Raw genomic sequence first — 67313 nt, forward strand, 5'->3', positions numbered from 1 at the left:
TAGAGTTTCCAAGGAGCACCTGGCTGATTCCAACTGCCGACCTCTCAGTTAAGAGCCATAGCAGTTAACCACTACACCACCAGGGTTTCCATTCCTTACTAAATAACTGCCTTATTCTATTTGCCCAAGACTTCTTCCCACTGTTGCTGGTATTTTTAGTTGCTGATGAGTCAGCTCTAACTCATAACGACCCCATGTATAACAGAACAAAACGTGCCTAGTCCTGCACCATCTTCATGATCGCTGGTATGTGTGATGGATTAAATTTTGTCCCCCCCAAAATGTGTGTCAATTTGGCTAGGCCACGATTCCCAGTATTGTGTGGTTGCTCACCGTTTCGTGATCTGATGCAATTATCCTATACGTTGTGAATTCTAACTTCTATGATGTTAATGCTGAAGCCCTGGTGGTGCAGTGGGTAAGAGCTCAGCAGCTAACCCAAAGGTCAGTGGTTCGAATCCACCAGCCACTTCTTGGAAACTGTATAGGGCAGTTCTACTCTGTCCTATAGGGTTGTTATGAGTTGGAATAGACTTAATGGCAATGGGTTTGAGGTTTTTTTGTTTTGTTTTGTTTTGGTTATGATGTTAATATGGTAGGATCAGAGGCAGTTACATTAGTAAGCCAGGACTCAATCTCAATCTAATCTCCATTAGGTTATATCTTGAGTCAATCTCTTTTGAGATATAAAAGAGAAAATTGAGCAGAGAGGAAAGAGGCCTTTTACTACCAGGAAAGAAGAGCTGGGATCAGAGCTTACTGAGAAGCTCGTAGACCAGGGGAAGATTGGTGACAAGGACCTTCCTCCAGAGCTGATAGAGACAGAAAACCATCTCCTACAGCTGGCACCCTGAATTTGGACTTCTAGCCTCCTAAACTGTGAGAGAATAAATTTCTGTTTGTTAAAGCCACCCACTTGTGGTATTTCTGCTCTAGCAGCACTAGAAGACTAAGACAGTATGTTTCAGTCCATCATTGTGGCTACTGTGTCCATTCATCTCATGGAGGGTTTTTCTCATTTTCCGTGACCCTCTGCTTTACCAACCATGGTGTCCTCTTGTAGCTACTGATCTTTCCTGATGATGTGCCCAAGGTAAGCAAGACAAAGTCTCCCCATCGTCGCTTCTAAGGAGCATTCTGGTTGTATCTCTTCTAAGACTGACTTGTTCGTTCTTCTAGCAATCCACGGCAATATTCTTCACCAACCCTACAATTCAAATGCATCAATTCTTCTTCTGTCTTCTCCTCCTCCCACTAAAGGAGGGAAAGAAAGAAAAGCTGAAGTGGTCAGAAAATTTCTTCCCATCAAGGACATGTGAATGACACAGGGTGCACTTGAGATGACCTCTCTCCCTTGACCACCATCAGTAGGCAGTACATGGGTGAATGTATTTGTAAGTGTGAGTGTGTGTGTGTCTTAGTTACCTAAGTACTGCTGTAACACAAACACCACATTGTCTCACAGTTCTGGAGGCTAAAATTCCAATCTGGGTCTCCACCATGTTGATTCCTTCCTTGTAGGTAGTCCTGGGTGTTGACTTGTAGACAAACCTCACGTGGCACCTGCCTTTCCCTGTGCCTCTGTATCTCATCTGCTTTTTTTTTTATAACTCAGAAGATATTAGATTAAGAACTCCCCCTACTCAGGTATGATCTAACTAACATAATAGAGAAAATCCTATTTCCAAATAGGATCACATCCACAGACACAGGCGTTAGGATTCCAAAACATATTTTGGGGGGTAGGAACACACTTTGATCCCTAATAGCGTGCATGAGTGCAATTGAGTGGGTATGATCTGGTGTATTTTTAAGTGTCCCAAGTAGGTACTTGTGGATGTTTAGTTAGCATTTGCTTGTGTGTCTCATTGTGCTTTTGTGTGAGAGAAGAAAGGGGTCAGGCTGCCCCTTTAGGGATCCCATTTGGGGATTGTGGGGGCACAGGAGATATATGACCTTCCAGAAGAAGTGAAGGCAGGAATGAGAACAGAAACCTATACACCAGTGTTCATTTCAGCACTTTTCACAATAGCCAAAAGGTGAAAAAAACCTAAAATGTCCATCCACCGATGAATGGATATAGAAAATATGGTACATACACACAATGGGATCTTATGCAGCCATAAAGAGAAATGAAGTCCTGATGCACACCAAACATGGAGGAACCTTGAAAACATCGTGCTGAGTGAAATAAGCCAGTCTCAAAAGGACAAGTACTGTATGATCTCACATGATGTAAGCAAATATACAGAAACTGAGGATTATTAGTGGTTATCAAGCAGTTAAGGGAGGAGGGAGGAAAAGGGGGAGTTTTTGCTTAGGGGGTACTGAGTTTATGCCAGTGGTGGTGGGATGGTTTGGAAAGGGAGAACGAAAGTGGTTGCATGACTTGAAGAATGTAAGCAATGTCACTGAATTTTACATGGAGAAATTCTTGAGATGGCATATGTTTTGTTACGTGTATTTTCACCCCAAGCCTCCTTGAGGAGCCCTGGTGTCACAGTGGTTAAGCACTCAGCTGCTAACCAGAAGGTAGGCAGTTCCAATCTACCAGTGTCTCCACTGGAGGAAAGACCTGGTAATCTGCTTCGGGAAAGATTACGGCCTAGGAAACCATACAGGGGCCATTCTACTCTGTGATATAGAGTTCTATGAATTGGAATTGACTTGACAGTAATGGGTTAAGCCTCCTTGCTGTCACCCAAGGACTTGAAACTCAATGTGTCCAAAATGAAACCCTTGAGCTTCCCCTTCCTCACCCGACCCAACCCCTCATCATGTGCCCCCATCTCGACAAACAGTACTACCATACTTGGTTGCAAAAAGCAGAGATCTGGGCAGCTTCCAAAACTCCTCCCTTCCTCTCCTTGCCTCCCAACCCAATCAGAAAGTCCTGTTAGTTCTAGCTCCCTTCGTTCTAGCCCCAAGGCCACCACTCTGGAATTGGCTTTGTGCTCTGTGATTCACTGGCACCAGTCGGGTTGTCTTGGAGAAAGCAGGTCCCTCCAGGCAGTTCAGAAGCCCACAAACACGCGTGGGTCTTTCTGGACCACGTCTCCAAGACTGGCTTCGTGGCTCCCAGCTGGAGAAAGATTCTGGAGGCTAGAAGTCCAAATCAGGATTTCCACCATGTTGATTCATTTCTTGTAGGAAGTCCTGGGCCTTCCTTAGTCCCTTGGGTTGTAGATCATCCTCTCATGGTATCTGCCTCCCCTGCGTGTGCCAGTCTCTGTGTCTAATCTGCTCCTTTTATAACACGGAAGCAATTAGATTTAGAACCCACCCTACTGGGAGGGATTCTAATTAACAAAACAATGTTACCTGGCAATGTCTGGAGACATAATTGTTGTCACAGCTGGTGTGGGTGGTGCTACTGGCATCTAGTGGGTAGAAGTCAGGGACTCTGCTTAACGCCCTACGGTGCATAGGACAGACCCCCACCACAAAGAATTATCCTGCCCAAAATGTCAGTAGTGCTGAGATTTAGAAGCCCTGTGCCAATACTATTCAAAGTGTGGTCAATGGACCCAAATTGCTGATTACTGTCTAGATGAGAGATGCAGATAATAACAAGTGTTTAGAAACTTTATAATTATTTGTCAGAGTATTTTTTATCACAAGGCAATGGTAGTTCAGTGCTAGAATTCTCGCCTTCCAAGTGGGAGACCCAGGTTCTGTTTCCATCCAATGCACCTCGTACACAGCCACTACTCGCCTGTCAGTGGAGGCTTTCGTGTTGCTGAACAGGTTTCAGCAGAGCTTCCAGACTAAGGGAGACTAGGAAGAAAGGGCTGGTGAGCTACTTCAGAAAATGAGCCAGTGAAAACCTTAAGGATCACTATGGTCTGATTCACAACTGATCATGGGGTTGGTGCAGGGCCGGTATTTTGTTCTGTTGTGCATGGGGCTGCCATGAGTTGGAAATCAACTCAACAGCTGCTAACAATAACTCTTTTTATTATTGTTGGGCTTGTATTTTGCATGGCCTTTTTAAGTTTTATCTTTCTAGAAATTCATTTTTATTGCATTTTACAGGTTGAAAAAAAAAATCGTTCCTTCATTGGAGAGATTTGAGAAGTATTGAGCCAAAGACCCTCCACCATCTTCTACCATGTTCCTCATTACGCTTCAGCTCCAGGGGCCTTTCCTGAACAGACCGTGAGCTTGTTCCCATTGCCATGCCTTTGCCCTCGAATTTCCCTCTGTCTAGGATGTTCTTGAATCTTTGTCCTACCACCCTTGCTGCCCCAGCTCAAGTAGCCTTCACTTCGGCTGCCTCTAGCTCCTTGTCTTGTTTTATCATAGGTTCAGAATTTTATACCTAGCTGAAATGACCTCGTTCACTTAATTGTTCATTGCCTCTAAATGCAAGTCTCACAAGGATAGGGACAACACTTGGTGTCCACAATATTGTTCTTGAAAATTATTTTGAAATATTTCAGACATGTCTTCCTGAGGTCACTGGGAGCCCTGATAATAAACTTCAGAGGTGCTGTGGGGTGAGGGTAACAATGCAGGAGTCGGGAGGCCAAAGTATTAGCCCTGCCCATATCCTATGACTAGAGCATGCAATGGGCTGGACATACAAGGAGGGGACCTCAACTTTCCTCTGCTCTGAGATGCTCCCCAACTACAGGCCTCGCCTAACCCCATTTGTAGGTCATAGATTTTGAGAGAAAGTAGTGCGAGCCTCAGAGTGGCAGAGCTGCATAGTGAGTGGTTCAGATCATGAACCCGAGATTCAGGCAGCCTCAGAACCTCCTTCTGCTCTCTTTGCTGTGTGACTTTGGGCCTCAGTTTTTCTATCAGTAAAATGGGAATAATGCTCATTATTCTAGGTTTGCAGGAAAGAATAAATGAGATTGTTTTGGGTACAAGAGAGACTCAAAAATTACCTGTTAGTATGATCCCAAAGGAGTCCCTGGGTGGTAGAAACAGTTAATGCGCTCGGCAGCTAACCGAAAGGTTGAAGTGGGAGTCCACTCAGAAGTGCCATGAAAAAAAGGCCTGGAGATATACTTCCAAAAAATCAGCCAAGGAAAACTCTATAGAGCACAGTCTACTCTGACATACCTAGAGTAGCCACGAGTTGGATGAGTAGCCATCGACTTGATGGCAACTGGAAACCCTGGCAGCGTAGTAGTTAAGTGCTATGGCTGCTGACCAAAAGGTCGGCAGTTTGAATCCACCAGGCCCTCCTTGAAACCTCTATGGGACAGTTCTACTCTGTCCTATAGGGTCACTAGGATTTGGAATCAACTCGATGGCAAAGGTTTTTAAGGGTACTGGTATGATTCCTGAAGTACACACAGAGGAAATTTCGCAGGTGAATTCTGGGGGTTCATTAAAACAACAACAACAATGTTGCTGTCAAGTCAACTCCCATTCAGAGTGAACCCTTGCATCAGGGTAGAACTGTGCTCTGATTTTTCCATGGCTGATTTTTCAGAAGTAAATTGCCAGGCCTTTCTTCAGAGGTGCCTCTGAGTGGACTGAAAGCTCCAACCTTTTGGTCAGACGCCCCCAAACCTCGTCCTGAACCCTTGACCTACAAACCCTCTAGGTCACCTGCACCCCCAGCTTAATATCCAGGGCCTGGCTAATGAGTTAGAAGGCCTCAGGTGAGAGAGGAGGTGGGATGCAGGGACTTGGGGAGTGCCAGAGGGGGACTGCGGGAGGGGGCTGCCCCTGCACACAAGGAGCCAGAGTGTCTGGAGCTGCCTGGGCCCCGGAAGAAGGCCCCGGGGGCAGGTGGGACCTCAATTCCAGCCGCTGTGGGTAGGTGGGGCGGTCTCGCCCAGCCAGGCGTTCCAGTTGGCCCGGTGTGGGGGCAGGGCCCAAGGAGGCCCCTGGCGCCCGGGGCGGGGGCACTGCGCCCAGCTCCTGCTCTGACACCTCAGGACGCCCTCAGCCCCTCCCAGCCTGGACAGGCGAGCCCGCAGGCCCCCTCCCGGGGCCAAGAAGCGTGTGCTTGCGTGTCCACCACCCTTTCCGAGAGTGTTTGCGAGTGGCAGACGCCGTCTTCCTCAGCGTTTTTCCCGGGGGTCCAAAAAGGTCCTGGGAACTTCCCAGGAAGACCAAACCTCGTGTGAGCCGCAGAACATGCTACGGTCACAGGAGGGGCGGGGCGCAGCGGGCACTCCCTTTTCCTCCTAGAGACACATCTCCGAGCCAGGAGTCCCAGATCCCCTGCCAGGCATAGATGGAGATACCGAGGCCCAGTGGGGAAAAAATCTCGTCCCGGTCCCTGGAGGAGGCTGGGACGCAGCTGCGGCGCGCATGTCACACACACGCACACGTGCCCTCGAACGCAAACATGTTGGCCCATATCTGGGCCACACCCACTCCTGCACAGGCGCATCCAAGCGGGGGGGGGGGGGGGGCCGCGCCCAGATCCTCTCCTCCAGCGCAGCCATTCCTGCCCGGCCACAAGCTGGGGACCCTGAAAGCCATGCCCAAACACAAGCGTGCTCACAGTACTTCACAAACTGTCTGCAGTGTATGTGTGTAGCTTGAATGCCCCTTGTAGTTGTCAGTGCACAAATTCACACTCCCATCCCCTTGGACAGATATTCACCCGTTCACTCGTATATGCAGCACAAACATATCTGGATGCACACACTCACACTTATACACTCACAAAGCTGTTCAAACATACATGCTCACACTTGCGAGGTGCACACACACATTTATACTCACCCCTGCCATTCATAAGTGCACTGTGTATAAAGTGATACATTTACACTCAGAAAACAGGTACCTATGCGTAAAAACAGCGTGGGGGCAGTGTCTGACCTCTAACTTCAGCAAGGGGACTGGAGAGTCAAGATCAACATCCCACGCTGATTCCCATGCTTCTTCTCTCTGCCATCTTTACTAATTTGACAGCAACTGTTCCTCCCACAGCACTCTCTGCTTCTCTGCTGGGTTCAATAATTCATTGTAATGGCCCCACAGAGCTCACAGACGATACTCATGATTATGAGGTTTCTTAGGGAAGTAGCAAGTTACAATTCGGGCTCAGGAAGCCTCAGGATACAGCTCTTCCATCAGGACAGCCTCTTCCCAGCTGTGCTCATAGGCACGCCTCTCCCTGACCCTCAGCCTCTGCCTAAAGGCACTCAGGTTTCTTTCTCTGTGGGCTGGGAAGCCCACCACACTGTTTCCTGCTGCTGGATCTCTCCTGCCAGGTTTCTGCTGCTGGGTCTCTCACTTCAGGGGTACAGTTCTCTCTCTGACTCTTGATTCCAGGAGCATCTCCGCACAGGGATCCCAGATCCAAAGACGTGCTGGCTCCTGGCTGTTCTTCCTTGGTGGTGGCGGGATCTTCTCTCTCCTGCCTCTGGGATGGCTCAAACCCAGCAGGATGGCAAAGCTGACCAATCCCTTTGTTGAGCCACAATTACCATACCCACACAATCCTGCCTGCCCAATCACTTAGTTGGGAGTTACAAGACCATGGCTAGAAAGACCACGCAAAAGCGATCCATCCCACTGCAACGTGCACACACACACACACACACACACCTGCACCTTGCCATACTTGTGTTCGTGCACAGATACATGCTATGGTTCTTGCTTGCCATGAGTTGGCTACTACTCATGGTGACCGTATGTATAACAGAACGAAACTTTGCCTGGTCTGCGCCATCTTCGTGATCACTGATATGTTTGAGTCCCTTGCTGTGGCAATTGTGTTAATCCATCTCATGGTGGGTCTCCCTTATCTTTGCTAACCCTCTACCAACCATGATGTCCTTTTCCAGTGAGTGGTCTTTCCTGAAGACATGTCCAAAGCAAGAGAGTTGAAGTCTTGCTATCCTGGCTTCTGGAAGAATTTTGGTTGTATTTTTTCTAAGACTGATAACCACAAATACACAGAGATGTAAATGCCAGCTTCACACACACAAATACACTCAGAAACAGATACAACACGTCGGCACTCACATAAGCAGATAATACACAAACCCATATATATGTACATTTATCATACACACGACAGCCAGATATACACACCCAGACATAAGACCCACAAACACTCATAGGCACACGAACACGTGTACATTCATGATTACACACAGCCAAGAGACACATAGCAGATGTCTTGACACAAAAAAGCAATGAGGTGCCCAAATACTAAACAAATACCTAAAAATAGGGGCTCAGACATTTACTAATATACCCCATAGCACCTGTACAATGGCACCCACGTACACAAACACCCGCGCTCATACACGCGCGTATACTTTCACACATACCCTGTTATGGATTGAATAGTGACCCCCCAAAATATGTGAAGTCCTAACCCCTGTACCTGTAAATGTGACCCTGTTTGGAAACAGGAGTTTTGTTTTGTTAATGAGGTCATACCAGAACTGAGATAACACAAGCACTTCTAAGTGGTGTCTCATTAAAACAGCAGAAGAGACACACTCAAGGGGGAAGACAGAAGCCATGTGAGGACTCGTCTGCAAGCCAAGGAAAGCCAAGGATTGCCAGCAGACACTGGGATCTAGGAGACAGGCTCCCAAAAGGACCCTGATTTGGGTTTTTAGCCTCCAGAACTGTGAGACAATACGTTTGTGTTTTTTAAAGTCACGGGCTTGTGGTATTTTGTTATGGCAGCCCTAGGAAACTAAGACATACCCCCATTCTGACGTGCGCAATTTTGAGTCACATACCACGCACAAATACATTTACTCACTTTAAGACACAGTTCTTGGATGCACACTCCCTCTCTTACAAATGCATTCAAAAGTCGATCTTAGACATGCATACCCACTTCTATGGCTGGAACACTCATACTCAGGCTCACACTACATGCTCAAACACGATGTCCACGGATACACTCATATGTAAGCATACACTTATGCACAAAATTACATGCAGAAATTGTTGCACACACACACACACACACAACCATAGCCACACCAGCACACTCATAAACTCCTATACAAATGCACTTAGATACAAGTACATTCCCACCTACACACAACCAGAGCTCCACACCCAAATACTGCAGGTACCCCAAATGCACACGCAGACATTTACAAATTTACCCAGTAACGACCACACAGTCACCCTCATCAACACAGTCTCACTCCTTTATAAATACATGTTCTCGGTTTGTGTCCTTCATTGACATGAACACGAATCACACTCTTATATAACACACAAGTACATTTAGAGACACTCTCCCATAGTAACTGACAAAACACAGATATGTGACATTAATATCTACTTCCACAAACACACACCGTTACTTTCACACCCAGATGCACACACGCAGATGCCCTCAAATATGCTCATTCACCACACAAATTTATTCACACACACACAACGCCCATCCTCAGGACTGACACCTACATAATACGGATCCTTGTACACTTGGCACACATTAAAAACACAGATGCAAAAACACACACGATATGCACACCCACACATCCACTGGCAAAACACAGATACTTGCACACAAATATTTCCTTACACACACAGTAACACCTATACAGTTGTACCCATGTGCACAAACACCTGTGCTCTTTCGCACCCGAATACATCCACGCACACCTTGTTATAGATTGAATTATGTCTCTCCGAAATATGCATTAAAGTCCTAACCCCTGTTCCTGTAAATGTGATTGTGTTTGGAAACAGGTGTTTTCTTTTGTTATATTAATGAGGTCATCACAGGCCATACCAACGTAGGAAAGGGGAAAACAAAACAAAACAAACCATTGTGGTCAAGTCCATTCCAACTCATAGCGACCCTATAGGACAGAGTAGAAATTTCCCATAGGGTCTTCAAGGAGTGGTTGGTGGATTTGAACTGCTGACTTTTTGGTTGGCAGCCAAGCTCTTAACCACTGCACCACCAGGGCTCCTACCAGGGTAAGGGGGGTCCTAAACCTAATCTCTTCTGTGTCCCACCCTCAGGACACAGACAGATCCTTGTACACTTGACACGCATTAAAAACAGACACGCACGTATACACACACACCCAGGTAAGAACACGCCAAAAACCGAAACACCAAACCCGTTGCCGTCAAGTCGATTCTGACTCATAGCCACCCTATAGGACGGAGTACAACTGCCTCATAGGGTTTCCAAGGAACGCCTGGTACGCCCCCAAATCACTCCTGCATCACCCAAGTCCATTCAGAGGCACACATATGCACAGATGAGAGCAGCGACACACACGCTTGCACCCTCACAAACACAACCAGAAACAGGTGCACCGACTGCCGGTCAGGAATTACAACCCCGCACGCATACAGGACACACACTCGGGCGCACACACGCGTCCACGAGCAGAGGCGCGCTCAGCCTCTCTGGTGCCACACGCACACACACGCGCGCACGCACTCGCGAGCACACTCATCCCCCAGCCGTCTCCGCAGTGCGGGCCCCGCCCCGCCCGGGACCCGGCGAGGGGCGCGCGCCTCCGGTAGGGAGGTGCCGGGCGGACCAGGCGGAGGGGGCGCGGGAGGCCCGGGGGCGGGGCGCACCTGGGCTCCGCCCCGGGGCGGGGCCGACGCAGCGTCCCGGCGCAGCGGCCGCACCTGGCTCGGTGGAGACGGCGGCAGCTGGACCGCGGGGGTCGAGCTCGGCGGCGCAGCGCGGCCGGGCCGAGCGCCGCAGCCCCGGCGGCGCCATGGTGGAGGCGGCGCCCCCCGGGCCTGGGCCACTGCGGAGGACCTTCCTGGTGCCGGAGATCAAGTCGCTGGACCAGTACGACTTTTCGCGGGCCAAGGCGGCGGCCAGCCTGGCGTGGGTGCTGCGGGCCGCGTTCGGGGGCGCAGGTACCGGGCCGCGCGGCAGGTGCGGGGGGCGGGGCGCGCCGGGAACAATAGCGCGGCCGCCAGCTCCGGGGCCCGGGCCTCCCGCTTCCTCTCGGCCCCGGGTGGACTTTGCCCGCCGGGCCGCCTAGCGTGGTGGGGGTGGGGCTGGCAGCCCGGCGTCCGGCCCCCAGGTGAGCGGCGGCGTCTGCGGGCCGACTGGGTCCCCGGCCACCCTGCGGCCTCCCGCCTCCCCCCGGACCGCTCCTCGCTCCCCGCTGCTTTACACTCTCAGTCACGCGCCCGCAAGGACCCTGCCCTCGCCTCGGGGCCCTAGACCTTCCCGCACGCTCCCCGGCCCGGACACACATCCCTCGTGGTTCGGCCTGGGCTGCGGGCGCCGCCCGGCAGCTCTCGGGGCCGCGTCGCCTCCGTGGCTCCGGCCGGCCCCTGGCAGGTGTGAGCGATCGCCCAATTTAGGGAGGAGGCCGGGGAGCCCAGGAGAAGGGAAGGGGCTGGACCAAGATCACCTGGGGTGGACACGCCGCTTCTTCACCCTGGGCAGAGAGATACAGGGCCTTCTGTCCCAGGTGGATCCTCCATGCCCTCCTGCAGGCCCACAGGTCTGATCTCGAGCACCCTAAGGGGGAAGATGAGGGAGGGTCCCTGGGTTTAGAGGCCCTGGGCCACCGCAGGCCAGAGCTGGGAGCCCTGGCCAGCCTTGGGGAAGGCAGGGGTTAATTAAGGTCTAGGCTTTCCCAGGAACCCTGGGAGGGGGGGCGCCCTGCCCTTCTCTTGGGCCTGGCACCAGCTGGGCACAGCTCCTCCCCCCTCCCAGTGGCCCTCCCAGATCAACCTGTTCTGGGTGTGGGTCTCGGTGACAGCCGTCCTGCTCCTGGTTCTGCCTGAGCCTGTTTCTTTCACTTTCTCCCAGTGTCTCCCTGCTGCCTCCCATGTGGGGCCCACTCCGGGGCCTACCCAGGCCCAAGGATCTGCTTGAGAAAGAAAGGGGACTTTGAGGGAAACCCAGGACTGCCCCAGCCCCTCACATCCCAGGTTTTGAGGAACTAGAGGGCTGGCCTTTGGGAGCCGGTGTGTGTGTTGACTTTGAATCCCAGCCTCCCAAAGCGTGGATGAATGATCCCAGTTCTTCCAGCTTCCAGTTCCCTCTGTGGGAAGCCCTTGTTCACATATTTATCTAGTTGTAAATGTGTGGGGGCATCCATGTGTGCCAGGCAGGCCTCAGGTGATAGTGATACCAGTACCTTCTTCACAAGGTTGCTAGGAGGGTTGAAAGGGACCCTGAATATAAAACCCTTAGCCCCGTGCCTGGAACCCAGTACACGCAGCACAGATGCTCTTGATTGCTGCTGTCGTGAGTGTTAGTAATATTTTTTTCTAATAATATTAATATCGTTCATCTTCCCCTGGCCAGGGGACAGAGCCACAATTATTAACCCATTTTGCAGAGAGGAAAGTGAGGTCCCCTAAGCGGTGTTGGTAAGATCCCAGATGCCTTGACCTGCCTGATTCCGTTCTCACTGACCCAGTGGCGCTCTCCCCCATGTGACACCCCCACTAGTTGCCACTACCCCGAGGGTCAAGTCCAAACTGTCCCCCTCCTGCCTCCCCGCAACAGGGGGGCTGAGGAAGTGGGACACCAGGTCCTGGGAGGGAAGTGAGGACAGAACTCTGCTGGATTTGTGAACTCAGGGACTCTGGTGTCAGGCTGGTGCTAGGTGCTCAGGACATAGAAGAGAGGATGGGGGATGGGAACAGATCATCTAGGTTTACAGTCATAAGCTGCTTAGAGTGATAAGCGCCCAGAGAGCCCAGGGGAGGAAATCCCTGAAACCTTCCAGGGAGGGGAGGAGAGGGGTCATCTTCCAGGGAGGAAGGAAAAGGTCCTCCAGAGGTGGAGGGGTTTGGACCTCGAAGGATGCATAGGAGTTTGCGAGGGGTAAGGAGACCGCATGCACAAAGGCCTGGGGTGTGGACCAACAGGGAGAGCTTGGAGCAGAACATGCAGGTCCCTGTTTCTTCCTCTTTCTCCCAGACTATCTCCCTGCCACCTCCCATGCGGGGCCTACACACCCTCAAGGGTCTGGTCAAGAAAGAAAGGGGGCTGTAAGGGGGACCCAGGACTGCCCCAGCTCCTCATATCTCAGGCTGGACTTGGAGAGGGCCTGGGAAGCTGTGGGTGGGGCTCTGATAAGCACTTGTCCGGTGGGAATGGTGGCTTCCGGGAAGGGAGAGTTCTGGTGGCCCAGGTATGAAGTTCTGGTGGCCCCAGGCACAGGTATGAGGAGGCTGTGCAGGAATGCATGCAGGTGGGCTCAGAGAAGAAAGGGCTCCCCTCCTTGAACAAGTGTGGGAAAGATTGCCTACTGTCCCTAAGGCTTTGAAGACATCGGTGTGATGTGTGAGGGAAGCAGGATTGACGGCAGCTCTGCTATCTTAGGCAAGTCGCTTCAGCTCTGTGGGCCTCGGTTTTCTCATCTGTAAAATGGGGATAAGGATCAAATGAGTGAAGGCATGCAAGGTCAGGCACAAGTCAGCGTTAGCTATGCTGCAAAGCTGCACCGTCCAGTATGGGGCTACTGAGCACTTCAGTGCGACTGGCCCAACTTGAGATGTTCTTTAAGCATATAAAATACACACCAGATCCCGAAGGCTTTGTCCAAAAAAAAAAAAGTAAATTATCTCATTAATAATGTTTTTATGTTGATTCCATGTTGAAATGATAATATTTTGTGTATAAAACCCCATTGCTGTCAAGCTGATTCCGACTCGTATTGACCCTATAGGAGAAAGTAGAACTGCCCCATAGAGTTTCCAATGCTGTATGTAACCTTTAGAGAAGCAAACTGTCACATCTTTCTCTCATAGAACAGCTCGGGGGTTCGAACTGCAGACCTCTTGGTTAGCAAACGAGCATGTGATCACTGTGCCATCAGGGTTCCTTATTTTGAGTACAATGGATTTAAAAAATGTTACTAAATTCATTTTCCTTGTTTCTTTTTACTATTTTTAATGTGGCTACTAGAAAAGTTGAAGCTGCAGATGTGGCTCGCATTCTGTTTCTTGGGCAGCACCGTTGGACAGTGAATGTCCAGTAAACGTTCAGTGGTATAAAGGACCGGTTCTCACCTGACACCAGTGTTGCCCCTTAGAGGACATCTGGCTTCATCTGGAGAAAGACCCGTTAATCTACTTCTGTGAAATTAAAAACCCAAAACCAGAACTGTTGCCGTTGAGTCAATTCCGACTCATAGCGGCCCCGTGTGTTTCAGAGTAGAACTGAGCTCCATCAGGCTTTCTTGGTTGTAATCTTTGCGGAAGCAGGTTGTCAGGCCTGTCTTCTGTGGTGCTGCTGGGTTGGTTCGAACCACCAACTTTTAGGTTAACAGCCAAGAACAAACCATTTGCACCGCCCAGGGACCTTTCCATGAGCTTGTTGCTCTTTGTTGCTATCAAGTCAGTTCCGACTCCTGGCAACCCCATGTGTGCAAAGTAGAACTGCTCCATAGGGTTTTCAAGGTTGTGACCTTTGGGAAGCAGATTGCCGGGCCTGTCTTCCGAGGCGTCCCTGGGTAGGTTTGAACCGCCAACCTTTTGACTAGTAGTTGTGTGTGTTAACCGTTTGCACCACTCAGGGGCTCCATTAGTTTCCTAGGGTCTCTGTAACAAAGGAGCTGTGGTGGTGCAGTGGTTAAGAACTACAGCTGCTAACCAATAGGTCAGCAGTTCGAATCCATCGGCTGCTCCTTGGAAACCATACTGGGCAGTTCTGCTCTGTCCTATAGGGTCGCTATTGAGTCGGAATCGTATTGGTATTTTTGGTTTGCTGTAACAAAATACTCTGTGGGGCATTTCTACTTTGTCCTATAGTGTTGCTATGAGCCGGAGTCAATCCTAGGGCAGTGGGTTTGGTTTGTTTTTGGTTTGGTAACAAAATACCACAAGGTGGGTGTCTTCACACAACAGAAACTTATTCTCACAGTTCTGGAGGCCAGAAATCTAAATTCAGGGTGTTGGCCAGGCCTCGCTCTCTCCGAAGGCTCTAGGGGAGTATCCTTCCTTGTCTCTTCCAACTTCTGGTAGACTCCTGTGTTCCTTGGCTTGTGGCAACATGGCTCCAGTCTCTGCCTCTGTCTTCCCCCTGTCTGTCGCTGTGTCTCTTCTCTTTTATAAGACACCACTCACATTGGATGGGAGTCTCTGGGTGGTACAGCTGGTGAAGTGCTCAGCTACTAAGTGAAAGGTTGGTGGTTTGAACCCACCCAGGGGCACCTTGAAAGAAAGACCTGGTGATCTGCTTCCATAGGGTTACAGCCATCAAAAACCCTGTGGAGTGCAGTTCTGTTCTGACACACATGGGGTCACCGTGAGTCGGAATCTACTGGATGGCAGCTGGTTTGGTTTGGTTCATTTTGGATTAGGACCCACCCTACTCCAATATGACCTCATTTTAACCCAATCAATGACATCTTCAAAGACCATGTTTCCAAACAAGATCATGTTCATGGGTACAGGGGCTAGGACTTAGACATATCTCTTTGGGGAATACAGTTCAGCCTGTAACAGTCATGGAAGTCATCTTGGGGGACATGTCTAGTTCCCAGGTTGCTCAGATAGCTGTCAGGAGCCCCACATGGAAGGGGCAAGTGGTGATGGCTGTGAGGAGGCTGGGCCTGGGTGCTTGGAGTGAGAGAAAGCCAGGAGATGCCGGGGGGGAGGAAGGTTCCGGAAGAAGGAGGTTTTTGGCAGAGAGCCCAAGTGAGATAACCAAACCAAACCCAAGTGAGATACAGGCCCACAAATGTGCCTGGGCCAGCAGTCACTGTTGGCCTTGGGGAGGCTGGGTGGGAGGAAGCGAAGCCTGGAGAACGCTTTTCTTTCAGGCAGCTGAGCTGAGATGGGCGGGAGAGGGCACAGATCTACATGGGGTGGGGAGGTCAGATGTGATTTTAGAATGTGGGGAGGGAGCTTGCATAGAGAGATCCTGGAAGCCAGGATCCCTGGGTCCTTGAGGGCAAGGGTGGGGGTCTCTGCAGGGGATGGCTGTGAAGAGGATGACCTGAGGAAGGGCTGGGGAGTCATGTTCAAAGAATTTTTTAAGTAGTAGAACCCTCTTCTTTCAAATACATCACCATCAGTTTTTTGTTCTCACGTGGAACCTGTATTGTATACAGACCAAGAGGCAGACGTTCAAACAGAACAAGAGGATACTGAGTGGTTTAAAATCAGGAAAGGTGTGCATTAGGGCTGTATCCTTTCACCATACTTATTCAATCTGTATGCTGAGCAAACAGCCCAAGAAGCTGGACTGTACGAAGAAGAACAGGGCATCGGGATTGTAGGAAGACTGATTAACAACCTGTGGTATGCAGATGACACAACCTTGCTTGCTGAAAGTGACGAGGACTTGAAGCACTTAGTATGGATTGCACCTCAGCATAAAGAAAACAAAGATCCTCACAACTGGACCAATAAACAGCATCGTGAAAAATGGAGAAAAATTTGAAGTTGTCCGGGATTTCATTTTACTTGAATCCATAATCAATACCCACGGAAGCAGCAGTCAAGAAATCAGATGAACATATTATATTGGACAAATCTTTATAGACCTCTTTAAAATGTTGAAAAGCAAAGGTGTCATCTTGAGGACTAAGGTGTGTCTGACCCAAGCCGTGGTATTTTCAGTCACATCAAATGTGTGCAAAAGCTGGACAGTGAATAAGGAAGAATGAAAAAGAATTGATGCCTTTGGATTATGGTGTTGGTGAAGAATGCTGAATATACAATGAACTGCCAGAAGAACAAACAAGTCTGTCTTGGAAGAAGTACAGCCAGAATGCGCCTTAGAAGCTAGGATGGTGAAACTTTGTCTCATGTACTTTGGACATGTTATCAGGAGAGACCAGTCTCTGGAGAAGGACATCATGGTTGGTAGAGGGTCAGTGAAAAAGAGGAGACCCTCAACAAGATGAATTGACACAGTGGCTGCAACAATGGGCTCAAGCATGGCAAGGACTGTGAGGATGGCGCAGGACCGGGCAGTGTTGTGTTCTGTTGTACATAGGGTCGCTAGGAGTTGGAGCTGACTGGACGGCACCTAACACCCAACACCACTACCACGACTGGTTGCCACTGAGTCGATTGCAACTCATAGCGACCCCATGTGTGTCAGAGTAGAACTGTGGTCCATAGGGTTTTCAAGGCTGTGACCTTTTGGAAGTAGATTGTCAGGCCTTCCATCCAAGGCACCTCTGGGTGAGTTTGAACCACCAACCTTTTGGTTAGCAGCTGAGCACTGAACCTTTTGGGCCACCCAGAGACTACTTGCAAATGTATGTAAATAAACCCAAACCAAACCCTTTGCCATTGAGTTGATTATATAGAGCCTCAGTACATACAGAGCCTCAATATATAAAACGACTGCTTAGTTTGGAGGCAGGTCTCCCCATAAGGACAAGTCCTTCCTCCCCACTCCCCAGGGCAACTGTTGACCTTAGTCACCTCCTCCCCATCATCCTGGCAGCTTTTTTGATCTTGCTCCTCCCCACCCTTCCACTCCGCCCTTCTAATCTAGTGTTTCCGAGGCTGCCTCTGATATGCCCTCAGCCCTCATGTCTTCTGCCTCCTGGATGTATCTCCCATACCCCCATCTCAGCCATCACCTGCCTGTTCCATGTCCCCCTCAGACCCAGTGGGCTGGGTGCCTTCCTCTCCCTCCCCACCTCCTTCCATCAGTCCCCAGGCTCAGCCCACCAACCCCCTCAAAGCTCTGCAGTCCATCTACTACCCCATTTTGTGCGCTGGGGCCCTGCCAGTGAGCCCCCCACTGTTCCCAGGATGCCCCATCCCCAGCCACAAGCCGAGAGAGGTGGATAATCCGCTTAAGGCCTTGGTTTGAGTCCCAGCACAACTGCTGAGTTGACCAGCTAGCTGTGTGACCTTAGGCAGGTTACTTTCCTTCTCTGCCTCAGTTTCCTCATCCGTGAGACAGTTAACAATTGCCCAGAGCTGCTTCCTAGTGTCGTTGTAAGGCTCAAACCAGGCTGCCTGCCGCAAAGTGACTGTTTTTATTGTCATTCTTAGTTTCCGTCCCGACCAAGCATTGGAGAGGCTTTCCTAAGGGGCAGATCTGATCAGGTCCCCCCTCTCCCCTATAACACCCGGCCCTACAAGGCCCTCCAGTTGGCCATGCTGCTTCCCCTTGGGGCCAGCCACTCTGTGCTCCCTCCACCGCCTGGCCTTTGCACCTACAGACCCCTCCGCCTGGAACACCATCAGCTCTTCCTCTGGCAGACCCCTTGCCACCTGCGGTTTCAGCCCAAGTGCCCCTATGATCCCAACCTGCTCCACTATAGTCGGGGCCCATGGGGCGTGTGTAGGGAGGGTCTCAGGGGTGGGGCTGGGGGAGTCTGCAGCGTCCCTAACCATACGAGCCCCTCCCCACCCCCACAGAGCACGTGCCCCCGGAGCTGTGGGAACCCTTCTACACCGACCAGTATGCGCAGGAGCACGTGAAGCCCCCAGTGACGCGGCTGCTGCTCTCGGCCGAGCTCTACTGCCGGGCCTGGCGCCAGGCGCTGCCGCAGCTGGAAGCGCCCCCCAGCCCCTCCGCGCTGCTGGCGCTACTGGCACGGAAGGGCACGGTGCCCTCGCTGCCCGAGCGCCCGGTGTGCGAGGCCGACCTGCGACACCAACCCATCCTCATGGTAGGCCCCTCCCCCTCTGGAAGGCCCCGCCCACCAGGCCTGGCTCCGCCCCTCAAAGGCCCTAGCCCAGGGGCCTGGCTCCCCCGAAGCCTGGTTTGTCCTCCAAGGCTCCTTCCACCAAGCCTGCTCCTCCCCAAAATGTACCACCCCATAAAAGGACTCGCCTATGTGGCCCATCTGATCCTAAGGCAAAGCACTTGGCCTCGAGCCCCGCCTACCAAGCTTGGCTCTTCTACGTCATATATCTTGGTTCCGCCTCTCAAAGCCCCACCCACTGGCCCCGCCCCTGAGGCTTCCGCCTCCAGCCCCTCCCACCCCCACATTCATCCTCACCTGCCTCCTGGGCCTACTCTGCTCTCATCTTCAAGCCCTTGTTCCCGCAGGGCGCCCACCTAGCTGTCATTGACGCCCTCATGGTTGCCTTCGCTTTAGAGTGGACCAAGACGCTGCCTGGCCCCTTGGCGCTGGGCAGCTTGGAGCACAAGCTCCTCTTTTGGGTGGACTCGGTAGGTGGAGCCTTATAGGGATGGGCTGGGGGCCAGGGTCGCCCAGTGGCTTAGCACTAACCTCTCCTGCCCCTCAGACCATCCGGCAGCTACAGGAAAAAACGGAGCAGGAAGCAGCCCAGAGATCGTCGCCTGCCCCCGCGGACGGGGTGGCCCCAGTGCAGCCCTCGGTGAGGCTGGGCACGGGCGAATGGATGGACGGACGGCGGGACAGAGGACTGGAGGGCTGGGTGGGCAGGGTGGGCTGTGCCTCGTGCCCTTCCTGCGGTGGGAGGGCTGCTGGTGACCTTCTCTCTCTTTCTTTCTGCCCTCCCCTGCACCCACCCCTGCTGCTCTCCTCTCTGCCTTTCTGGCCTCAGTGCCCCACACGCTGGTACTGGAAGCTGGTTCCTGTAAGTGGGGCTGTCTGTCTGCCCCGTCTGCCTGTCCCACTTGTCGCTCTGTATGTGTGTCTGTCTGTGTCTGCCTGCCTGATAGAGACCTCTCCTGCCTCCCCCAGCTATGAGCAAAGGAAGGGGGGACCCCAACCCTGGGGGACAGAAGGAGCCTCTCTGTTAACCAAGAAAAGGGTGGCATCACCCCACTAACCGATGGTGTGGATGACACGCCCCCATTAATCAAGAGGGCAAAATCCCTTATTAACTAAGACAGCAGACCCCCATAGCTTGTCCTCTTAGCCTCTCCCCCTTAACCAAGATGGGGAGACTTCCAGCCCATCAGACCACAGGAATAGTGACCCGAATGGGCAGGGCACATGGGAAGGACCCCCTCAGCCAAGAGAGACCTTAAAATCCAGGAGAGGGTAGAAGACCCTCCCTAACTGAGTGCCCAGCTTCCCTGAGGAAATCCTGGCTTTGGGAGGGGGACGCCTGTCCCTGAAGCGTGACCAGGGGGCCTGACCCTGTCAGTGGGGGGAGGGTCCCTGCCTCTGCTCACACCTGGACCTCCTCGCTCCATCCTGGGGCCTGGGTTGGGGTTCCTCTCCTGCCTACTTGCTTCCCATGCATCCTCCCCCTGAGCTGGGGGCCTGGGTCTATTGTGGGGGGGTTGCCTGCACAGGGGGCTGCTCTGTAGGGTCCCTCCTGGCTTGGGGGGGAGCTAGGTTCCCCACAGCCGGCCAGAGCACGGTTAGGGAGCTGGATGGCCAAGGCTTAGGACAGGTGCCAGGGCCATCCCCCCAGAAGTGGGCTTGGGGGCCCAGCAAGTCAGCCCCCCTCCTGCCCGGCTGACAGCTGCTCCTTCCCCCCCCAGCACGCAATTGCCTTCTGTTTGAAGGAGTCGGGGAGCAAACCCCCCATGGTAATGTATCCCCCGCCCTGGGGTCCCAGGAGTACCCACCCCCAGTCCCTGCTGCTGGCCTGGCTGCTCGCAGGCACTGCCTCTGCCTCTCGCTGCTGCCCCTCCCCAGCTCCAGGCTGCCCCCTCACTCTGGCTCTGGGACCACCGGCTTGACGCCCCTTGTGGCGAGAACCCCAGGCCCCCCTACCCAGCCTGCATGACCTCTGACTTAGGGACCAGGTGACCTCTGACCTGACCCAGCTCCTATCCACATGCAGATCCGGTACCGAAAGGACCGTGCCGTGGCCCGACGTGCCCCCTGCTTCCCGACAGTGACCAGCCTCCAAGACCTGGCGAGTGGGGCTGCACTGGCTGCCACCATCCACTGCTACTGTCCCCAGCTGTTGCGACTTGAGGGTAAGTGAATGGCCTTGGGCCAGACCCCAGCCTCATCCCAGGGAGCTGGTGTCCTACAACCCAGCATCTAGGCCACTGTCCCCAGATCTGCACGTCCATGACTTTTTGGGGGGTGGGACAGTGATGTGGTTATCGGTGGAGCTTCCAGAATCAGCATACCTGGGCTGACACCTCTCTCTTCTTCTAGTTAGCTGTGTGACCTCATACCAGAGTCTAAATGTCTCTGAGCTTCATAGAGATCATTCCCATAGCTAATATTGATTGAGTGCATACTGGGTGCCAGCCCCAGGAATATGGTACAAACTCCTTGCCCTTGGATGGCTTCCATCCCAGTTGGGGGAGAAAGTAAGTTCACCACTCAGTACATTGTGGCTGTTAGGTGCCCTGGAGGGCCGTGGATGGTCAGGAAAAGTGCTCCTGAGGCAGTGTCTTGAGACCTACAGAAGTCAGCTCTGGGCAGCTCCTGGGGGACTAGAATTCCAGGCAGTGGGAACAGCAGGCGCAAAGGTCCTGGGGCAGAGTCTCGAGAGACAGTCTAGCAGTACCCACCTCAGCAAGGGATGCCCAGCTTGGAGGTGATTCTCCACGTATGGGGGCCATTGGTGTCTTTGCGCTGGGCCTTGGCTTCCCTCTTTCCCATAAAGTTGCGGACCTAGGCCTCCTGTTCCCCACAGAGGTCTGCCTCAAGGACCCCATGTCGGTGGCAGACAGCCTGTACAACCTGCAGCTGGTACAGGATTTCTGTGCCTCCCGCCTTCCACGTGGCTGCCCGCTGTCCCTGGAGGACCTGTTGTATGTCCCCCCACCCCTCAAGGTGAGGCCATCATGGGGCCTGCTGGGCCGAGGCAGGTGTCCTGGGCTGTGGGTCCCAGCAGCTGACCCTGCCTCCGCCTCCAGGTCAACCTGGTGGTGCTGCTGGCTGAGATGTTCATGTGCTTCGAGGTGCTGAAGCCCGACTTCGTGCAGCCCAAGGACCTACCTGATGGGCATGGTGAGGCCCGGCCAGGGGACAGGCGGGGACAGGGGAGTTCTGACCAAGCTTCACTCTCTCCTCTGTCCGCAGCTGCCTCCCCCCGAGGCACGGAGGCCTCCCCACCCCAGAACCGCAGTGGTGGCAGGTATGGTTCCCCTGTCAGGCAAGTCGGCCATCACAGTGGGCCCCTCCTCTCGACTTAGTGCTGGGACAGGGCTGGGGGGGTCCCTGGGAGAGGCAAGGGTGGGGGAGGGCACCCCATGGCTGACAGGGGTCTCTTGGCAGTTCTCCTGTCTTCAGTTTCCGCCACCCGCTCCTGTCCTCTGGCGGCCCCCAGTCCCCACTCCGCGGATCCACAGGTGAGGAGGTGGAGCGGGGCTCCTGTCACTGGGGACCCTACCCAATCAAAGGCTGCCCCAGCTGACTGCATGTTTGTTGTCTTCTCATGACTCCTTCAGACCCCTCTGAATGACACTCAGTGACCCCCCCCTCCACCCCAGTGGCTCCACAGCTCTGTATAGTGACCCTGAATGGCCCCCAGCTATTGTTTCTGGGAACCTTTGATTTGACTAGAGCACATAATGACCCACTAGTGACTCGCCCAGTGACACCCCCTGACACTGCAGAAGTTGCACCAGGCCCTGGTCGCCCTCACAGTGACCTCTGAGTGACCATGCCCTGTCCCCCTCCCTCCCAGGTTCCCTGAAGTCCTCACCGTCCATGTCCCACATGGAGGCCCTGGGCAAGGCCTGGAACCGCCAGCTCAGGTGAGCGCTGCTGAGGGCCCAGGCAGGGGGTGGGGAGGCAGGGCTGAGGTTTGCCCTAGGGGCTGACCCCTCCCTCCGGCCACCCAGCCGCCCCCTTTCCCAGGCTGTGTCGTTCAGCACCCCCTTTGGCCTGGACAGCGACGTGGATGTCGTCATGGGAGACCCCGTCCTGCTCCGCTCGGTCAGCTCAGACAGCCTGGGGCCCCCCCGCGCTGCGCAGGCCCGGACGCCCGCCCCGCCACCCCCAGAGCCGGGAGACCTGCCTACCATCGAGGAGGCCTTGCAGATCATCCATAGCGCTGAGCCCCGGCTGCTCCCTGACGGGGCTGCCGACGGCAGCTTCTACCTCCACTCCCCCGAGGTGCCCTCAAAACCACCGCTGGCCTCCCCCTGCCTGCCTGAGGGGCCCACCAGAGCATCTGCCTACTTACCCCACCTTGAGGGCCCCTCAAAACCATTTCCCTGCCCACCTAGGGAGGTTTTGAAACCCCCGGCCCCGTCTGAGGGGTCACCTAAGGCAGCGGCTTCATCTCCTGCGGCCAGCAACTCTGAAGTGAAGATGACCAGCTTTGCCGAACGCAAGAAGCAGCTGGTGAAGGCTGAGGCCGATGCTGGAGGGGTTTCCCCGGTGGCTACCCCAGCGGCCTCCGAGGCCCTGAGCTCGGAGATGAGTGAGCTTGGCGCCCGGCTAGAGGAGAAGCGCCGGGCCATTGAGGCCCAAAAGCGGCGCATAGAGGCCATCTTCGCCAAGCACCGGCAACGCCTTGGCAAAAGCGCCTTCCTGCAGGTGCAGCCTCGGGAGGCGGCTGGTGCCACAGAGGAGGAGGCTGGTGGGGAGGCAGAGGCAGGCCCAGCCCCTGGCGGGGAGCGGCCAGCAGGCGAGGGCCAGGGTGATCCATCCCCGAGGCCCAAGGCAGTGACCTTCTCTCCAGAGCTGGGGCCGCTGCCCCCCGAGGGCCTTGGGGACTATAACCGGGCGGTCAGCAAGCTGAGTGCCGCACTGAGCTCACTGCAGCGGGACATGCAGAGGCTCACGGACCAGCAGCAGCGGCTCCTGGCCCCACACGAGGCCCCCGGCCCCGCCTCGCCACCTGCTGCCTGGGTCATCCCTGGCCCCACGACAGGCCCCAAAGCCGCATCCCCCAGCCCTGTTCGCCGTGCTTCAGCCCCCCGTCGCAGCCCCGGGCCTGGCCCTAGCCCGACACCCCGCAGCCCGAAACATGCACGGCCAGCAGAGCTGCGGCTGGCACCCCTGACCAGGGTGCTCACCCCCCCCAACGACGTAGACAGCCTTCCCCATCTGCGCAAGTTTTCGCCGAGCCAGGTGCCTGTGCAGACACGCTCCTCCATCCTCCTGGCGGAGGGAACTCCTCCCGAGGAGCCCGCGGTCCGGCCTGGCCTCATCGAGATCCCATTGAGCAGCCTGGAGGAGCCTTCGGCAGAGAATGAGGGAGACGGGAGCCCTCCTGGTGCTGAGGATTCCCTAGAGGAAGAGGCATCTTCGGAGGGGGAACCCAGGGCTGGGCTCGGATTCTTCTATAAGGTAAGAGTCACTGCGCAGGTGGGTAAAGAGTGGACAGGTGGGTAGACAGATGGATAGGTACATGAAGGTTTGTGGATGGACATGGGTGGCTGGACAGATGGTTGGGTGGTGTTTTAGTTATGTAGTGCTGCTATAACGTAATTCTACAGGTAGGTGCCTTTAATAAACAGAAATTTATTTTCTCACAGGAAGCTAGAAGTTCAAATTCAGGGCGCCAGCTTTACTGGAAGGTGTCCTCTTTCTGTTGGATCTGGGGGAAGGTCCTTGTCCTTGGTTCCTTGGTGATCTTCATGTGGTGGGGCATCTGTCCTCCCTCATCTCTCCTTGTACTTCTCTATGCCTAATCTGCTCTTTTACATCTCAAAGAGATTGGCTTAAGACACATGCTATGCTAATTACCATAACAAAAAACATTTTTGGGAGGTATACAATTCCATCCATAACTGAGGGATGGGTGAACAGATGAATCGGTGGCTGGGTAGATGGGTGAGTGGGTGCATGGATGGATGGGTAGACAGAGGATAGGTACGCTGGACGTGGTGTGTGGCTGGACATGGTGGCTGGATAGATGAATGAGTAGGGCTTTACTGATGGATAGGTGGGCAGGTGGATGGCTACGCAGGATAAGCAGGTGGACAAACAGATGGGGTATACAGAAGGCAGGCAGATAGGTGGGTAGGTGGATGAGTGGATGGATGGACAAATGGTTGGGGTAGATGGAAGTGAACCAACAGACAAGTATGTGTGGCCAAATGAATGGATAGGTCGATGGGTAGATGGATGGGTGGGTGAGTGGCTAGGCAGATGGACAGACAGATGGGTGGCTGGGTAGATGGATAGACAGATGGGTGGCTGGGTAGATGGATAGATAGATGGATGGCTGGGTAGATGGATAGATTGGTGGGTGGCTGGGTAGATGGATAGATAGACGTGTGGTTGGGTAGATGGATAAATAAATGGGTGGTTGGGTAGATGGATAGGTCGGGGAGTGGGGGGATGAATGGGTAGATGAACAGGTGGGTGGACAGAGGGTATATGGGTGGCTGGACAGGCGGTTGGATGGATAGGGTCTTACTGATGGATGAGTGGGTAGTTGGATTGGTGGGTAGATAAACACATAGATGAGATGGATGGAGAGGTAGCGGGATGGACAAGTAGGTAGGTGGATGGGTGGATAGATAGGTAGATGGGGTGGAAAGATAGACATGGTGTGGGTGATCTATCGGGACAGAGAGATGGGGTGGATAGAGGGTGGGTGGGTAGACAGATGGGCAGATGGTTGTTCAGATTGACAGGGTTGGGTAGATGGATGGATGGGTGGGTGATGGACAGATGGACAGGGGGATGGACAAACAAGGGTATGGTCTTCCATGACATTTTCCCCTACCCCTCACCTGTCCTTACCCTGTCCCACATCCACTTTTCTCTCCATCCGCATGGCACCCCCAACCTGGGTCACTGTCATCTCTCACCTGGTCACCTGCACCCATCTCCTCCCTGGTCTTTGCTGCTACTGCCCTCCCCCCACCTCCTGCCCCCGCCCCCATTTTCCACTGAGCAGCCAGAGAGATTTTTAAAAAATGCAGTTTGGACCTTGTCATGCCCCCGTTTAAAGGCCTTCTTTAGCTCTCCCTGTTCTTAGCATGGAAGGGATAGTTCTCCCCAGGGCCTTGGGCTCTTCGTGGCCTGGGGTTCTCACCTCTCACCTCCTCCTGGGCCACTCTCCTCCTGCTCTGCGGTCCAGCCACACCAGCATCCAGGCTGTTCCAGGCCCTGCTGGGCTTGTTCTGGCCTCAGGGCCTTTGAGTATGCTGTTCCGTCTGCTGGCAACACTCCTCTCATCCTTAAACCCCACCGAGTCAAGTCCTTCTCATCATTCTCCAGGGCTGCTTCCTCCCGGAAGCCTCCCTTGGTGCCCCTGGATGAGGACAGTCCGTCTCCCCAGGGTAGACGGCAGTGCCATGTGCTTCCTGCTGCTTTCTGCTGTCTGTGCGATACTCCATCGTCTTTCTTGTCGGGTTAATGCTTTGCATGAGCAGCGCTCAGGTCTGCCCTGGTCCCTTTTGTGTCCCAGTACCCCGTGGAGGGTCAGTAGCTGTTGGGTCAGTTCCAACTCATGGCGACCCCATGTGTTACAGAGTAGAACTGCTCCATAGGCTTTCCTTGGCTGCAGTCTTAATGGAGGCAGGTCTCCAGGCCTATCATCAGAGGTATCGCCGGGTGGGTTCAAACCGCCAACCTTTCGGTTAGTAGCCGAGCATGTTAACTGTTTGCAGCACCCAGGAACTCCATGACAAATATGTTGTTGTTAGCTGACATCCAGCTGATTCTGACTCTTGGCGATCCTGTGTGTCATGGAGCAGAACTGTGCTCCGTAGACTTTTCTTGGCTGTAATCTTTACAGAATGAGGAGCCCTGGTGGCACAATAGTTAAGTGTTTGGCTGGTAACCAAAAGGTTGGCAGTTCAAACCCACCTTGCAGCTCCACGGAAGAAAGGCCTGGTGATCTGCTCCCATAAAGATTACAGCCTAGGAAGCCCAATGGGGCAGTTCTACTCTGTTGCACGGGGTCACCATGAGTTGAAATTGACTGAACAGCAACTAATAACAATATTAATGGAAGTAGATTGCCAGGTCTATCTTCCGTGGTACTGCTGGGTGGGTTCAAACTGCTCACCTTTTGGTTAGCGGTGGAGTACATCAACCCTTTGCACCGCCCAGGGACTCTGCATAAACAAGGCGCTGACTGAATGCCTTTTGAAAAGTTGTAAAAACAAAAGGGCAGTAGAATGGCCGGCTTAGCAGATGTGCCAAAGGTGGGTGGCCACTGACTAGATGTCGCCCCAGGATGAAGACAAGCCTGAGAACGAGATGGCACAGAAGCGAGCCAGCCTGCTGGAACGGCAGCAGCGGCGGGCGGAGGAGGCTCGGCGGCGGAAGCAGTGGCAGGAGGCGGAGAAGGAGCAGCGGAGGGAGGAGGCTGCCCGGTGAGGCCTGGTGACCCCTGACCCTGGTCTTCCTCTGACCCCTGGTGACTGCTTGAGCTGTCTGACCATGCCCTCCATCTGCAGGCTGGCCCAGGAGGAGGCGGTCCCCCCAGCGCCCACGGCCCGGGCCCCAGCTGAGGAGGAGGTGGGCACCCGGCGGGGAGAGTTCACGAGGCTGGAGTATGAGCGCCGGGCCCAGCTGAAGCTGATGGACGACCTCGATAAGGTGCTGCGGCCCTGGGCGGCGGGGGCCGGAGGGCCAGGTCGGGGCCGGCGGAGGGGCCCCCGGCCTCGCTCAGGCTGCTGTGATGATTCAGCCCTGGCCCGAAGCCCTGCCCGTGGTCTGCTGGGTGAGGACCCTGGGGACAGGGCTTCTTGGGGGCCCCCTTGCAGGGCATGCTGGGTGGGGCCCCCATGAGTATGAGGGGGGGAAGCATGCAGGGTTGCAGTGGAAGTGTCTCAGTGGGGCTTCACCTTGCCTGTTGGGATGTGGAGGGGTGAAGGGTGATGGATGAGGAGGCCCTCAGGCATGTGTAGGGGTGAGAGGTTTGGAACGGGGACTGACCCAATGCCTTTCTCCATGGCCTGCTAGGAAAATCTCTCCCTAGTGGGTGTTAGGAGTCCATGTGTAATATAAATGGTTAATGCATTTGGCTGCTAACCAAAAGTTCGGAGGCTTGAGACCACCCAGAGGTGCCTTGAAAGAAAGGCCGGGCAATCTCTTTCCAAAAAATCAGCCACCAAAAACCCTGTGGAGCACAGTTCTACTCTGATACACATGGGGTTGCCTTGAGTTAGAATCGACTTGCTGGCTGCTAGTTTTAGTGGGGGTTCAGTGGGATGAGGGGTCTTGGCCAGGGCTGGCTGCTGGGTCTGGCCCCCTTGGGCACTGGTGGAGGTGAGGGGGTTCAGGTGGGGGCTGACAGTGCCATCTGTTCCCAGGCTCTCGGCTCAGCAAGGTCTACTCCCAGTCCACCCTGTCACTGTCAACCGTGGCCAACGAAGCCCCCAGTAACCTCAGTGTGAAAAGGCCTACGTCTCGGTGAGTTTGTCCCAGGCAGGTAGGAGACGTGCCAGATGGCTTAACAGACGCGAGCCTGTGTGTGATGTGGCATGAGTGTGTGTACACACACCTGTGCAGGCAGCATTGTGTGTCCCTAACCAGAAGGACTCAGGATAGTGCTTCTCTGCACTTGAGTGAATGTGAAGAGCGCCTGAGGGCGTGGAGTGGGCAGGAGGGTCCCTTGCCTATACTTGGAAGTGTATATGATATACGTGTACAGCTCTCTGTATGTTGCTTCCCTTTCTCAGTGTCCTAGGCTTGCCCCTTTCCTGGTCCCTCTGCGTACTGGGAGGCATCACCCGCCCCCTGCTGCCTGCTGCCTGCTGCCTGCTGACCCCATTCCCATCCCCCTTCTTCCCCTTGCAGAGCTCCATCCCCATCTGGCCTCATGTCCCCGAGCCGCCTGCCTGGTAGCCGTGAACGTGACTGGGAGAACGGCAGCAATGCCTCATCCCCAGCATCAGTGCCGGAGTACACAGGTAGGGTGGCTTTAGGTGGTGGGCAGTGGGCCCTACCTGTCCCCTGGTCCTGCTTGCTGATTCCCCTGTCCCCTAGGTCCGCGGCTCTACAAGGAGCCCAGTGCCAAGTCCAACAAGTTTATCATCCACAATGCCCTGTCACACTGTTGCCTGGCAGGCAAGGTGAACGAGCCTCAGAAGAACCGCATTCTTGAGGTGCGCCTGGGCCTGGGAGTGGGGCACGGGGGCCAGGTCGGTGGCCCTGCCAAGCTGGCTGACCGTTTCTAACACACCCCCCTTCCCCAATCAGGAAATTGAGAAGAGCAAGGCCAACCACTTCCTGATCCTCTTCCGAGACTCCAGCTGCCAGTTCCGGGCCCTCTACACGCTGTCTGGGGAAACGGAAGAGCTGACGCGGCTGACAGGCTACGGCCCACGGACAGTCACGCCGGCCATGGTTGAGGGCATCTACAAGTACAACTCGGACCGCAAACGCTTCACCCAGATCCCCGCCAAGACCATGTCCATGAGCGTGGACGCCTTCACTATCCAGGGACACCTCTGGCAGAGCAAGAAACCCACAACTCCCAAAAAGGGTGGCAGCATCCCCAAATAGCCCTGTCTGTGTGGCTGCCACTCGCCAGGGAGACAGCTAGTGTTCCTGGATCCTGCCTGTTTCTGACCTTGTCTGGGTGGGGCTGGGGTCCCCACCCCCTAAGTCTGTGTTCTGTCCTGCTGGGGGAGCTGAGCTGGGAGGTTCAGGGACTTGGTGCTTGGCTCAGCGCCCCCGTCTGTCCTCACAACCCCTTGAATAAAATTTTAAAGAGAAGTTAGTCCTTATCTTGTGCTGGCTGGGGTTCCCTAGGCCCGTGTGCTCGGCTTAGGTTTCTTGTTCTCCCTTGAATCTGCTCCAGTCCCTCTCCCGTCCCCTCGACAGACACCGTGGTGTCCTTCACGGCCTCCCTGCCAGCACCACAGGGGACGTGTCTCGGCTGCCTCCTGGGCATTCGATTCTTCCGGCTACTTCACCCTCCTCTCCCTGCAGCCTCCCACCATCCTCACTTGAGCTCCCTGCTCAGCTTGGCTGTTAGTATTGACATTCCCAGTGCTTGGTACAGGGCCAGCTTCTAAGTGGATCCTCATGTCCACCAGTTGGTGTGTTTCTGGGCTCACTCACCGACTCTGGGCCAGGGAGTCCCAGGCTGCTCTCCTCTGTGATCTATCTCTACGTATCCAGTTGCCTTCTTGGCATGGCTATCTCAACACCTTGGGTACAGGCACCTACATCACAGCAGTGAGCCGGGCTGAGTGCATGGCCGCCCTGTGGTTGGGTGTGCCAGGCCAGGTGGCCAGGGCAGCTTCCCTGATGCCACCCAGGCCCGCCTGTCTGACCTGATGCTCTGTCCTGTCTCACCCACATCTCATTCCCCAGGGCCACCTCCATCTCCCCAATACCCTCCTTTACCTGGGCCTCCTGCCCACAAACTCAGCTCCACACAGCAGCCCTCGTGAGCTCCTCAACACGCAAATCAGATTAAGTTCCTTGATGCTTAAAGCCCTTAATCGCTTGGAGCCTCTAATGGCTTCCCAGGGCTCAGAACTAAAGGCCACACCCTGGCTAAGGCCTACAGTTCTGGCTCCTGGCTCTTCTCCAGCCTCATCCCCTCAGGGGAGGCACTGGCCCGCCAAGTTCATGAAGCTGGCCAGGCCAGCCCGCCTCCAAAGCCAGGACTCTCTCTGACCTGACTTCTCTGGTGGGGGCGGGGGGGGTGGTGCCCCTTGTCCAGGGAGAAGTGGTTTGCTGAGTGGAGGCTGGAAGTGGGGGGAGGGCAGAGACCTGGGCAGCCAGGACCAGGCCCCAGGCTCTCAGCTCAAGGAGCTTCCGGAAGGAGCTGCCTCCCAGGCCTCAGGCGGCAGGAGAACTGGCAGCTCAGAGTCCAGAACTGGCTCTGCAGGGTGGGTGGGGGTGGGGCATGTTCTTGGCCTGGTGCCCAGCTACCCCACCCCCAGCCCCAGCCAATCCCAGGGAGGCAGGGGCCAGGGCGCTACTGAGCTGGCAGTCCCTGCGGGCACCTGGGCAGCAGGAAGAAGGCTCAGACCCTGACGTACAAATGAAGGCTTTATTGGGTGGGGAGAGAAAAAGGGGGGGAGGGGAGCTAGTCGTCCTTCAGGCTCCCGAACACAGCGGCCGGCACGCTCTGCTGCTCTAGCCGTACCTCTGGGGGGAGAGGGGACAGCCAGTCACCCCCGGAAGGACTCCTGCCCCACCCCTCCCTGCCTGGCTGGCCCTTCACCCACCGTTGGGCTCCAGGTCCATCTCATCCTCGTCCTCGTCCTCCCCCAGCTCAATCTCCTCGGGGTTGACCTGCTGGGCCAGCTCCGCCAGCTCCTCACGGGAGGCGTCACTCCTTGGAGGTGTAGGGAGGGGCCATACAGCCTCAGATGGGACCAGCCCCCCTCCCCCCGCACCCTCTGCACCCCCTGTCCTGAAGGGGACCTGGGTCAGTCCCAGTGTAGTTCCTGGCCCCATACCTTACCTCACAAAGAGGATCTTGCTCTGGGCCCGAGGTGGCTGGTCCCGCTCTGCCTCAGCCGCCAGCTGCTCTGCCCGTTGCTCCAGCAGCTTCATGTCATCCATGCCACTCTGCCCAGGGGCCAGGTCTGACACTGTGGGGGAGCTGGTAGTCAGACAGCCTCCCGGTCACCCACATACCTGCCCCCCTCAGGGCTGCTGCCCACCCACCTACCTATCCACTCATCAATTTATCCACCCACTCCTCCATTCACCCACTCACCCATGGACCCATTTATCTATTCATCCATCCATTCACTCATCTACCCACCCACCCATCCGCCCACCCACTCATCCATCCATCCACCCATCCACCGTCCCACCATCCATCCATCCATGCACCTACCTGCCCACCCACCCACCAATCCGATCTATCCACACTTCCATCCACTCACCCACCCTTCCCCCCTGGACCCAACCTTCAAGGAGTTTCTGGTCAGAGATGGAGAGACCAAGTTGGAGCCACTTCCAGATCAAGAAGTCAAGTCTGACACAGGGAGGATGCAGGGAACCGTGTACTCGTGGTGCCTGCCCAAGGCGAGGGTGCCGTGGATGTGGCCGTGGCCAACCACCACTCACCAGTGCCTGTGGCGCTGCCCGACACCTTGAGCATCTGTGAGGCCATGAAGTTGACCTGCGTGTTGTAGGTGGCCTGCACGCTGCGCCGGATCCGCAGCATCTCCCGGATTGTGTCCTCGTTGCCATGCCGGACCTCAAAGTCCTTCCACGTTTGCCAGAACGCCCCGGTCGTCTGCGGGTGGGACGTATGTGAGTTGGCCAGCTGGCCCGCTGCAACCCCCCAGCTTCCTTGACCTGTGACCTGGACCCCAGGCTGTCTGGTAGGCCACCTTTCCCAGGCCCCACACCCACCCGGGGGTCGCAGATCTGGGAGCAGAAGCTGTAGATGGCGCGGGCGCGGTCGATCTCTCCAAGCTTGCACTCCATGTCGGCAAAGCGCAGGCACATGTCCCGGGCGTGTTCATCCGACAGCACCTGGGGGCAGGGCCAGGCAGGGGGCTGCATGAGCGGAATTGGCAGGGGTGGGGCATGAGGGGAGCTGGACAGATTCCCAGCACTCCAGCATGGTCCTCGAGCTTCCAGAAAGCCTCCTCCCTGCCCACCAGGTGCTCTTCCATCCTGAGGGATCTATCTGTAGGTCCCCCCACCCCCACCCCACGTGGGCACCTCGATGGCCTTCTGGTAGATGCCGCGGGTGTGGGTGACGCCATAGATCTCAGCAGCCCGCTTGATGTAGATGTTGAACATGTCGTACTGCTGGGCAGGCTCCACGGCCCGGGTGGCGCGCTCATACACAGCCATGGCGTGCCGTGCCAGGCCCCACTCCTCCTCCAGCTGTGCGTACAGCAGGTACAGTGCTGTGAGGGGTGGCGAGGGGCCGGCAGTCAGGGGCCTGGGTCATGGCACCCCACCCACCCTCCCCATCCCCACCCCGGCCCCCTCACTCTTGGCATATTTGGGAGGGCAGCCATCCAGCGCCTGCTCAAAGAGGTCCCGTGCTCGCTCCAGCTTGCGGCCCCCGTAGCGGGCGATGAATTTGGTCAGGTAGGTGCTCCAGATGTCGGATACATTGGGCCACTTGAACAGCGAGATGCCGCGCTCATATGCCTGCCCCAAGGGGGGAGCCGTCAGTCACGTGGGTGAGTTCACAGGTGTTTGCGACCCCCTGGCACCCAGGATGCCCCCAGGAGGCCTCCTCGGGGGCCAGCAAACGTGTCTCTTCCCTGTCCTCCCCTCCCTCCCGTGTCCCCCATTATGGCATGGTTGGGAGGAGCTGCCTGCTTTCCCTCAACAAACCTCCAGGACCCAAAGGACGGGGTAGAGTGGGACTCACTGAGCACAAGCCTGGTACAGAGAAGGTGACACGATGGGTGGAGGTGGGGCTGCACCCAGTGCCCTGCACCCACGTATGTGTACAACCTCCCGATACGCATGCACAGGACTCCATGTTGCTTATATACAAAACCACTCAGGGAGTGGTGGGGACGTGCCTTGCACACGTGTATGTACACGTATACACACTCCACTTACGTGTTCACGTACACAACCTCCACAAACACACAAACGCAAAACCACTCAGGGAGGAGAACAAGGACAGACCCTGCACACTGCTTGCGTACCACTTCCCCTTACGTGTGTATATGCACAATCTCCAGAGAGACACAAACGCGAGACACTCACGCAGGAAGCGGGGAACGGCCTTCCCTGCGTGCACGTGTATAACCTATCCTCACGTGCACGTGTACAATCTCCACAGACATGCAGGCGAGACCACTCAGGCGAGGCGGTGGGATTCCACACATGTACACGCACACAGGTAGAACAGCCACAAATGCACTACCTGTCACCTAGGCAGCCCCCGACCTGTCCCTGCCCCGCCGGCACCCCTCCACCTTCCCCCATCCCCACCTTGAAGCTCTCCTCAAAGTACTTGTGCTCCTCCAGGAACACAGCGTAGTTGATGACGATCTGGGGTGTGGCGATGCGCAGGTCCAGGATGCGGTCGTACACAGCCTTGGTGGACTGTGGGGGCGGGTCAGGGCAGGTCTGGGGTGAGCCTGGGTCCCCGGCCCTCCCCGCCACACGCCTGCCACCCAGCGGCTTACCTGGAAGGTGCCGAGGCTCTCCTCCAGGTCGGCGAGCATGGACCACACCTTCAGGGACTTGTACACGCGGTTCTGCACGGGCTCCGAGCCATCGAAGTACTCGGCCCGGCGGGCGGGCAGTGCCGTCGCTTTCTGCAGGGAGACGGCGGGAGCAGGGAGCTCAGGGGGTGGCCTGGCCCTGGCTGCACACCCCGCGGCCCCCTCCCCGCGACTGGGGCCCGTCCGCACCCGTAGCAGCCGCAGAGCCTGGTCGTAGTTCTCGTGCCGGAGCTCCAGCTCACCGCACTCGCACCACACGCTTGCCAGGTCGTCCACCTGCTTGAAGTTCACCTTGGTGGCTTTCTCCAGGATGACGCGGGCCTGCCGGGGGACGGAAGCCAGGCTGAGGCCCTGCCCCCTGCCAGCCCGCTTCCACAAGAGCAGGTGTGCACACACCAACATGACCGCGTTCATGCCTCCTGGGTCCTCTGGGCAAGGACGTGTCTGTACTCACACCCACATACGCCCACGTGTCCACACATACCCTCCTATGCACGCACACCCACGTTCACATACACACGAAACCTACGTGCACATACGCCACGTGCACACACACGCATCACGTACGTGCTCACACAGGACACTTCTCCCTGTACATACACACACCACAACCTACACACAGCCCCACAGCATACACCCACCACAGACGTACACAAAGATACACCCCCACACGCCACACACAGGGCTCATGGCAGCCAGCAGCAGGCAGTGCCATGTGAGAACGTGCGTGCACACCCACGCAGATACATGCACATGTACACACACAGATGCACACGCAGTGTGGCGCTCACATCGTCCAGCTGCCCATTGTCCTCGTAAAACTTGGCAAAGGCGACCCACAGAGTGTGGGGCTTGCCTGTGGCCTTGAAGGGGTCCACCGTCTGCACAGCCTCTGTGTATGTGTTGATGATCTGGGGGGACAGGACAAGGTCAGAGGCCCTGGCGGGGTGACAACATGGGCGGGGTGGAGCTAGGCATCACGCACCTCCCGGGGACGGCCCTGGTGCAGGGCCACGCGCTTGTGCCACTCGTGCACGTGGTGGGGGTTCTGGCGCAGCAGGACACTGTTGAGCAGCAGGGGCCGCCGGCTGATGAGCTGCTCAAAGCGAGCCAGGCGCAGCTCCAGGTCCACATCATCTGGGCAGTGGGCGTGACATGGGGTGGGAAGAGCAGGGGTAAGGAACTCGGCACATAGCCACGTCATTTAGCTTTCTCTGGGAGACTCGCCCCCACTGTCCACCAGTACCCCCCTCCTAGCCCCTAGCCTGAGCTGTTCCGTCATCACCCTGACCCACCATCAGCTTCAGCATCTCTGCAAGCTCCCACCATCGCTGCCCCACCATCCTTCCCAGCCAAGCTCTGGTTCAAGCCTGGGAACCACCTCTCAGCCTGAGCCAGGCCTGGGCCTCTGCGGTTTCCACCAGTCCCCAGCCCGGCCCAAGATGTGTCCCCAGTCCTGATTACCCCACACCCCCACCTCCACTGTCCACTCAGCCTGAGCCTTCAGGGGCTGCGCCGACTTCTGTCTCAGCCACCCTGCCCCATACCCCCAGTAGCCCAGGACACCCCAGGGCCCACCTTCCTCTTCGCGCCCCAGCTCCGAGGTGGTCTCCATCTTAGCCGCAATCATGCTCTCCTCGAACTGGGCGTAGCTGTCGAATACCTGGGTGAAGTCCCGCACCGTCATCACGGTCCGTATGGCCTCCTCATACACATCCCGAGCCTGCAAGATGGCAAGGGGAAGGGACATGGGCCATTGGCAGTGCTGTTCTCGGTACGATTTCCAAAGCTGCCCTGACAGGACCCTCAGGCTCCGGTGGAGAGCACAGTGCTCTCAGCAAAGCTCCGAACTGTGAATGAGAGCCCTGCCCTGCATAGCCGGAGTGCCCTGGTGGAACCCTCCTCGGTGAGCTGTGAGCTGCCAGGTAGCCATCAGGCCAAGCCACCGTGAGGGTCAAGTGAGATCCATGTGAAGCGCTTGGCACCCAGGAAGGACCCCCATAATGTGATCTTTCCCCCCTACCCCCGTGAGCCCACCTGCAGGACCCTGAACCTCGGCCTTTCCACAGAGAAAGCAAGCCTTGCTACAAAGCACCCCTTCTGCCTGCCAACCCCTTTTCTAGCTCCCAGTCACCACCTCCCTGCCCTGCCCCAGGGTCAGACGCTGTCTCTCTATCCCCTGCCTGGCCCGTGCATCCCACTAACTGCACCTGGGAAGAGCTTCCGCCCTGCTCCCACCCCACTGGCCTAGGAAGACTCTCCTGCCCGGCTTCCACCAACCTCACCTGCCCTTCAGTGCCCCACTGGCCCCGACTCTTGCTCCTCTTCCCTTCCCTTCAAGCCTACTCCCCTCTGCGCCCTTTGGGGACCGCTCAGAGCCCAGCCCCTGCCCCCCGAGCTGGGGACTGCACTGCCTGATGACGAGCAAGGTGACAATACCAATGACAGAAAAACGAGCCACCGAGTGAGGAGTCTCACATCAGTGCCCACTTGGTGCTGGGGGAGTCAGCTCACCGACCCCACGTGAAGGGGCACCATAACCCCACGTGGGGACGCCAGGCTTGGAAAGGCAGAGGCTTGTCCCATCCAACAGCCCGGAAGTGGTGGAGGCAGACCCTGAACCCTGGTCCAGCTAGCCCCTAAGCCAGGGCTCTCGATGGCAGACTGTCCTGCTCTCCTCACCCGGAAAGCAGGTGTGCCCTGTGCACCCACGTGTGTACACGTGCTTTCTGCTCATACCCGTGTCTACATGTGTGTCCTTGCGTGGCTGCCCCGAGTGCTGTGTTGGAGGGACCTGCCCTGCCCACAGAGGCGCCTGCACCCACACACCTTCTCGAAGTGGCCACTGCGGATGTAGTAGTCAGCCAGCGAGCACCAGAGTTTGCCCAGCTGGTCCGTGAAGCGAGTGAGGCCCCCACGGATGATGGCGTCCACATTGAGGGACTGCACCTTGTCCGGGTTCTGAGAGATGAGGTCACATAGCTCGTGCCACAGCTGCGGGCACAGGGCAGGGTCTCAGACTCGCCCCTGCGGGCTGCAACCCCTCCCGTGCCCCTTGACTTGCCACCTCCCAGGCCCACCTGGTAGTTGGACTTGCCGGCCTTGGACACGAAGCGTTCGTCGTTGACCACGGTGGCCAGGCGCTGTGCGGCCTCGTCTAGCCGGTCGCTTGACTTGAGGTACTCGATGTACTCCTCTGCGCTCTCAGGGCTCAGCTGCGGACCGCCCACCCACCCGCCGCCAGCACTCAGTGGGGCCCAAGGCCACATCACCAGACCCCCTTCCACTCAGCGGCTCCAGGACCTTCCACCACCACCCTAGCCAAGAGCCAGCCCTGCTGACCGAGCCTCGGCCCCACTGATCCTGCCTGAGCCTCCTGGTCCAGCCTTGACCACACTGGTCTGGCCTGCCCCCTGGTCCAACCCCAGTCCTGGCTGGTCTGGCTTCGGCTCCGATGGTCCAGCCTGCACAGCCCAGGCCTCGCTTTCATCACAAGCCCCACACCACCCAGACGGCACTGGGTAAGAGCTTCCAGAGCAGGGTGTTAAGGTTAAACGTCATATGACAGATGTTACACGTTTGAAAAAACTGCACTCCACCCCCACCCATTTGACCTTTGCTCTCAACCTGCCTGTTCCACATTCCCAGGGTCTGGCCACCTCACCGTGGCTGTCGTTTTACTGTGGTTCACAGTCACAGTAGGACTGAAAGCTTCTTGTGGGCAGGAACTGTCCTATTCACTCTGTGTCCCCTGCACCCGTCTCAATGCCTGCCATGGAGTCGATTCTGACTCACAGCAATCTCATGTATGCGGAGCAGAACTGCTCCATAAGGCTTTCAGGGCTGTGACCTTTCGAAAGCAGGTTGCCAGGACCGGGGTTGGATCAGCAACGCTGCTGGGTGCGTTTGAACTGCCAACCTTTAGGCTAGTAGCCGAGTACAAACCATTTGAACCACCCAGGGTCCTTTCTGTCGTGGAGTAGCTACTGGCAAAGAGCCCTGGTGGTGCGGTGGTTAAGTGCTAAGTTGCTAACTGAGAGGTCGGCAGTTCGAACAGACCAGATGCTCTGTGGAAGAAAGGTGTGGCGGTCCGCTTCCGTAAGGATTTACAGCCTTGGAAACCACACAGGTCAGCTCTACTCTGTCCTATGTGGTCGCTACGAGCTGGAATTGACTCCACAGCAAAGGACTTGGTTTTTAGCTTGGGCGCCAAAAGACTCTTCGGAAAATCAAAAAATGAGCTAATGGGCAAAAGCCCACCTATCTCAAGGCACCCTCTTCCCACATCCCGTGTGGTATGTATCATCCTGGTATCCTGAGGAGCCTGTTTTTAGAAACTAACCTGGGAAACTGAGCGCATGTCTGAACCTGGCCCCACCTCCCCATGCTGGGCTCACCTTGAGGAAGCGCCGGTAGCCTCGCACAGCGGTCTCGGGCAGCGGGTGTGAGCGCAGGAAGCGCAGGTACAGAGGCCAGATCCGCGAGTGCTGTGTGATAGGCAGCGCCCGGAGAGCACGGTCAAAGGTGCGGCGGGTGTGTGTGACGCGGCCCTGGTCCATCAGGAACTGGCAGTAATCTAGCCACAGCCGTGGCATCTAGAGACGTGGGGGGAGGCAGGCAGGTCTGAGCTGCAGGCCTCAGGGTCTGGCCACAAAGACAACAGATGTCCCACAGCCAAGCCGAGCCTGGGGCCTCCACATCGATGAAGCAGGACCCCAACCCTCCCTCCAGAGCTAGGCCCAGCTGAACGTCTTGTGCGCACAGACAAAAGAATTCCAATTCCGTCCCTACCATGCTGAGCCCAGCCCCCTGCTTTATCCACCTCCCTGGTCTCTGGGCCCCACCTCCCGACTCATTCCCTGGCCCTGGTCCCGGCCTGTGCTGTGTGCACAGAGGCCCAGCTTCCCACCTTGTGCATGAACACAAAGGCCCTCTCATGGCAGTTGTTCACGTCTTCGTAGGCGGGGTCGGTCACACAGCGATGCTTCACCTGTGCCCGGCGCGCCTTCAGGTAGCGATACCAGAGCTTGTAGCTGGGGTGATGGAGGGGAGATATGCTGACTGGTGGGGTTTATGGATCCCCAGAACGCTTCACCCTGCCCCAGGGCAGAGGGGGTCTGGAGAGGACAAGTCTCAGCAATGGGGGGATGGACTGGGACATCAAGGAAGGTACAGTGATGTGTCAGGGGATTTATAGTCAGTGCTGGACACACAGCCGTCACGAGGGATCTGCTTGCCAGATCTGCTATGAGAAGGCAGGGTGGGGTGGGCGGGGTAGCTGGAGCTATTCCCACCTGCAGGGCAGCAGCTTGAGTGCCCGCTCATACAATTGATTGAGCCTGGGCTTCGGGGCACCCTGTTTGAACTCGATGTACCGGAGCCAGCATTTGACGGAGAATGGGTTCCGCATGATCTCCTCCTCGTAGGGGAGGTCCTCTTCCTCCTGGCAGGGTCAGGGAAAGGCGAAAACAGAGACCTATCCTCAGAGTCTGAATGCAGAAACACTCCACTGGGCTCAGGTCCAAACTCCAGACCTTTCCCCAGATACCAGTTCCAACGATGTGTCTTGGAAGAAGTACAACCAGAATGCTCCTTAGAAGCAAGGATGACGAGACTACATCTCACATACTTTGGACATGTTATCAGGAGGGATCAGTCCCTGGAGAAGGACATCATGCTTGGTAAATCAGAAGATCAGTGAAAAAGTGGAAGGTCCTCAGCAAGACAGACTGACACAGTGGCTGCAACAACGGACTCAATTACAGCAATAACTCTGCAGACAGCGCAGGGCCAGGCAGGGTCTCTTTCTGTTGTGCATACGCTTGCTATGAGTCGGAACCGACTTGACGGCACCTAACGACAACACTGCCCGCCATCAGAGCCAGGTCACCAGATGCCCAGACATCAGGGCTCTGCTCTAGACCTTTACTCCACAGAATTCTACTGCCCACAACCCATATCAGACTCCTCAGTTACCAGGGCTCCAGGCCAGACAGGGAACTGTCACCCAAACACCAGGCTTTTACTCCTCTGAATCCCACTACCTACAGTCTGATCCAGATCACAAGGCTCTTTACACATCAGGGCCCTGGTCTAGATGTCGGACATCTTCCCTGGACAACACGTCTTTTCACAGATGCCAGGCTTTTGGTCCTTGACAATCCCACTGCCACCACGGGAACCAGATGCACCCAAGACCAGATGGACCTCAGCCACCAGCGCTTTCAGGTCCACATACCAAGGTGTTGACCCTTCAGGATCCAACCTGCCAGGGTCTAGCTCAACTCTGTTCCAGAACTTGGATTCCAAGCCTCTAACTCAGAAGGAGAGCTATGGGCCAGACACCAAGCATCTAACCCTGACACCAAGAGCCTGGTGAAGGTGCCAGACCTCTACTCAAGACATCAAGTCTTTGGGTCTTCAAGATCCCACTGGCCATTGTCGGCCTCAGCTCCATCCCAGACGCCACTGCCAAGTTTTTACTTCCAAGGTTCTCCTAGCCTTTACTCCGTATATGAACGCTCGGGATTAGATGTAGGACCCTACACAGAACCCTAAGCCTTTACCACAAAAACCAGATGCCTAACCTCCAGGTCTTTATCTCTCAAGATTCAGCTATCCAAATAGCTGCCCCGCTCCCATTTCTACCCCAGGCCCAGGACTTCAAGCCTTTAGCCTCGACAGCAGCTCTTTACTCAGGGCACCAGGGTTCCGGCTCCGACACCAGATCTTTACGCCTGACTACCCTAGTCCAGCTATCAAGATGCGGCCTTTGGCCCACTAAAGTACCCCAGCCCTCGGGCCGACATAACTCTGGCCTAGATCCTCCTGCGGCCAGGTCCCGATCCCCTACGGCATCTAGACACCGAAACTCCCACGCAGACCACTCCCGGCCCCGCCTCAGACTCACGAAAACAAGATCCGGCCGCTCGGGCCGCGACAGTCGCGCCATCACCACCATTTTCCTGTATCTCCAGGTACAGGCAAAAGTCGCATGCTGATGACGTCTACCGCTGAAAGCCCGCCCCTGAGCCAGAAATCGTCTCGTATTGGCTGAACGTTTTCCGATCGCGCAGCCCGCGTTGTTGGCGTTCGCTTAGGCGACGTCAACTACCGAAAGCAGAGGAGAGGCGCCCTAAGATTACGTCCTCACAAGGCACATTGACCAATCAGCTTCAGCGGTGGAGCCCTCCAAAAACCAATGAGCTGCTGTATTGCTGGAGGGTCTGCTTTGGGCGGAAGGGGCTTTGGAGACTGGAGAAGCAAGATGGGGGTGAAGTTGGAGGTGTTTCGGGTCAGTGAGCGGGGAGCGTGTGAGAGGTTGGGCCGGAGAGGCTTCCTGGGTCTGAGGAGGAGGCACTGAAAAGAGGGGTCCAAAGACGGGGCGCTCCGGGGAGAAAGCTCCTGTGATTTGAGAGGGTTTTTTAACGCTTGGAAACTCAGAAGAGGGGGCCCTGAGTTGGGAGGGCTCGGAGTGGGCGTGTCCGAAGAGGGGCCTCAGAGAGGGATGATCTGAGGAGGGGGCTCTAAGGAGGAAGGCTTCAGACCCTGGGGGAACTCCGGTCTTACAGGAGCGAGCAGTGGGGAGTCTCTGACAGGGAGACGCTTAGACTCAGAGAAGTGGAATCTGAAGAATAAGACCTCCTGGGTTTGGGGGATGCCCCTGGGCTCTGATGGGTAGTGTCTCTGAGATATGCGATCTGAGGAGATACCTTTAATTGTAGGAGGAGCTCTTGTGCTCCTGGGGCCGGGGTGTGTGTGTCTGTCTGTCTGTCGTCTGTCTGCCTTTGAGAGGGAGACTCCTGGACTTTGGAGGGGACTCCCAGGAATGAGGTGTCTTGGGATATGGGGACTAGGTATTAAGGTGTGAGGCTTTGTACTCCTGTTGATGTTGTTTTTGTTGTTGGTTTGTGGCTCTGAAGAGATCCCTTGTGTTACAGAGTAGAGCTGCTCCAGAGGAGTTTCTTGGCTGAAATCTTTACGGAAGCAGATCGTCAGGCCTGTTTCTTGCTCAGTGCTGCTGGCTGTGTTCAAACCACCTACCTTTTGGTTAGCAGCCGAGAGCAAACCATTTGGGGGACTTTGAGGTTCTGTACTCTTGACAGGAGCTCTGGGTTTTTGGAGAGACCCTGAGAAGGAGGTGACTCTGGACTCTGTGGGAGGATGGGGCCTCCAGGCTCTGAGGGACCTTTGCCTCTGTGTGTGTGTGTAAGTAAAACCTCTGGCTCCTCTCATCCGCCCTCTGCCCTTCCAGATGACGCTCTACCTCACCTTCCCCGTGGCCATGTTCTGGATTTCCAACCAGGCCGAGTGGTTTGAGGGCTATGTCGTAAAGCGCAAGGTGGGCACAGGTTGAGGGTTTGCAGGTTCATTCCAAGGGGTGTTGGAGGGTATGAGGCACCCACCTGCTGGGGGCTATTGTCTGCCTCCATGAGCTGACCCTGCCCTGTGTGTGTGTGGGTGGGGGGGCTCTGGCGGCTCCTGGCTTGTGCCCCCAGCTGCGACTTTGTCCCCACAGAGGGAGCTGTGGCCACCTGAGAAGGACGGCCAGGTAAGTGATGGAGGGGGCGGGGCTCAAATGAAAAGACTACCCGCAGCCTTGACCAGGGAACCAAAAGCAGAGGGGCATGGGCTCCGTTATTGTCCTCTCTCTGAAGGATGACTTTGATCCTTATTGGCACCTGGTTATAACTGAGAGAGGCTTCTAGTATAGACACTGAACTCTGAAGCCCTGGCCTGGGGGGTAGGGGGACCGGGTGGTAGGAGAGGGTCCCAGGCCCTGAGGTGTGTGCCCTCTCTTTCCTTCCTGTCCCACACCCCCCACCCCACCCCAGCGCCAAGAGCTGGAAGAATTCAAAGAGAGGATACGGCAGCAGCGGGAGGAGAAGCTCCTTCGAGCTGCCCAGCAGAACTCTTGAGGCCTTATGTACTCGAGCCCTAGCCCCTTGGCCCACACAATAATACATGTACTCAGTCCTTTGTTGCTTGTGGAAGTGTTTTATTCTTTGCTTTCAGGGGCCGAGTGGGGCCCAGGACAACTCAGGCCCTCAGGGGGCTTGTGTCTGGGGCTGGGGGCTGCTGTTCCGACGGAAGCCAAGAGCAGTTGGGTCCTGGGGGGTGAGAAGGGGTTGGGGGCTGAGAGTCCCAGCTCGTTTCTGTGTCCCGTCCTGTGAATGAAGAGGGGGTCAGCCAGGGTGAGGGATCCAGGGCAGTGTAGGCCAGAGGAGACACAGACACAGAGGGTGCAGGTGAGAACCGCGTGTCCTGCCACCCAGCACACAGCTCTGCCCCCACTATCCCTAAGCTTGCTTCTGTGTTTGTCTTTGCTCCCCACCATTTAGGGTGGTCTGGGGTGTGAGACAATGGGTCTTGGGGATCTTGCTCGGATCTTGACTGGAATCCAAACTGTGCATAAGTATGTGTGATGAGGACGTACATGTGTACGGATGTGTGTGTCTGTGTGTGAGCTTCCATGCCCTCCTGGGAGTGTCATCCCAGGAAGGGTGCCTGCTCTCTCCCTTGGGCCTCCCCAAAACCCCCAGACTTGGGGGCAGGAGCCATGGGCCCTAGCCACAGCTCTGACATCAACAGGTCACCGTGCCACCTGGGACCCCTCTCAGTTTCCCCGCCTGAAGCCGGGTATTGGATCACCCAGGGCCCTGTGACTGGCAGAGCCACAGGGTGGGCACTCTCACTGGGCATCCCTCCTACCTGCTCCAGATAACCACCCAGCCCCAGTGGACAGAGGAGGGAGGTAGTGGGAGCAGAGCTCTGTCCACTCCTGGCTGGGGGGCTGCTATCTCTTCAGCCTCGGCAGAACCTAACCCACCTTGGACCCCAGGGGCTGGAAGCCAGGCAGGGTGCTGACCGTCACACGCTGGTCGTCCATGCGGCGGCCCTGGGTGCTGGCCAGCATGTCCATCAGGTTGTCCATCTCGGGCGCAGGGCCGCCCTCTGCAGGGATGGAGCCCGTGGGGAGGGACACACAGACTCCAGAGGACACAGCCCCCTCCCACTCCACTCATGTTCTCCAGGACCCACCCCTGTGCATGCTTACACCCTGACATGCTTACCACCAGGCTCCCACTGTACACCCATCACCCCTTGCCCCCCAGACACTTACTTGTCCCCAGACTCCTATGCAGCTGTGTCCCCACTGTAGGCTCCCCCCCCAGGCAGACACGTCCAAGATGGCCACTTGCCCTGAACCCCCAGACAGCATGCCCACTGCCCGTGCCCCCACGCCTGCTCTCACGGGTCTCTGGGGCCTGGTCCGGTCCTGCCTGTAGCGAGCAGCGCTGCTCCTCCATGCGGCCACCCTGCACGTGGCTCAGCAGGTTGAAGAAGCCCTCCTGGTCCGGAGAGCTGGCCTGGGGACAGATAGATAGTCTAGCCGGTCCTTGGGCTCCTGGGCTCCCCAGTGCTCTTCCTAGCTAGAGGCTCCCACCCTGACCCCGAGTCGCCCCTCCTTGGCGCTCACCATGGTCCCTGCCGCTGCTCTGCCACTTCGTGGAGCTGCTGCAAATGAGACCTGAGTCTCTTTCCCAGTCCCGGCCCCCGCCCAAGGGGCTAGGCTAGCCTTCCACCTCACGTGGTGCCCCTCCAGGGAGAGGCTGCTGGGTCAGCGTACCCCGTCCTAGATTGATGCCTGACTGGAGGATAGCCTGGGGGCTGGGGCATGGCTCAGAGAACCAGCCCAGGGGCCGCCCTGAGGCCCAGCACTTCTACCTCACTGGGGGTTGGCTCTGAGGACCCTGACCCTGACCCTGACCTCTGCCTGGAGCTGGAGCTGGGCACGCAGACCCTCATGCCCCCAATACCTCCCTCAGGCAGCAACTGGGTTGGGTATCAGGGGACTTCCCTTACTAACTAGGTGTCCTACAAACTAATTAGTTTTTGTCAGTCACTGGCTGAGATCTGGAGATGCTGGGGGTGTGTGGCAGTGGGGCCTGCTCACCTGGGTGCAGGGGGCCAAGTCCCCATCCTCTGCCTTCTCATCTTGGGCCATCATTGTCCCTGCTCCCCTCCCCTGGTCTCTATCCACCATCCTGCTGGCCTCTGCCCTGGCCCCGTGGCTGAGAAGGCTTTTTAAAAGGCCAGGAGGTGGGGGAGTGGATCCCCGCCCGGCCCCAAATCCCTAGCGCACGCCCATCTGCTCCCACCCAAGCTTAAGCCCCATAAAGATGACCCAGATAATTGTTCCTGCAGAACCATGCTGGGCCTGGGGAGTGGAGGGGGCAGGGTGACCCGAGTTTGGACCTTGTTGGACCCCAAGGACTCAGGGTAGAGCAGGCCAGGCAGTGTTCCCAAAGTGGGGAGTGGGAGAGGACAGGTGAACAGGCGGGGAGCGGCCAGCTGGGGTGGGGCTGCAGCCCACTGTGAGAAGCAGTGAGACATTCCACCTGACCCCCAAGATGCTCCCCACCCCCACTGGCACCCGTGGCCGCCTCTGCTGGAAGGGCAGTTGCCATCTGCAGGGGTGGGCTAAGGGCAGCTGGACCTGAAGACCCCAACTTCCCTGCACCTTCCTGAGGTACCACGAGCCAGCTCCTTGGCAGTGATTCCAAGGGGTCTCCTGGGTACCCTCCCCTCTACTTACTGTCCCTGGGCTCTAGGTGCTCAGTTCAGGGCCCAGCGATTGGCCTGACAGCAGCCCCAGGGATGAGGCCAACACAATGAGGTCTGGGGTCCCCTGTCCCCTGGCTACCCAAACGTGGGCTGAGCTGTCTCCTCTGACCCACCCACCAGCCCCCCTCCCCCGCCCCACCAGGTCAGGAGGCTAGACCCTGGGGAGGGAGTTGAGGATCTGAGGAAGTCCCTGCCCCTCCCCTACAGCAGTGGCTCTCCCTAGGAGAGGGTGCCACTGGGGAGGACCTCACCCGCTCCCAAAGCCCTCCCCAAGGTGCCTTTCGCAAAACCAGTAAGCGTTTCTTTTCAGAGTAAATGGGTTGCCTTACACATGCCCTGCACAAGCTCAGCTGTTCTCCCAGGTGCCCTCCCCCCCCACATCCAGGACCCAAGTGACACTCTCTCCAGAACCCCAAGTCCTCAATGACATCTTGAGCCAAAGAGCCTGGTCTCCCTCAACGAGTACAGACTCACCCCAGGTAAGACTTCCTTGCAGTCTGGCAGCTCCCCCGTGGCCGCCACTGTTTTCGGGATAAAACCCGAACACCTTGGGCTAATACAAATGTTCTGAAATGGATTGTGATCATGGATGCGCAACTCTGAATGGAAAAGTCTCTGAATTGTACCCTTTAAGTGGGCAAGTTGTATGCTGTGGGAATGATGGCTGGAATATATGGTTGTCCACCCACTTTTTCCACCCCTCAGGATCGTTGGGAAGCTGCTTTCCTGCTGGTAATACATGCTGTCGCAAGGCAGGGGCCTTTAGGACTGAAACCGAAAAAACAGGCGCATGGCACAAATTACTGTTTCTGCAGGGTGTTGTATGAGGTGTGTGCATTTTTGGTAAGACATTTTCAAAATTTTTCTTTAGGTCACCGTATCTCTCTCTGGACTCTAGAGGGGGTTCAGGGTAGAATTAGTGGGACACCAAATGTCCCCCGGGACTTGGAGGGTAGGACTGTTGGAGGGGGCAAAAAAAAAAAAAAAAAATTCCATACTACCTACCAAAAATTCAACAACATTCAATGATTCAGCGTGCTTCCATTAACGAAAACACATGGTATCAACAAAACATTCAAAGCCGAAAATAATTGGGCCTTGAAAGGGTTAAATCTCAACCAACTGTTCAGATTTGACCCAGCCTGTCCCAGTTTTGGCATTAAAAGCCCTGTGTCCCAGGAAACCCTTCAGTCCTGGGCAAACCTGGACGGTTAGTCACTACCTTGTCCTGCAGAGGACTGGCCTCACTTCCCACCCTTGTCCCTTTCCATGCCCACCTCACCCCAGCCTCCTTGTGCTCCTCCAAGCCCATTCCTTGCTTTTCTCTGCTGGGATCCTGCACAGTGGCACCTTAACATCATCACTCAGATTAAAGTCTGAAGGCCACTCTGTCAGAGAGGCCCTTCGGGACCACCCCTCAGAGGAGCTCCCACGCTATCTCATCACCCTTTATTTGCTTTATGGCTGACTTGTTCATTTACAGCCTTCCCCACTCAACTTTTCAATGGGCAGGGACCCTCTTAGTCTTCTTCCCTGATATACTATGGTCCGTGCCTGTCCCGTGTGTGTGGCAGAGAGCCTGGCACCGGGCAGATTCTTAAGGAACATCAGCAAGTGAGAGAACCAAACCTGTTTTATTTGAGGCCAACTCATGGCGCAGGACCTGCCAGTGTTTTGTTGTGCATAGGGTCGCTGTGAGTGGGAACCAACTCGATGGCACCTAACAACAACATGGCGACCCTGTGTGTTACAGAGTAGAATTCCCCCAGAGGGTTTTCTTGGCTGTCATCTTTAGGGAATGGAACCTGGTGGCTCAACAGTCAAGCGCTCTGCTGCTAACTGAAAGGTTGCTGGTTAGAACACACCCAGCAGCACTTCCGGGAGAAAGACCAGGTGATCTACTTTTGGAAAGATTTCAAAAAACCCCAAACCAAACCCATTGCCATCCAGTCGATTCTGACTCCTAGCGACCATATAGGACAGACTAGAACTGCCCCACAGGGCTTCCAAGGAGTGGCTGGTGGATTCCAACTGCCGACCTTTTGGTTTGCAGCCGAGCTCTTAACCACTGTGCACCAGGGCTCCAGAAGACAGGCCTGGCAGTCTGCTTCTGGAAGGTCACAGCCTTGAAAACTCTACAGAGCAGTTCTAGTCTGCAAGCATGGGTTCGCCATGAGTCGGAATCCACGCAAGGGCAACAAGCAACAACAAATCTTAACCGAAGCAGATCGCCAGGCCTGTCTTCCACGGTGTAGCTAGACGTGCTCCAGCCACCAACCTTTCAATTAGCAGTCGAGCTGTTACTATTTGGGTCACTCAGGGACCATTCTAGGCCTCCTCCAGAGTTTATTAGATGCTCCCGGATTCTGCTAAACTCTGGCATACTGAAGGTATAGCCACAGACCCAGAGCGCACGGATCGTGGGATTGTGGCCCCGCAGGTACAGAGCAATTGCAGACTGAGTGGTACCTTGCCCAGGAAGATTAAGGCGCTGTCACCCTGCGAGGCCACTCGCCCCCTGCTGCACACAAGCAGGAGAAGCGTGTGTCTGTGCTCACATCTGTGTCACGAGGAGGGAGAGTTTTCGGGGCGTGCCCTCCCAGCAATTGCGTGCACGTCGACGTGGACACACTTTCTGGGCGGTTCCGCAGGCCCCTCCGCGCGCCCGGCGGCGGGGCGGGGCCAGGTGCTGAGGGGCGGGGCCAACGTGGATGACGCGACAGCCCCCGCCCCCACCTTGGGACAGACCCGGAAGCGGCGGCGGCGCCTCTGGGGAAGATGGCGCCCTCGGGGCTGAAGGCGGTGGTGGGGGAAAGTGAGTGTCCGCCTGGGGCCGGGCCCCTGGTTCTCCCGGGGGACCGGGACTGGAGGCGCACAGGCTCCTGGGACCCCGCCAGCGGGGAGTCGAGGGCGGGGCTCGACGTCTGAGCACCTGGATCCTGGAGGGGGCGGGAGCGGGCTTGGTCCCGGCTGGCCGCCCGGCTTTCCGGGGCCAAAGCGGAACAGAGTTGAAAGTTGGATTTCCGGGACCCAAAGGGCGGGCTGGGGGTGGCGTGGTCCCCTTTGGTCCCAGCGGCAGGCGCTGGGGCCCGGACTCCTAGACCCCTTAGGGTGCCCGCCGGGGCAGGGCACAGTCGGACCCCCAGGCCCTCGGGTCTGTGATCTGGGCAAAGTTCGGAGAGGGGCTGGACTCTTGGGGCCCCAAGGTGTGGATTGGGACTGGCTGGGTGCGCTAGTCACCGATCAGGTGGTGTGAGTGCTCAGGGATTCCAAGGGGTGTGTCCAGGCCCCACGGCCCCGGGGTGGGGGGGGAGGTGGGGAAATGCCTTTCTCATTGGTTCCTAGGAGCCCTTTGCAGCGTGAGGACCCAGGCGTCCAGGTCTCCCAGGTCCGGGCTCTTGGGGGAAGGGGTGGCGGTCGCTCCCTCCCCCACCCCGGGTAGTTCCGGCCTCAGCTGCTCCTTCCGCTCTGCTGTTTCTGATAAAAGTGGACATGACATTGTGGCCTGGCAGGGCCGCCCAGTCCCTTCTCGCGCCCTTCCGCTGGGCAGGGCAGAGTGCGGCTCAAACCCTAGCACCTCACCTAGAAGAGGAGCCTCCCAGACAGGGACTAAAGGGGCGACCAGAAAACCGCTTATCCATTTTACAGATAAGGAAACTGAGTCTGGAGGTTAGGTGATGGGATGACCACAGCCAGGCATGCCTCAGAGAAGGAACCCAGGGGTCCTGCATTGTAGTTCAGAGGGAACTGATGGAGCGGGGGCCGGAAACCCCCAGAGGAAGAGAGCTTAAAGCAGCCGATGTTGGGGGGGGGGGTGGCAGCCAGACCTGTATGGGAGCCCTGGTTTTCCGCTTACTCGTTCATCAGAAGCATATTTATCAAATGGCTATTTATGCCCCGGGCACCCTGCCTCAGGTGCTGAGGGTCGTTCGCAAGTTACACATCCTTTTTGAACCCCAGTTTTCTCATCTGTAAATTGAGAGACACTAGCAGCTACTGCACAGGATTAGGGGAGGAGTCTACAGGATTTAAGAGGTGCAGAAGCCTTGGGGGCGTGGCAGGACCAGAGGGCCAGCATCCTGAGCCCCCTCCCCCTTTCCCTACAGAAATTCTGAGTGGAGTCATTCGCAGCGTCAAAAAGGATGGGGAGTGGAAGGTAGGGGTGAGGCAGAATGCCTGGGGACCCTTGTCCAGACCCGTGGGTGAGACACTATCTATATTCACTTGAGGTGGGTCCTGGGTCAGTCCACCTCACCCTGCCTTTGAAGCTGGCAGCCCTCCGCGGTCCCTGATTCACCAGGGACGGGGGTGGGTGCAACTGAGGCCTCTTCTGCCCACATGTCCATCCATCTGTCAGTCCACCTGTCTGTCTGTCCATCCATTTGGACAGGTGCTCATCATGGACCATCCCAGCATGCGCATCTTGTCATCCTGCTGCAAAATGTCAGACATCCTGGCTGAGGGTATCACCAGTAAGTTGACTCCCTGCCCCACGCCCTCTGGGGGGACCTGAGTGTAGGCCCCCCAAATGTGGGTCCCCCAGTCTTCCCCCAAATGGTCCAGAACTCCCAAGTATGCGGCTCCCTGGATATATAGCATCAAGCGTGTGACCCTCCCAAGCATGCTCTTCAGATGTGCAGCCTGAGGGTGGAGCCCTGTGATGTGCAGACCACACATGCAGGGCTCCTGGGCTAGACCCCTAAGGGGTCAGCTGCTCAGAATGTGCAGCCCCTGTGTGTGGAGCACCATGTAGGTCCCCCAGGGTGGACTCTGCATGTGTGTGACCCCCTGAGTGCACAGCCTTTTATGGGAGACCCCCAGGAGGATGTGTCTGCCCACATGGCATTTAGCTCCTTGACCCCTGGGTGTGCACCTCCTGCTTAGGACCCTCAGGGAGTGTGGCCCCTCAGGCATCCGACCCTCCTCCCCAAGTGTCCAGCTCTCCAAGTCTGCAGCCCCCCATGTGCTCCCTGCTCTAATCCCCCCACCCCTGTGCACCCGTTTCTCTGATCCTTCAAGTCGTTGAAGACATCAATAAGCGGCGAGAGCCCATCCCCAGCCTGGAAGCCATCTATTTGCTGAGCCCCACAGAGAAGGTGCCTGCAGGAGTGCCGGGGGTCTCTGTGTGTGCACATGTGTGTACTGTATTTGCACATGTACACATTCACATGTGCATGCATGTGTGTTATGTATGTGTGTGCACGTGCCTGTAGGTGTGCACGTATACATGTCCGTACATATGTGTGTGTACATGTATGAGCGTACGTGCATGTGAGTTACATGCACACCTGTATATATGTGGGCACGTGTATGTGCGTGCCTCTGTGCTTGTATGCACACGTATGTGCGGCATGGACAGATAGCAGCTGGGGGCAGGACAGAGGGTGGGTCTAGGGGTGTGGAGCCAGCCTGGAAAGTGATTGCATCCTCCAGTCAGTGCAGGCCCTGATCACAGACTTCCGGGGCACCCCAACCTTCACCTACAAAGCAGCCCATGTCTTCTTCACTGACAGTAAGTGGGGAGGTCCTGGGGCAGGGAAGCCAGGGAGAGGGGATACGGGGCTGCTCTGGCCTGACCGCCCCCCTGCCCCAACCTCAGCCTGCCCGGAGCCCCTGTTCAGTGAGCTGGGCCGCTCTCGGGTAGCAAAGGCGTTGAAGACCCTGAAAGAGATCCATCTTGCCTTCCTACCCTACGAGGCCCAGGTATGGCCATGCTAGTAATGGGCAGAGGCAGGGGCTCAGGACCAAAGGTGCACAGGTTCCCTCAGAAACAGACAGTGGGATGAGAATTTGAGCATGAGGAAAGGGACTGCCATAGGGAGTGAGAAGGGGAAGGAGCATTTGTCTGTGAGCAACTGGACTTCCCTCCCCCTGGAACCTCAGGAGTGCAGCAGTGGCAGCAGCGTGGTGGAGCACTCCTCCTTGTCCCACCCTAGGGGAGGGAGCTGGGGTATATGATCCCCCAATTCCCCCAGGCCTGGGTTGGGGGCTGTCCCCCGCCTGCCCCATGGATGGCAGAGCCAGCTCTAGGGACCAGGGAAAGCCCCAGAGAGAGGCAGGTGCTGGTGGCTGGAAGTTGGGCGGATGTGCACTTACTGGGTGGCTCTGGCCCTCCCAGGTGTTCTCCCTGGATGCCCCCCACAGCACCTACAACCTGTACTGCCCATTCCGGGCAGGGGAGCGGGCACGGCAGCTGGAGGCGCTGGCCCAACAGATCGCCACCCTGTGTGCCACGCTGCAGGAGTACCCAGCCATCCGCTACCGCAAGTGGGGACCCCACCCCAATATCGCCCCGATCTTGACCCCACCCTACAGCCAGCCTTTCACTTCTTCTGACCCCAGGCCCAGTCTTCACTCTGGTCTCTGGCCTCTGGCTTGGCTATTCAGCTCCATCCTTGATGCCCATCCTTGACTCCCCAGCTGTGCCCGACACTCCCCGCCTCACACCCTGATGCTTCATGTCTGCCCTCCCTCCCCCCAGGGGCCCAGAGGACACGGCCCAGCTAGCCCATGCTGTCCTGGCCAAGCTGAACGCCTTCAAGGCCGACATGCCCAGCCTGGGAGAGGTGAGTGGGAGTGCTGGGGAGGGGTGAGGCCTGCCAGGGTCAAAGTCAGTGTCCTCACCCCTGCCCCCCACCCCAGGGCCCTGAGAAGACTCGCTCCCAGCTACTGATCGTGGACAGAGCCGCAGACCCCGTGTCTCCGCTGCTGCATGAGCTCACGTTCCAGGCCATGGCCTATGACCTGCTGGACATTGAGCATGACACGTACAGGTGGGCGGGCCAGGAACGCAGCTCCCTCCGCCCCGACGGACCTGGGGCCCTGGCCCTCAGCTGATACCCCTGGCCTCCCCCCTCCGCCCCCGTCCCCTGTCCCAGGTATGAGACCACGGGGCTGAGCGAGGCGCGTGAGAAGGCCGTGCTGCTGGATGAGGACGATGACCTGTGGATGGAGCTGCGCCACATGCACATTGCCGACGTGTCCAAGTGCGTGGCTGCCGGGGCCAGGCGGTGTGGGTCCCTCTGCACGTGGTCCCCACCCACGTCTGCACCAGCGCCTCCCTTCTCCCCCATGGAGTGCCTGGTGCTTGGTCAGGTGACCCCTGGATGCACTTCCGCCCTCAGAGATAGCCTCTCCACATGACCCACCCCAGTCTAGCCATGTGCCCTGCCCCTCTGCCAGGCCTGGCTCCCTCCCTCACCCCTTGGGGGAGGGGGGGTCACCTCTCACCCAACCTGGCCCCACCCCCTCAGCTGTACCCTGGCCATGTGACCCCTCCACACTTTCCACAAGCTGCAACCTTAGCTGCAACCCAACCTCACCCTCCTCGCCAGGAAGGTCACGGAGCTTCTGAAGACGTTCTGTGAGAGCAAGAGGCTGACCACCGACAAGGTAGGGGTGGGCCCGGGCAGGAGGGGCAGCTAGGGGGCGGGGCTCCTGGGGGGGCGCAAGGGTGGGCGGGGCTTAGCCTTACACGGCCTCCGGCCCCTCCCACGCTGGCCCCCAGGCCAACATCAAAGACCTCTCCCACATCCTGAAAAAGATGCCTCAGTACCAGAAGGAGCTAAACAAGGTGAGTGTCGGTGGGTCAGGGAGAGAGTACCGGGAGGCGGTGTGCCTCTGTGCCTCTGCTTTGGTGCAGCCTGTTACCCCAACGCCTTCCCCTTACCCCGCAGTATTCTACACACCTGCATTTAGCCGATGACTGCATGAAGCACTTCAAGGGTTCTGTGGAGAAGCTGTGCAGTGTGGAACAGGTGGGGCGGGGCTCGGGAGGCGGGGCCTGTATGGGGTGGGGCCTTGGGAGGGGTGGGACCCTGGGAAGAGAGGGGCCTTGGAGGGGTGGAGTCTGTGGGAGGGGCTGGGTCTGTGAAGGGGCAGGGTCTCTGGAGAGGCGGGGCCCAGAAGGTCTCCCCAGGGACGCTGGGGTTATCCCTGCCCGCCCCATCCCACCCCACTGCCCATGTGGTGGCCGTGGGGACAGCTGGCCCTCATCCCACAGGACCTGGCCATGGGCTCCGACGCAGAGGGCGAGAAGATCAAGGATGCCATGAAGCTGATAGTGCCGGTACTGCTGGACACGGCGGTGCCCGCCTATGACAAGATCCGGGTCTTGCTGCTCTACATCCTGCTACGGAATGGTACCCCCATTCACCTGGGTTTCCTATGATCCTGGGAACCCCCCAACCCCACAGCCCCCCGTTTTCAGGATGCCCCCACTCTCCAGGAATGTCAACCCCATAGACACCCTTCTGGACCCTGAGAGCCCCCTTCTGTTGAGCTGGGGGACCCCCATGGACATGAGGCACCTCATTGACATGAAGACCCCAAATATGTGACTCCTCCAAACTTGGTCCCTAATTTGGGAATCCTCCGACCTGTCCCCTCAGGGCTCCCCATCCAGAATTCTAGCACCTCGATTCCCCCCCTTACACTAACCCCAGGGGCTCCCTTGGTCCTGGAACCTCCTCTCCTCACCCCAAACCCCCTTAGCCCAGAAGTCTACTCAGTTACCTGTTTCCCCTCCACCCCTCTCTAAGCCCCCCATGCGCTGCTCCCACATGAGTCCCCCCACCCCAGGTGTGAGCGAGGAGAACCTAGCCAAGCTGATCCAGCATGCCAACGTGCAGGCGCACTGCAGCCTCATCCGGAACTTGGAGCAGCTGGGGGGCACCGTCACCAATCCTGGGGTACGTGGGGCGGAAGGCGGGGGTGGGGGTAGAAAGAGTCAGCGTGGGTCCTAGGGCACAGAGAGTGCTCAGTCTGGTGCTAGGTGAGATGTGGTCAGAGTCCTGGACCTGGGGGCGGAGGTGTGGGACATGTGGCCAGAGTCCTTAGGATGGAAAACAGGGTCTCAGCCTTGGGGATAGGGCACACAGTAAGACCCGGGCTCCTGGAGGTCTAAGGGACCCCCGCTCTGCCACCTAGCACACACACCACTTTCTTATGCTCAGCTCTTGGCTTAGCCTCTTCTCTCTCTCTCTGGCCCTGCATGGACCACCTCCGTTGGCTCTGCCTCCACCACTGACCTGCACCGCTCTTATGTCCCTGTGCCCTTGCGCTCTCTCTTTGCCCCCATCTCTGCCTCAGTCCCCTGTCTACCTCCCTGTCACCCCATCTCTTTGCTCCTCATTTCTCTGTGTCCGTGTTTCTCTCTGTTCTCATTTTTCTCTGCCTCTTCTCCCTTTGTTCCACATCTCTCTTTTTCTCTCTGTTCCCCGTCTCTGTCCCCGTGTGTGCCCTCTCTGTTTCCCCTTCTCTCTCTTTTCTTGCCCCATCTTTTTCTGTTCCTGTCTTTTTCTTTCACTGCATCTGTATTTCTCTCTTTTCATCTCTCTCTCTTTCTCTGTTCCTTTCCTCCGTCTTTGTCAGCAACCTTCCCAAGCAAATGAGGCTCCCACCCCATCTGTGACCTGCTTCCTCCGCAACCCCCCCACCCTGCCCTGCCCCTGCTAGGGCTCAGTCCCCTCAAGCCGACTGGAGCGCAAGGAGCGCCTGGAACCCACCTACCAGCTGTCCCGCTGGACTCCAGTCATCAAGGACGTGATGGAGGTATCGCTGGTGGGGGCACAGGATGGTGGCGGGGGGAGGGGCTGACCCCCCCCCCCCCAGTTCATGCCCTTGTGCAGTCAGTGGCTCGGCCTCCCTCCTCTTCTCATGCTAAGTCATGGGGCACTGTAGAAAATCCATCATTACTGACATCCCCAGCACCTGATCTGTCCGGCCGGGGCTCCCACCTCTCTAAACCTGTCCGTCTCTTTCCCTGCCTCCTGGAGGCATCACCTGCCCATCCGGGGAGCCCAAAGCAGCAACATCAAAAAGTAATCAGCCTCCCGGCTGCTGTCCTCGTGGAGTCCTGACACCTCCCACTTGGGGGTCCAGCAACCTTTGGCCCCCTTATTCCCATGGACCTTTGATACTTAGACACCTGGGTCCCTGAGGGCCCAGTGACTTAGACTCCTGGGTCCCTGATGAGCTGGAGCAGGATAATTTCTGGGTCCTTAAGGGTTGGGGGCCTTGACTCCTGGGTCCCCAAGGGCTGGGGGCCCCAGCTCTTGGGATCCCAAGGGGCTGGGAATAGTGATTTCTAGATCCCCAAGGGACTGAGAGTGGTGACTCCTGGGTCTCTGAGGAACTGGAGCAGAAGGATAATGCCTGAGTCCTTAAGGGGCTGGGGGAGACTCTAGGTGGCGCAATCAGTTAAGCATTTGCCTATTAACCAAGAGGTTGGAGGTTCGAATCCACCCACAGGTACCTCAGAAGAAAGGCCTGGCAACCTGCTTTGAAAACATCACAGCCTTTAAAACCCTATGGAGCACAGTTCTACTCTGCACACATGGGGTCGTCATGAGTTGGAATCGACTCGAAGGCAACTGGTTAGGGGCTGGGGGCCTGGATTCCTGGGTCCCCAGGGGGCTGGAGTTTGGTGTAGGTGGTGCCTCCTGTCTGTGGGATCTTGGCCCCTGAACACACCCAGGGGGACTCTAGACTCTGCTCCACTGCTTGGGGCTTCACGTCTAAACCTGCCTCTCGGGCACCCCAGGATGCCGTGGAGGACCGGCTGGACCGGAAGCTGTGGCCCTTTGTGTCTGACCCTGCCCCCACGGCCAGCTCTCAGGCTGCCATCAGGTGAGGGCCTGGGTATGCTGGGGGGCTGGGGAGCCCACCTGCCAGGGCTGACCTCTGCCCCCAGCAGTGCCCAGGCCATTGGATGACGGCATGGTTGGGGGTCTCCTGCCTGGACTGACCTCTGCCCCTCCCCCACACAGCGCCCGCTTTGGCCACTGGCACAAGAACAAGGCGGGTGTGGAGGTGCGGGCAGGACCCCGGCTGATTGTATACGTTGTGGGCGGCGTGGCCATGTCAGAGATGAGGGCCGCCTATGAGGTGACTAGAGCCACTGAGGGCAAGTGGGAGGTACTCATCGGTAAGTAACCTGGGCTGGGGGTGGGGGCGGTGAACACGGGGTCCTGGGGCAGGGCAGGGTGGGGAGCTGGACTCCCCCGTTCCTGGATCCCTGGGACGTGGGGATCTGGGGTCCTTGGGGAGAGAGCTGGACTCCCCCATTCTTTGATCTCTGAGGGGTGGGGACCTGGGGTTCCTGGAGGGGTGTTGGATTCCTGGGGGGCTGGAACCTGGGGCCCCTGGAGGAGGGGTGACAGACTCCCCCATTCCTGGATCCCTGAGAGGCTGGGTTGGACTCGTAGGTTCTTTAGAAGGGTGGGGGCTGACAGCTCATTCCTGGGCCCTAAAGGGCTGGAATCTAGAGTCCTTGGGGGCTGGGGTTAGGATCCATCGGTGGAGGGGAGAGGTGGATGCCTAAATCCCTGGGGGAGGGGGCGGGGGGCTAGACTTCTAGGGTTCTGAGGGGCTGGGGCTTGGGTTCCCAGGGAAGGGGTCACTGGGGACTGGACTCCTGTGTTGCTAGAGCTCTAGACTCATGGGTCCTTAGGGTCAGGGGCCTGGGCTGGGACCCTGGCAGCGGCCCCACCTGCCCAGCCATCCTTTCTGCCCAGGCTCCTCGCACATTCTCACCCCCACCCGCTTTCTGGATGACCTCAAGACACTGGACCAGAAGCTGGAGGACATTCCCCTGCCCTGACCCTCCCCGCCCCCTCACCCCCGCCCATTGCAGATAAATAAACTCCTCCCACCTGCCTGTCAGTCCATGGTCACCTTGCTTTCTTTCTGAGGGAGCACCTGGGAGCTGTGCTGGGCCAGCCTCCCTTGGTCCCATTCCCAGATCTGTGCCTCAGGCCCCACCCCACCTTATTGCCTGCCAGAACCCTTCCGTGACACCTGCCCCTGCCTGAGAGTCCTCCCCAGCCCCCAAGGACATCTTAACCCCTCAAGGAGGCTAAGAACTTGGCCTTCAGTTGGAATATTGGCTCCAAGATTTACTAGCTGGGAGGCCGACCCACTGACTCCCCCATCGGGAAAATGGTATCAATAATACCAGCTGCTTTGCAGAGGGGATCACAGAGACACTGCAGGTAAAGCTGACAACATTGGACATGTGACAGCTGCTGTGATTTCATTGTCACTAAAATTATTTTGGCAGCTCCAAAGGAACTATTAGTGTTATTATTAACAAGCAGTCCAGCCTCTGTATCCTGCCCCCCCCCCCCCGCCACCTCCCACCCTGCACCACCCTGAGAACTGTCCCAGCAGGGCCTGCACCACAGGAGGCCGGGGTATTCTCCAGCTCCTGGGGATGAGAGCCAGCATATGTGACAATGGGAAGCAAGTTAGTACTCTCCCTGCTCTGTGGCTCGTAACTGCAGGACTTACTCCGAGCCTTTACAGGGCTACAATTCGTGCTTATTCACAGCACGAATAAGACCGAGAGGACCCTTCTCTCTGGAGGCACAAGCCCACAGTCAGGCAGATACTCTGCAGCAGAGGAGGCTATGGGAGCCCAGAGGACACCAGCCAGTCTGGGGGTGGTTGGGGAAGGCATCCTGGAGGAGGAGGTGAAGTTTGAGTTGAGAATGAAGATGAAAAGGAGTGAGGGAAGAGAAATGTTGTTGTTAGGTGCTGTCGAGTCAGTTCTGACTCATAGCGACCCTATGCACAACAGAATGAAACACTGCCCGGTTCTGCGCCATCCTTATACTCGTTATGCTTGAGCTCATTGTTGCAGCCACCGTGTCAATCCACCTTGTTGAGGGTCTTCCTCTTTTCCGGTGACCCTGTACTCTGCCAAGCATGATGTCCTTCTCCAGGGACTGATCTCCCCTGACAACATATCCAGAGTATGTAAGACACGGTCTTGCCATCCTTGCTTCTAAGGAGCATTCTGGTTGCACTTCTTCCAAGACAGATTTATTTGTTCTTTTGGCAGTCCATGCCATATTCAATATTCTTCGTCAACACCACAATTCGAAGGCGTCAACTCTTCTTCGGTCTTCCTTATTCATTGTCCAGCTTTCACATGCATATGATGATCTACAAACTTAAGAGTTGGCAGTTTGAACGAACTCGGCAGCACCGCAGAGGAAAGGCCTGGCGACCTGCGTCCATAAAGATGACAGTCAAGCAAACCTATGGGGCCTAGTTCTACTCTGTAATATAGGGAGTAGACCTGAGTCAGAACTGACTCCATGGCAACTGGTTTGGTTTTTTGGTTTTGGGTCAGTGGGAAAGCCAAATAGAAAGGATTTGAACAGGGGCAGGTAGGAGCCCGTTTAATACTGCCAGTCTGACAGCGATGGGGCTCTGCGGGCATCCGTGCCTGGGGAGGAATGTGGGGTAGGCCAGTGGGAAGCTGGGCACAGCGCCCGTTGGTGGAGACGTACTTATTTCCACTCTGTCCCCTCTGGGGCTGAGGCCTATGCCGGTCTGGGAGCAGGACCGTGTCGATGAAGACAGGACACCCGAGACCCTCTTTCCACTCCCCCTGAAGGCTTGACCTTGATTTTTGGGTGGCATTTTTAAACCCTTCCAGGAATGCAAGAAAATCTATGGATGATCTTCCCAGAAAAGGTGCACACAGTTTTGCAGGCAAAAGGTCTTAGAAAGGAAAAGCACAAACCTCTGTAATCTGCGAGTCCGCTCGAGGTAGTCGCGTGAACCGGGCAGGGTTTAAGTGCGGGAGAAACTGGGTCTGCGCGGACCCCTGAGGCCGACTGCCCTGGATGCGCGGCGGCCCGGCCTGCTTTGCCAGGCAACCTTTTCAATTGGCAGGCAACGGAGCGAGTGGGAGGGAGATGGTTTCCAAGTTTAAAATTTAAACCGTCCTCCTTGGGGGAAGCCTCGGTTTCCCCACGAGACCCGCTCGTGTAGGTGAGCGCTGTGCGCACCAGGGGGCGCTGGGGCCCAATTTTCCGAATTCTTTGTTCCATCACGTGTGTAACTGAAGCTTGGGTAACTCCTCAGAGAACAGGGAAGTAGTAGGTCAGGGGTTATTCAATAGTTCTCGGCGGCGGCAAAAATGTTGCTTAAACCACCGCAGCATTTGTTCTTTATAACTAGGTAAGGTTTGGTGGGTGTTTTTTTTTTTTTTCCAACGTCACGATGTCTTTGCTCCAAGGACGTTTCATTGATTCTACAAATATTCACGGCCCTCTATGAGTGACAGCAGCTGGCATTATCAAGCCCTGATGGGTGCCAGGCATCGTACCAAGCCCTCCACACCCAGGACGCTGAATCCTGGCCACCACCCTGCTCAGAACACTTTTGTGGCTTCCCACTGCACACGTTTAAAATCCAAGCTCTCCGAAACAAGTCAGACACAGAAGGACAAATACTGAAGAATCCCACTTCTATGAAATACTTAGAACAGGCAAATGCATATAGAGACAAACGTTTATTAGAGGTTACCAGGGGCTGGGGGGAGAGGGAAAGGGGAGTTATCACTTAAGGGGTGCCGAGTTTCCCTTTGTTGTTGTTTGCGGCTGTCCAGTCAGCCTTCGACTCAGGGCAGCTCCATTCACAACAGAACGAAAGGCTCCCTGGTCCTGCCTCATCCCGGTGCTTGGTTGCAGATCCGACATTGTAAAGTTGATTGCCAGGCTTTTCTTCCTAGTCTGCCGTCATCAGGAAACTGTGCTGAAAGCTCCGCATCATAGCCACACGCCAGCCTCCACTGATAGACAGGCGGTGCCTGAGCGTGAGATGCCTTGGCTGGGCATCGAACCCAGGTCTCCCTCATGGAAGACAAGAACTCTACCACCAAACCACTGCCGCCACCATTGAGAGCTTGTTTAGGGGCATGAAAAATATATGAAAATGGATAATGGTGATGGTTGCACAACATGGTGAATGTAATTTATGTCACTGAATTGTGCACTTAAAAATGGTTCAAATGGCACGTTTTCTTACATACTTTATACCACATACAAGCTCCCCTCTCTGCACCCCGCAAGGTCCCTCCCCAGCTCCATTCCCCACCACCCACTTGAATGCCCACAGCACTTGGGCCACACTGAACTCACTGCTGTTTCTCCAACACACGATGCACTTCCTGCCACAGGACCTTTGCACTTGCTATTCTCCCCACCTGCAATGCTGTTCCCGTAGATCTTTGCACCCCTCCCTCTTTGTCATCTTAGCTCAAGCGTCACCTCCTCGGAGAAGCCTGTACTTTATTTCCTGATAGCAATTATCAGTACTTGCTGTGGTTTCTTGGTGGTGGTTTTCCTGTCCTGTGGAATGGCTCCCACTCTGGATTTGGCTGGTTGCTTCCTTGTGACCTCATAGACCTTGTTTCTTAGTGCCCCCCACCCCACCCCCTGCCCTGCAGTTTTCATTGTAAACAGGTTGTAAGAAGGACAGGCTGGATTAGAATCGGGGTCAGAGGAGGCCAAAGGAGAATTGCTCTAGTGAGACTGGGCGCTTCCGGTTTTGTCACACCCAGTAACCAGTTGCCACAGCGTCGACTCCAACCCATGGTGAACCCATGTGTGTCAGAGTAGAACTGTGCTCCACAGTTTTCTTTCTTTCTTTCTTTTTTATTTATTGTGCCTTAGATGAAAATTTATAGCTCAAGTTAATTTCTCATTCAAAAATTTGCACGCATATTGTTTTTTGACATTGGTTGTAATCCCTGCAATGTGACACCACACTCCCCCTTTCCACCCCGGGTTCCCTGTGTCCATTCAACCAGTCACTGTCCCTTCCTGGCTTCTCAGCCTGCTTTTGGACAGGAGCTGCCCATTTGGCCTCGTGTATCTGATTAAATTAAGAAGCACATTCCTCACGTGTATTATTTTTTGTTTTATAATCCTGTCTAGTCTTTGTTTGAGGAGTGGGCTTCGGGAATGGTTTCAGTTCTGTGTTAACAGAGCATCTGGGGACCATAGCTTCGGGGGTTCCTCCAGCCTCTGTCAGACCATTAAGTCCGGTCTTTTTGTATGAATTTAATTCTGTTCTACATTTTTCTCCTACTCTGTCTGGGACTCTTTGTTGTGTTCCCTGTCAGGGCAGTCATTGGTGGTGGCTGGGCACCATCTAGTTCTTCTGGACTCAGGCTGGTGGAGTCTCTGGTTCATTTGCTCCTTTAGTCCTTTGGGCTAGTATTTTCCTTGTGTCTTTGATTTTCTTCACTTTCCTTTCCTCCGAGTGGAATGGGACCAACAGATATATCTTAGATGGCTGCTCGCAAGCTGTTAGGACCCCAGACGCTACTCGCCAAAGTGGGATGTAGAACGTTTTGTTTATAAACTATGTTATGCCAATTGACCTAGATGTCCCCGAAAGCTCCATAGGGTTTTCAGTGGCAGATTTTTCTGGAGATTGCCAGGTCTTTCTTCCGAGGTGCTTCTGGGTGGATTTGAACCTCCAACTTTTCGGTTAGCAGCCAAGTGCTTAACTATTTGTGCCAGCCACGGACCCCCATCGTATCATATCAGGGGGTCGGTAATGTTGTGTTGCTGTGATCGATGGGTGGGTTTGTATGGTGGCCCTTTGGTCCCCACCATCTCTCCACTTACAGGTGTTAGCCTCCATCCATCACCTCCTGAGAGCCATTTTCCAACTCTCTCATGCCTTCCACTGGAATCAGCTGGGATTCTTATTCAAAGAAGAATCCCCAGATGGTGCAAACAGTTAACACACTCAGCTGCTCACTGAAAGGTTGGTGGTTCAAATCCACCCAGCGGTGCCATGGAAGAAATGCCTAATGATCTGCTTTCGAAAGTCACAGCCATTGAAAACCCAGTGGAGCACATTTCTACTCTGTCACACATGGGGTCACCATGAGTCAGAATCAACTTGATGGCATCTGGTGGGTTTTTTTTTTCCCCCTTCTTCAAAGAACTTTCCCTCAGCAACTAGTTGGTTTGTACGGAAAGTCACAGCCTAATACATTTTCTCACCTTTTATTTGTGGAATACCCGGGGTGTCTGGACACTGGAGCTCAGCAGGAAGGCCTGGGTGGGGATATTGGTGTTCACGTGGTAAGCCTATAGAAAGCACCTAGTTACTACTATTTCCATTACAGTTATTATTATTATTATTTCAATACTCTAATGGAATTCAAAGTCCCTGAGTGGTGCAAACGGTTACGCACTGACTACTAACCAAAAGGTTGGCGGTTTGAACCCACCCACTAGTTTCTCAGAAGACAGGCCTGGTGGTCTGCTTCCAAAATGTCACAGCCTTGAAAACCCTATGGAGCACAGTTCTACTCTGACGCAACAGTTGGAATCAACTTGGCAACTAACGTCAGCAACTAATCTAAAGGTCAGCAGCTTGAACTCGCCCAGTGGTGTCATGGAAGAAAGGCTTGGCAATCTGCTTCCCTAAAAATCTACAGCCAAGAAAACCCTATGGAGCAGCTCTACTCTAACACACGAGGTGGCCATGACTTGGAATTGATGGCAATCGGTTTTTTTTTTTTTTTTTTTAGTGGGGTCTGGCCCTGGTCTGGGTGCACTGGTGTGTGCCGAGTGGAGGGATGGGCAGAGTGAGAAAAGGAGACCTCGGGTGAACATTGATGCTTTGGAAGGCCTGATGGCACATGTAGGATGAAGTGAGCCTTTATGTTCTTGAGGTGGGCACGCTGGTGATCGCCTTTAAATACAGGTGTGAGTTCTCCGCCCTGTGGCATGAAGTGCCCTTTCTAGAACAATAACTCATCAAAGTTCCTGGCCACCGCTCATCTGTCAGTTTGTCATGCTCTGGTGGCTTGAATGTTGCTGTGATGCTGGAAGCTTGGCACCAGTATTTCAAATACCTGCAGGGTCACCCATAGTGAACAGGTTTCAGCAGACCTTCCAGACTAAGACAGACTAGGAAGAAAGGCCTGGCAATCTACGTCTGCAGATTAACCAATGAAAGCCTTATGAATCGCAACAGAACACTGTCTAACTCACTTGCTTTAGACACATCACTGGAAGGGATCAGTCGCTGGCGAAGAACATCATGTTTGGTGAAACGGGGTCGACAAGGGTGAGGGAGACCCTCAGTGAGATGGATTGACACCATGGCCACAACGATGGACCTGAACACACTGAAGATCATGAAGATGGTGCAGGACCAGCGAATGTTTTGTTCTGTTATACGTGGGGTCGCCACGAGTCAGAACCGACTCGACGGCAACTAACAACTTTGTTGAAAGACAGAAAAGTCCAGGGCCAAGTGGACCTGGTGACACGGGGGACCCTGGCAGAGCCAGGGGAGCAAAGCAAGGGGTCTTGGAAGTCTCTGGAGGGGTTTAGTGGCCCCAGGCAGGAAGTGACTGTGACTCAATGGGACCAAGGATGAGCAGGTCTGGGCAAGGAGGACTTGGGTCCCCAGGCCATGGGCAGGTTGGCTGAGGAAGGCTCAGGGAAGTGAGAAAAGTGAAGAAGGGAGGAGCCTAGAGTCCCAGGGGCACCCGAACCTTGAGGAAGCGAGGGCAGCTTCCCTTTTTTGCGTGTGAAATTGCTCAAATTCTTGAAGCATAAGCTAACCAACGGCTGCTTCGAAGAACATTGTGAAAAGGCATTTCCCCATGAGTGCGAAGGTTCCGCTCCGGAAGGTTCTGCTCCAGAAGTTTCCGCTCCGGCGGGGCCTGAGCCGCGGATCCCAGGGTTGGGGTACCAGGACAAGAAGGACACATCCTGGGTGGGGGCCCCTGCACCTTGGGTGGCCACAGTTTCCTTTCGAGACCATTCAGAGTCTCAAAATCTCTGTCAGAGGCTGGGGAAATTCTGGAAAAATAGTAATAACAAAAGGTGACATTTATGAAACATTCACTAGGTGTCTTGTCCTGTGTTGTTGGGAGTAGCCACCGAGTTGGCTCTTTTCACGGTGACCCCATGCACAGTAGAACAAAACATTGCCCGGTCCTGCACCATCTTCAAGATTGTTGGTCTGCTTGAGTCCACTGTGTAGTCTGAGTGCCTTCTAACTCGGGGGCTCATCTTCCAGCACTGTATCAGACAATGTTCTGTTGTGACCCATAGGGTTTTCATTGACTAATTTTGGGAAGTAGATCGCCAGGCCTTTCTTCCTAGTCTGTCTTAGTCTGGAAGCTCTGCTGAAACCTGTCCACCGTGGGTGACCCTGCTGGTATTTGAAATTCCAGTGGCATAGCTTCCAGCATCCTAGCAACACGCAGGCCACCACGGTAGGACAAACTGACAGACGGATGGTGGCCATATCCTACACCAAAGATGAAACCCATTGCTGTTGAATAGATACCAACTCATGGCAACCACATGCCTTCGAGAGTAGAACTGCCCCATAGAGTTTTCTTGGCTGTATGTTTTAGAGGAGCTGATCACCAGGCCTTTCTCCTGAGGCACCAATGAGTGGGTTCAAACATCCAATCTTTTTAACTAGTAATCAAATGTTTAACTGTTCGCACCACTGACCTTCCTTGTCCTATAGGCTATGTAACAACACATAATGCAGTCATTTAGTCCTCACCACAACCCTGTAAAAAAAAAAAAAAACTCCAAACTCATTGCCATCAATTCCGATTCATAGCGACCCTATAAGACAGAGTAGAATTGCCCCATAGGGTTTCCCAGGCGCAGCTGGTAGACTTGAACTGCCAACCTTATGAGTAGCAGCCGTAGCTCTTAACCACCACACCACCAGGGCTCCACAACTGTGTAAGGCGATCACTAATGATGATCGCATTTTACAGATGGGGAAACTGAGACCCAGCAGTGCTCAGCCACTTGCCCAAGATCACACAGCTAGTAAGTAGCCGAGATGGGACTTGATCCCAGGAATGGGGCGCTGGCTTCCTTGTGAATAATCACTGCACCAACCTTGAATTTCCTTCAGCCTTTGTGCCCTTTGAGTTCCTTAGATGCCCTGGCAGAGTTGGGAGGAAGGGTGGGGCAGGGAGAGGCTGGGGAGACAGCTCATCCCGGGTGGGCAGGGCTCCAGGAGATGGGCTAGGTGGAGAGGGGTTCCGGGAAACTGTTGCTCGCCCCCCAGACTTTGCCCTCACACACCCTCCCCACTCTGTGCACCCCCTGGTATGTGTACCCCCCGTGGTGTGAGTGGGAGAAAGCACTGGCTACAAGTAAAGACTTTGGATCAGGCCAGTCTGGATCGGAATCCTACATGGCCATGAGACATAGTGAAAATGGCGCAACCTTACCAGGCCTGCAGTTCCCCATCTGTGAAATGGGCCTAATCATGCTGGGCTGTTTTGATCATTCAGGGAGGAGGGCTGAGGCACTTGGTTGAGGCTGAGGGGTGGGGGTGGCAAATTTATTTCAGGAAGCTGCGGCCAGACGCACGGCACCCCCCATTATAGTCCACTCACAGTTCCTCAATTAGGGGGAGTGATGTGGTTTACTTTCTAAATGCCTCCTTTCCCTACTTTCTTGGTTACTCCAAGGGGGAGCTTTTATTTTACAGACTTTTCTATTCTTGAATTCTTTTTTAGGGCAAAGATATTTTGCTTATCATTCCTTTAAAAGAATCTGAAAGAAGAAGAAAAAAAAAAAAACCACCAAATCAGTTGCCATCCAGTCAGCTCCAACTCAGGGTGATCCCGTGGGTGTCAGAGTAGAATTGTGCCCCATAGGGTTTTCCACGACTGATTTGGGGATGCTGATTGCTGGGCCTTTCTTCTGACCCGCCTCTGGGTAGACTCAAACTGCTAACATTTTGGTTGGCAGCTGAGCATATCCACTGTTTGCACCACCCAGGGAATAAAAAAAAAAGCCACATCAATATTCCTAAAATAATACTTTTGTTTTTTAAAGGAAAGCGGGGATGGTGGTCGTGGCCATCCAGGGAACCCTCCCCTGTCCCCTTCTTGATGCTGAAACCCAGATCGCCTGGGTTCAAATCCCGGATCCTCCACACAGGGCTTCGTGACCCTGGACAAGTTGCTTAGTTACTCTCTTCCTCAGTCTCCCCTATTGTGAGGTGGAAACAATAGTCACAGCTTCCTCACTGGGTGGTTGTAGCGATTACGTGAGGTTGTGTGTGTATATTGCTCAGCACAGGGTTAAGCATTCAACAACTTGTTGTTTGTTGCCACCGAGTCCGTTCTGACTCATGGCCACCTGATGTGTGCATGCCATGATTTCCACCATCCAACCTCAAGGTCTTGCCCCAGGGCACAGCCACCCCTGTCCTCCCTGGGCCTGTTTGCTGGCAGCTCCTCACACTTCATTCTGCAAGGTGGATTCCCGGTGGGTGGGACTGCTGACGCAAACACTCCCGCGCTTCCTGAAGAAATGTGGCAGCATCCAAGGTGTTTTGTTTTTTTTTTTTTTTTGTACCTTAGATGAAGGTTTACAGAAAAAACTAGTTTCTCATCAAACGGTACACACGTTGTTCTATGACATTGGTTCTACGTTTTTCTCCAGCTCTGTCTGGGACCCTCTATTGTGATTCCTGTCAGAGCAGTCAGTGGTGGTAGCTAGGTACCATCTAGCTCTACTGGACTCAGTCTGGTGGAGGTGGTGGTAGATGTGGTCCATTAGTCCTTTGGTCAAATCTTTCCCCTGTATCTTTAGATTTCTTCATTCTTCCTTGCTCCCGAAGGGGTGAGACCAATGGAGTATCCTAATGGCCGCTCACAGGCTTTTAAGACCCCAGACGCTACTCACCAAAGTAGAATGTAGAACATGTTCTTTATAAGCTGTGTTATGCCAACTGAGCTGGATGTTCCTCAAAAACCATGGCTCCCACAAAAGGTGCTTATTTTTTATGCTCCGTCCCTCACCTGGAGAGGAACCAAGTGTCGAGGATTCTTTCCTGGTTTAGCAAAGCCACCTGTCCTCAGGACATTGTCAACAGGGCAACAAGTTATCCTCTGGGAAGGAGGCCAATCAGAAGCGTCTGCTTCATGGGGGAAGAGGGTGTCAGTTTTCACAGGATGGAGGACAAGCTTCTTTTGTTCAAATACCACTTCAAGGACAGATGTGTATCAGCAGAGAAGGTAACAAGCTGGTAACGGCTACAAATAGTTACAAAGTTCAACTGTATGGAGAGACCCTTTGTGGAAGCAGAAAGATCATTCCTCTCTCTGTGTCTCTCTATCTCTGTCTCT

At 55.7% G+C, this 67313-nt stretch overlaps 5 protein-coding genes across 9 annotated transcripts; 3 read left to right on the forward strand and 2 right to left on the reverse strand.

Annotated features, from left to right (window-relative positions):
* The first annotated feature begins 10652 nt into the window (after window positions 1-10652).
* Window positions 10653-29305, forward strand: CAMSAP3 (calmodulin regulated spectrin associated protein family member 3). 2 transcript variants are annotated; one of them, XM_064280482.1, is made up of 18 exons: window positions 10653-10800; window positions 18250-18503; window positions 18887-19009; window positions 19087-19179; window positions 20261-20308; window positions 20566-20704; window positions 21379-21518; window positions 21602-21695; window positions 21768-21822; window positions 21963-22036; window positions 22375-22444; window positions 22532-23987; window positions 26835-26974; window positions 27059-27324; window positions 27917-28016; window positions 28404-28516; window positions 28593-28711; window positions 28806-29305. In XM_064280482.1, the coding sequence occupies exons 1-18, from the start codon at window positions 10653-10655 to the stop codon at window positions 29109-29111; spliced, it is 3738 nt and encodes a 1245-aa protein (XP_064136552.1). In that variant the 3' UTR covers window positions 29112-29305. The 2 variants fall into 2 exon arrangements, with proteins under 2 accessions (XP_064136552.1, XP_064136553.1); XM_064280483.1 differs by lacking the exon at window positions 20261-20308.
* A 1296-nt stretch (window positions 29306-30601) lies between these two features.
* On the reverse strand, window positions 30602-40771 carry XAB2 (XPA binding protein 2). Its single transcript, XM_064280484.1, has 19 exons — window positions 40641-40771; window positions 39025-39173; window positions 38640-38763; window positions 38128-38325; window positions 36811-36945; window positions 36560-36724; window positions 35309-35453; window positions 34716-34867; window positions 34522-34641; window positions 33920-34051; window positions 33692-33823; window positions 33495-33608; window positions 32531-32693; window positions 32253-32443; window positions 31938-32060; window positions 31647-31818; window positions 31033-31162; window positions 30794-30903; window positions 30602-30713 (listed from the first exon to the last, which is right to left on the reverse strand). The coding sequence occupies exons 1-19, from the start codon at window positions 40689-40691 to the stop codon at window positions 30652-30654; spliced, it is 2568 nt and encodes an 855-aa protein (XP_064136554.1). The 5' UTR covers window positions 40692-40771; the 3' UTR covers window positions 30602-30651.
* Window positions 40772-40898: 127 nt separating this feature from the next.
* On the forward strand, window positions 40899-42713 carry LOC100660921 (protein PET100 homolog, mitochondrial). The gene is made up of 4 exons (XM_010600842.3): window positions 40899-41024; window positions 41985-42071; window positions 42249-42281; window positions 42565-42713. Exons 1-4 carry the CDS (start codon window positions 40932-40934, stop codon window positions 42646-42648), a joined length of 297 nt encoding a protein of 98 aa, XP_010599144.2. The 5' UTR covers window positions 40899-40931; the 3' UTR covers window positions 42649-42713.
* PCP2 (Purkinje cell protein 2) lies at window positions 42130-48124 on the reverse strand. Its single transcript, XM_003421275.4, has 4 exons — window positions 44688-48124; window positions 43986-44100; window positions 43560-43684; window positions 42130-42897 (listed from the first exon to the last, which is right to left on the reverse strand). Exons 1-4 carry the CDS (start codon window positions 44775-44777, stop codon window positions 42778-42780), a joined length of 450 nt encoding a protein of 149 aa, XP_003421323.2. The 5' UTR covers window positions 44778-48124; the 3' UTR covers window positions 42130-42777.
* Window positions 48092-57034, forward strand: STXBP2 (syntaxin binding protein 2). Of its 4 annotated transcripts, XM_064280485.1 has the most exons (19): window positions 48092-48173; window positions 49465-49514; window positions 49749-49830; window positions 50378-50454; window positions 50792-50870; window positions 50958-51061; window positions 51477-51625; window positions 51840-51924; window positions 52001-52131; window positions 52237-52344; window positions 52693-52750; window positions 52866-52931; window positions 53035-53115; window positions 53361-53499; window positions 53939-54048; window positions 54815-54910; window positions 55902-55987; window positions 56128-56285; window positions 56875-57033. In XM_064280485.1, exons 1-19 carry the CDS (start codon window positions 48137-48139, stop codon window positions 56958-56960), a joined length of 1782 nt encoding a protein of 593 aa, XP_064136555.1. In that variant the 5' UTR covers window positions 48092-48136; the 3' UTR covers window positions 56961-57033. The 4 variants fall into 4 exon arrangements, with proteins under 4 accessions (XP_064136555.1, XP_064136557.1, XP_064136556.1 ...); XM_064280487.1 differs by lacking the exon at window positions 56875-57033 and having other exon boundaries at window positions 53899-54048; window positions 56128-56238; XM_064280486.1 differs by lacking the exons at window positions 50792-50870; window positions 50958-51061 and having other exon boundaries at window positions 56875-57034.
* Window positions 57035-67313: the final 10279 nt, after the last annotated feature.

This window comes from Loxodonta africana, chromosome 3, assembly GCF_030014295.1.
Source record: "Loxodonta africana isolate mLoxAfr1 chromosome 3, mLoxAfr1.hap2, whole genome shotgun sequence".
Lineage (NCBI taxonomy): Eukaryota > Metazoa > Chordata > Mammalia > Proboscidea > Elephantidae > Loxodonta > Loxodonta africana.

What these genes read in the sequence shown, in the direction of transcription:
- STXBP2 (XM_064280485.1), top strand. Translation starts at nt 48,137, where the DNA reads ATGGCGCCCTCGGGGCTGAAGGCGGTGGTGGGGGAAA. An exon ending in TCCTACCCTACGAGGCCCAG is followed by an intron (nt 51,062 to 51,476) that starts GTATGGCCATGC and finishes TGGCCCTCCCAG; the next exon opens with GTGTTCTCCCTGGATGCCCC. An exon ending in ACATGCCCAGCCTGGGAGAG is followed by an intron (nt 51,925 to 52,000) that starts GTGAGTGGGAGT and finishes CCCCCACCCCAG; the next exon opens with GGCCCTGAGAAGACTCGCTC.
- XAB2 (XM_064280484.1), bottom strand. Translation starts at nt 40,691, where the DNA reads ATGGTGGTGATGGCGCGACTGTCGCGGCCCGAGCGGCCGGATCTTGTT. An exon ending in GCTACCGGCGCTTCCTCAAG is followed by an intron (nt 36,946 to 38,127) that starts GTGAGCCCAGCA and finishes GGCGGTCCGCAG; the next exon opens with CTGAGCCCTGAGAGCGCAGA. An exon ending in TCTACCAGAAGGCCATCGAG is followed by an intron (nt 32,061 to 32,252) that starts GTGCCCACGTGG and finishes CCCTGCCCCCAG; the next exon opens with GTGCTGTCGGATGAACACGC.
- CAMSAP3 (XM_064280482.1), top strand. Translation starts at nt 10,653, where the DNA reads ATGGTGGAGGCGGCGCCCCCCGGGCCTGGGCCACTGCGGAGGACCTTC. An exon ending in CCCTGCCCGTGGTCTGCTGG is followed by an intron (nt 27,325 to 27,916) that starts GTGAGGACCCTG and finishes ATCTGTTCCCAG; the next exon opens with GCTCTCGGCTCAGCAAGGTC. An exon ending in AGAAGAACCGCATTCTTGAG is followed by an intron (nt 28,712 to 28,805) that starts GTGCGCCTGGGC and finishes TTCCCCAATCAG; the next exon opens with GAAATTGAGAAGAGCAAGGC.
- LOC100660921 (XM_010600842.3), top strand. Translation starts at nt 40,932, where the DNA reads ATGAGCTGCTGTATTGCTGGAGGGTCTGCTTTGGGCGGAAGGGGCTTT. An exon ending in GCTATGTCGTAAAGCGCAAG is followed by an intron (nt 42,072 to 42,248) that starts GTGGGCACAGGT and finishes TTGTCCCCACAG; the next exon opens with AGGGAGCTGTGGCCACCTGA. An exon ending in CACCTGAGAAGGACGGCCAG is followed by an intron (nt 42,282 to 42,564) that starts GTAAGTGATGGA and finishes ACCCCACCCCAG; the next exon opens with CGCCAAGAGCTGGAAGAATT.
- PCP2 (XM_003421275.4), bottom strand. Translation starts at nt 44,777, where the DNA reads ATGGTGGATAGAGACCAGGGGAGGGGAGCAGGGACAATGATGGCCCAA. An exon ending in ACTTGGCCCCCTGCACCCAG is followed by an intron (nt 44,101 to 44,687) that starts GTGAGCAGGCCC and finishes ATCTGTCCCCAG; the next exon opens with GCCAGCTCTCCGGACCAGGA. An exon ending in GGACCAGGCCCCAGAGACCC is followed by an intron (nt 43,685 to 43,985) that starts GTGAGAGCAGGC and finishes CCATCCCTGCAG; the next exon opens with AGGGCGGCCCTGCGCCCGAG.